Source organism: Prosopis cineraria, unplaced genomic scaffold, assembly GCF_029017545.1.
Source record: "Prosopis cineraria cultivar Desert tree isolate PC_DT_omini unplaced genomic scaffold, ASM2901754v1 PC11, whole genome shotgun sequence".
Classification (NCBI taxonomy): Eukaryota; Viridiplantae; Streptophyta; class Magnoliopsida; order Fabales; family Fabaceae; genus Prosopis; species Prosopis cineraria.
The window spans coordinates 38,756,983-38,829,071 of NW_026555342.1; the positions used below are offsets into that span (position 1 = coordinate 38,756,983).

The 72,089-nt window shown below is 31.2% G+C and overlaps 1 long non-coding RNA gene across 1 annotated transcript; it reads left to right on the top strand.

Moving 5' to 3' along the window:
* Positions 1-44,531: 44,531 nt before the first annotated feature.
* LOC129285010 (uncharacterized) lies at positions 44,532-51,608 on the top strand. Its single transcript, XR_008587054.1, has 4 exons — positions 44,532-45,006; positions 45,271-45,371; positions 50,289-50,397; positions 50,504-51,608. It is a non-coding gene; the product is annotated as an uncharacterized LOC129285010 (long non-coding RNA).
* Positions 51,609-72,089: the final 20,481 nt, after the last annotated feature.

The window sequence follows — 72,089 nt, forward strand, 5'->3', positions numbered from 1 at the left end:
TCATGCTAGTCCTTAAGTCCCTTATCAAAAAGGAGGAAGGAATCAATGACAATCACAATTTGGGTTCATGCCCAATAAGCATGGACAAGATAGAGAGAGAAGAAATACCTAGATTAAGGATAATTGCCCATAGCGCAACTTTGGCTTGACTAATGCTAAATTATACCACAAACTTCTAGCAGGTCAGTTATTAGGTCTACAAACTTATAAGGCTCTTAGTCCACCTTACCTAGTGTGATATAATCCAAATGCCATTTGTGAATATCACATGGATGCACCTAGACATTCAATAGAAGACTGTGTGACATTTAAAAGAAATGTATTAGATTTAGTTGATTCTAATCATATCTAGCTTAAAGCAGAGGGAAGCTATGCCATTGCTATTATTCCACTTCCAAACCATGAAAAGAGAGTAAACGCTATTGAAGGAGAGAATGGATTTTTCAATAACCCTATAAGGATCAAGATACCCATGACTAAGTTTTATACTTATTTAAAAGAGTATGGCTATATGCCAAAAATCCCTAAAGATAATGTCGATATGACTAATGTCCAAAGGCTTGGATATTGCAAATATCATCAAAAGATAATAGGCTATGATATAAAAAGTTATGAATAATTTAAAGAAATTGTTAGAAAAATGATGGTGCTAGGAGTTATGTCCACAAAGAAAGGGGATATAAAAGTGTGTATGGTAGAGAAAAGGTGTATTGAGCTTGTTATTAAAAATTTAATCCCAAAAGAGCAAGTTTAAATAGTCTCTTTCATGATCAACAAAACATCCGGAGTCCCTACAACTCACTCAACACGACCAACATTGACCATAAGCATACCACATCCCTTTCCCTATGAAAATGATTGAGCTATCCTCTGGAGATATCATAGTATTGTGGAGAACCACAAAAACTCAACGATAGTCACTAGGACAAGTAATGAAATGGCAGTAAAGATAATAACCCTAGAAGGTGTTACTTGAAGTGGAAAGGTGTATTTAACATCTTACATAAAGAAGATGGTAAGAGAGAAAGATGTGAATGTTGCTGGGCTAAAGGAAAGCAACCCCAGAGAAATAAAAAAAAATTGAAGATGAGTTTTTATTGATTATGAAACAAAGTAATTACAGTATTGTTGATCAATTGAAGAAAACCCCAGCACGTATCTCAATACTTTCTTTGATTTTAAACTCTAAAGTGTATCACAAAGCATTGCAAGAAGTTTTGAATCAAGCCTTTGTGCAACCTAATATAACCCTTGAGAAGGAAGTTGTGAAAGCCTCCTCTACCATTTCCTTTTCGAAAGGAAGTTGTAAAAATTTCTATTCACCAATCAAAGCTTTCCATATTACTTTGAAATGTGAAGGGCTCATAGTAGCAAGGATTTTGATTGATAGAGGATCGAAACTAAATGTATTGCCACTCTTTACATTTATCATTGTTAATAGAAACTTCAAGTGTGTACAAAAGCAAATTATGGTGCAAGCATTTGATGGATCAAAGTGAGAAGTATTGGGATCTGTTTGCCTACCCTTGGAGATAGGACCAAGCATGTTTAAGGTAGATTTCAAATTTATGGACATAGATCCTAGCTATAATATGGTGCTAGGAAGGCCATGGATTCATTCTGCTAGGGCTATTCCTTTTACCATACACTAAAAGGTTAAGTTTATCAGTAATGGGGGAATTGTTGCAATTAAAGGAGAGGAGAAAATCATGGTGAGCAAGCCAAGCTTACTCCCATATATTGAGGCCACAGAAAAAGGTCATGGAATTTCATTTCAAAGCCTTGAAGTTGAGGGTATTTGTGATGGTACTCATAACATTAATTTTTTTGTCGCTAAGATCATGGAGAAGAGTGGGTTTATACTAGGGAAGGGATTATGTACTCATATGCAAGGTATTAAGTATCCAATTAAGGTGTTAAATAATTGTAATCTCTAAGGATTAGGGTATGAGCCTACCATAGAAGATCAGATGAAAGAGAAAGCACACTTGGCAAAAGGTAACAAGGCCTATAAATTGGAGATTCCATACATCAAAGAAACCTCTCCAACCCCTTCTGAGGTGATATGTGAACCAACTATCTCAGTGATTTCCTCCAACAAAGATGCAACATATGGAATATGTACCTTAATTGCAATTGATGATTCTAAAGAAGTTTTATTAAACTGGGAGTTTGAAGATGCCCAATGATGTTGTTAGCTTAGAGTAATTGTTTCAACTATGTTATTCCTATTTTGTTATTCACCTTTTGTTTTGTTTGAACCTAGGTTTAGGTAGTAGATCTTGGGTATTCTCTAATGCAAAATTCTAATGCACATAATTTATGCAGATGAATTTTAATCATATTCATGTGCTTCTCCTTATTCCTTTCTATCTTCTTCAATTCATTTTCTTTTTTTCTTTCTTTCTTTTCCCCTTTATTTTCCCTTCCTTACTTTTATTTCATTTCATATTTGTTTCAATCACTCAAGGATTTTGTTTCTTTTGATTCCTTCTTCCATCCAAAGGTTATTAAGCCCTTGAAAGATGATTCACTTATTGTTACTAATATGCATGATTGTGAGTCTAATGATGAAGATGTAATCCAAACTTTTTATAAGATACTTGAATTGAGTAATAAGAGGATATGCTCACATGAAGAAATAATTGAGATGATTAATATGGGGATAGAGGATGATCCAAAAATGCTTAAAATAGTAGATAACTTTAAAAAGGATCAAATGATTGAGTTGTTCAAATAATACATGAATGTGTTCGCATCGTCCTATAAAGATATGCCTGGGCTGAATCCAAGCATTGCTTCTTATAAAATACCATTACTTCCTAAAGTTAAGCCTGAGAAATAAAAGTTAAGGAGAATGAATATAAGGGTGCCTTTACAAATAAATAAAGAAGCAATGAAGCGGTTAGAAGCAAGATTCTTGAAAATGGTAACCTACCTACAATAAGTGGTAAATATTGTTCTCATCCCTAAAAAAGATGGATGAATATGGATGTGTATTGATTATCATTGTTGGATAATGTTGGCATCCAAGAGGGGGTGAATTAGGTGACAATAAATTTTTCTGGATTTAAAGAAGAGTAGAAGTAAATAACAAGAGATTCAAGGAAGAAAAGCTTTTGCACCAATAATGTATCCTGGTTCAGTCTAACAACTTAGCCTACATCTAGTCCTCAAGATCACCCTTGATATTTTCAACTATAATTATAAGCTTAAATGGGTGCTTGTGACTTCAGTCAACTCTTAAGACTTGATGAATCTTGTTTTAACAACAAACCTTGTTACAACTCACTTGAAAATTCTCTTTTTAAGATTTTAACTTTGTTATAAAGAAGAAATCTCTGAAAGAGTAACTCTCTAGAAAGATTAAATTGAATACAATGAAAGCTTAAGAATTAATGGGAGCTTTTTCACAAATTTGTTAAGAATTGTTATATGAATGAATGCAAGACCTTTGATGCATAAATTGAATGTTTTCAAGAATATTCAGACTTATAATAGCTCACTCAGTAATAAAATTCCTGCTCAATACTTGAATTGAGTCATATATATAGTTTGGCAAAGTTTAGACTATTGAATGTTTTCAAGAATTTTTAGATTATAATAGCTCACTCAATAATAAAAATTCATGCTCAACATTTGAATTGAGTCATATACATAGTTTGGCAAAGTTCAGACCATTGGAACTTTAAATGAAGTCGTTGGTGACATTTTAAGCATGGAACTGGATGATTCACGTGTGAAATGAAGCTTAGCCAAGTTCTGGTTAAGCATATATGACAATTTAACTATAGACACAGGATGACTCACACATGATTTGTGTCATCCATGTATGGACCCTTTTTGATTCAGGCATGAAATGTCATGTCATATGCCTAAAGTGACAAATCAAGTGTGAATCAATCATGATTCAAATTATGTAGTATAAAGCTCAACTTTTTTGATCCAATTCAAGCGTGACTCACTTTTCTTTCAAGTTTGAATTGACAAAGAAAATTTTTATAATGCACAATAAAGATCATTGCAAGCATGGATCATTCCAAGTTAAGGTTGAATTTTACAATTTAACATAAGTGCACTCTACTTATATGACAATTAAGATGAATGGACTTATGAGCCTAAGGATGATACATTCATTTTAAATTAATGACATGTGATTAAACTCTCATAGTTTTCACATTCAATCTAAGAGAAATAAATAACTAAACCTATAGATCTTTTTCTTCTCTTGATTCTTGAAGTTTTTGGAGGTTTTGTCATATCTATGGATCTTGATATTTACACAAGTAACAAATACCTCTTGTTTTGGTTTTATAATCACTAAAACACATGATTCAATAGTCATAACTTAAATAATGCAAGCTCGAAAGATAATTTTTTACTATCCCACATTGATGTATTGGTTGATAATGCTACTCAAAGTTACCAATATTCCTTTATGGAATGGGTACTTAGGGTATAATCAAATCCTTATGCATGAAGGAGATAAAGAGAAAACAACCTTTACAACCTAATAGGGAACTTGTTGTTATCATGTAATGCTTTTTAGTTTGAAGAATGCTAGGGCAACTTACCAACAAGTTATGGTAGCTCTATTTCATGACATGATGCATAAAGAAATTGAAGTCCATGTAGATGATATGGTAGCTAAATTAGCAAAAAATGAGGGCCATGTTGAAGTACTTAGAAAGTAATTTGCAAGGTTGCACAAATACTAGCTAACATTGAATCCTAATAAATGCACCTATGGAGGTTTTTTTGGGAAGTTATTAGGATTCATAGTAAGTTGTAAATGGATAGAAAAAGATTCAGATTGTCATTTGGCTTTGACATTCTTTATTAGTAAGGATATTTTGTACAAGATAGGTTATGATGGTATCTTAGTTAGTTGTGTAAGCTCAGAAGAAGTAAAGAAAATCATGGTTGAAGTGCTTAAGGTGATGCAAAGTAGTAATTGAATAGTAATGGACCTATAATGGATAAATGGAAAATAATAGATGGCTAAATATAGCCATAAGTAGTAATTATATGCTTTTGTTCAAATTGGACTAATTAACTAAATTGTGTCAGTTGTATTTAGATTAGCAAATTGCGTGTGTGGGTTGAGAAAAGAAGATTGTGATGAGCTATAGTGGTAGTTGAAATCCATAAGTAACCTTTCTAGTGACAGAAGAGTTGAGATAATTAAATAACTTCTTCTGTTTGACTATTTGTTGTAACTGTGTGTGGGTATGCTATGTAATGCATGAAATGGTTTTAAACTAAGCATGATTTATGGCATTTTTTGCATGTTGCATGAAATGGTTTTTGATCAAATAAAAGTGTTGAAATATGATTTCACATATTATATATGTTATGTATTGGAAAATATGTAAAATGGTGATTGGCAACCTTAGATTGGTTCAGAAAGCATGATCATAGGGGTGAGAGTTCACTCGAGTGTGGAGTGTGGTGATAAGACCATATGACATATTCTCCTTAGTGCTTGACGGGGTGCGGTGTTGGAAAATTATACCTCCTTAGTGCCTTTTGAGGTGTGGTATTGGAGATTATCTCCTTAGTATCTATTGAGGTACAATATTAGAGATTTGGGACTCTTTAGTGTTTGTGTGATATGGTGTTGGAGTCAATGACACCCAGTTGTGTATATTGAGGGAAATCATAGTTTAAAAGTGAGATAGAACTAAAGGTGAGCTCAAAACCAATGAGAGTATACATTGGTTTAAGGCGACTCTATGGGTTTTTGTTAGGGTGATTTAGAGGTTCGGTCAGTAATGATCATGCTAGATGCTGAATATGTTTGACAAGTGGTGAAAAGTAGTGAAAGTGGTGATATATGCTATATTGATGAAATTTGAATGGAATATGTGATATATGTTATGTTAAATGGTATATTATGCTTTACTTTCATATAGTTGCATGTGATAGTCAATAGAAGTGAGTTATTCTATTACTAAAATTTTTATCTCACCCCCGTGGTTACATTTTATAGGACAAAGTAGTGATCAGGGCAAGGAAAAAGAGTCTAGACTGGCATAGTGGTGCTATGTTTGTGTGAAAGCTCTGAGTTTATATAATAAACCAATTTAGTATGAATTTTATGTATATGAGTTGTCATATGGATTGCATGCATATTTTGATTAATGAAATAGAGAAAGTGTAGTGATTTTGTGAAATTTTAGCCCAATTGTACATATATGTGGTGAAATGAGAATCAGGGACTAAGATTTGGTTGTGTATGTGCTATAAAAGTTGTGTTTTGTTGAAAGTGTAGAAATTGTAATGAATGTTGTAAGTTTTTAGTGAATCTTAGCCAATGTGTGGAAATTATGATAAAATGAGTAATTTAAAGATAAGATTGAGTTGTGATTATGTTACAGATGTGGACATATGTAAATATGTGATGAGAAAAGGCCAAATGGGCCAAAATATATTAAGTGGTGAGATTTTATAAAATGTGAAAATTGGGTTGTTGAATGGCTGTATTTTGATATACGTGCATATATGTGATGAAATGTAGTCAATCAGGTGTATTAGGTCCTTTTGGACTTAGTTCAAGGCCTTGTGTGATCTAATGAGAGAAAGGGATAGATTTAATTGCTTGAGTGCATGAAATTCTTTGAAAAAGTGATTTTTTGCACTTAGATGTTCAAATTTTAATCGGACCATTAAATCGTGTTCAAACCTATCTCATTAGCTAGCTTATGAGTTAAGCTTTGTAGGGACATTTGAATCACTCGTATCAGATGTCATATAAAAACGGCACACACCAGAAGTTCATCATTTTTGCTATCAAATGACAACAAAAAATTTGAATATGCACGCCGCGATGCATGACACAGAGAATCAGGTTTGTGGCTCTATGCTGCATACTGTGACGCATGCCCATTTTTCCAACTTGATTTTGTGGTTTGTAATGCATGCAATGATTGAGATGGATGTATGTGATTTATTTCTATTGTGTATTGCTATGATGCATTATGGTTTTGATGATTTTGCAAACGAGCCTTGGGCCTAAGCTTTTCAAACAAATTTTTTCATTAATGTGGTGATTTAAGTGTATAGTGATTGCTTAATCTTCTCCTATATTTGGAGGATATAGGAGGAGGTTACATCTTGCCTTTCCAAACAAAATACATGTTTCTTTTTTCATTCATTTCTAAGATGAGAATATCATCTAATGAAATTCTCATTTAGAAAAAAAATGAAGAAGGGCATCTAGTCAACATAATATTTTGTTTGGATCATTGTCTAAACAACACCCTTCTTTTATTTTTGGTCATTTCAATTTACATCACATTGTGACATCAGATTGATGTAAGAAAAAAAAATCATTTTATCGTGTTTGTTATCCAGTAACCTTGCATTTAACCATATTCATTCGTGTCATTTCATTATATTTTCATTTGTGTTAGGGGAAATTGGTCATTTTATAGGTGTTGCATCACCGACTAAAATACATGTTTTATCATTACTTATCACTTATGTAATAATTCAAAAGCTACACCTTTCTTATAGTTACATAAAAATGTAAAGAGGGGTAATTGTGAACATTGTATTTTGTCTGTGCATTTTAAATAATGATGATGATGATGATGATAATGATAATGATAATGATAATAAATTTAACTAAAAAATAAAGTTTTAAATCCTTAATTCTTCAATACCGATGAGAACGCAACAGATTAAGGAAGAGGAACATGCTTTCTAAACATAGAGATGGCAAGGAAGAACATGCATTCAATCTCTCATGCAAGCCTCTCAAGGTAACTTGGTGTGTCTACTTTCAAGATTAGACATGGAAGTTTGGCAAGAAGAGGAAGGATAAGAGACAACATTAAAGAAGGTGGGCATTGCAGGAGATGAAATCTAACACTGTGTGGCGAAGGAGAAGCCAAATTAGTTAGAGTTGATGGATTTATGTGATCCAGGTATGATATTCATCTTCTATATAAAGGGGGGAGGTGATCAAAACTGGGTAGAGCTTGGAGAGACAGAGAATGGAGAGAGCCAGAGGTAGAGGAAAAGACTAAAAGTGGGGAGAGAAATCCAAGTTTGAGAGATCCACAGAGAACAAAGAAGATGAATAAAGGTCTAACAGGTTTCCAAATCTACCTATGTTGATATATTTGAAATATTTGTGTTTAATTCATGTTCTTAATTTCTAAGCAATATAATGTTAAGCATCAAAGATTAGATTGATTTTGGGGTTGAGGAAGCTTGAGTTACGATTATGTTGTTTGAATGTTGAAAATAATCCTTTAGCTATCATTTGAGAATTTTTAGCCTTAAGATTGATGTTTGCCCAGCAAGGATTTGGTCAACATATTTTGTTTGTAGAATTTATTAGATCTTTAATAGATCCCCTATGTGTATATACCTTATTACAGTGGATGGATGGGGAATTTGGCATAAGATGCTCTCTATTTTGATTTTTGTATGTGTGCCTATGCTGTTAGGATGCTTGTTCTGCTTTGATTATTCATGTATGTTATAACACTTGCCCCAAGTGTTATCCAAAAATCACACAATTCAAATAAACTAAGTGTGGTTAAGGAGTTAATCCTAAAATCAACTTAGGAAATAAACCATTTAAATCACTAAGCAGATACACGATTGCAAAGTAAACATTTAAACCTTTTTTAAATAAAAAAATTTATAGGTTTGACCTATAACGCACGGAAGCAAGCTAGGCGAAAGCAAGGTAAAAGATGCTGTCATGACAGCATTAAGCCCGCTCGAGCCAACTTTCGAGAGGCGCCGTTCTGTCATCTGATCCCTGATTGAAGAAATTTTAAAGCTCACATGTCACATTCAAAGGGTACTATGAGTGTACCAAATTTTAAAAAAAATCTAACGGTTGGATTAAAAATTAGACATGTTAAAAGTTTGGTCATTTTTGTTGTCATGACAGCTAAACCTCCGGACTAATTTCCGGAGTGCACCATTTCATCATCTGACCTCCGATCGGAGCGATTCCAAATCCCACATTCATTTTTAAATATTACTATTAGCATACCAAATTCTGGAAAGATCCAACGGACGGATTGAATTTCATCGATGTTGCAACATCATCACTGTTGTTGTCATGACAGCACTTTTGCTGTCCTGACAGCTCCTCCGGACCAAATTTTAAAGTGTGCCATTTCTCCATCTGATATTCGATCGATATGATTCCAATGCCCACATGAATCTTATAAAAGATTTTACTTGTGAGCCAAATTTTAGAGAAATCCAACGGTCGGATTAAGATTTGGACACCCGAATGCAAAAGTGCTGTTTTTTAGCAAAAACCATTTTCAAAATTGTCCAAATCTCATCCTAACGGTCACAAACCTGTGAGAACAGTTTGGACACATCAAATAGGACTAAAAACACCTGATAGAACATTTAAATGATAGAAAAACCCTTTATACCAAAATTTGACCACCCGAGTGCCATTTTCCAAAATGGATCCTAAACCCCCAAAATGCACAAATCACACAAGAGTGGCCAAAAACTATTCCAAATATCATATATACATATGAATACACATGCTAAATATTTTCACTTGGCTCAGAGATCTTTGTGGGGCCCACGTACCTACTCTCTCTATTCAAAGTGTATTTTTGCCCATAGCATACCATTTGCAATGCAATCACTTTGCATTTGCTTGTGGAATCACATATATACCAAAATAAATATTTTCTTGTAGTGAAAACTTGGTCTACTAAATAAATCCATCAAAACCACACACCATAGCCAAGTTTCCTAGCCACAAGTCTACAAGCAAACAAAAATGTATACACAAGCCATACAATCCACACATACTCACACACACATATACATAATCATATCCTACTGGCACCCTAATCCTAAATACATTACAATATTTGCTCAAAAGAAAGAAGTTGTAGTTCTTTACAATTCACAAACAACCCCTAGCTCTGCTCTTTTCCCCGTCCTCCACTGGTTCCTTCGTTTGGACCTGGAAATATTGTAAAGAAAAGGATGAGACAATGATAGTCTCAGTAATAGAGAAATCAATATTCCTTATTACAAGGAAAGCCATGGTCAAGTAAATAAATAAGAGATTCAAAATAACATATAATTAACTAATTAAAATGCTTGAATGCATGAGATAAGTCGATATAGCCTTTCCTGACCGATAGAATGCCCCTTGGCACTCTTTAACTTATAGGTAAACCTTATACTTACTGTACCTCCATAGGCATAACATATAAACCAAGGCATGATTTGATCCACCGAACCACCTGTGCCCCTTCGATGTGAATCCTGAGCAGTCAAAGCTAACTCCCTCCTAGAGCCAACCCAACTTACTTTTCATGTGAGGGCTACCTTGGCCTAGGCACTCAACCTCATACTTCATATGCTGGATTCCCTCTCCCACTGAGAGGTGTCAAACACTCAATCTACTAACCACTTTAGTATACTGAGCCCACAATACGAAAGGCAACACTGAGTATTGACAGTGAGCCATAGAATATCACAAGACCACATCTCCCCATTGGTGAACTCTCACCAAGATCATGCCTCCTACCCTTTTTCTACCTTTCCTGAGTATTGACCACTTCAACACTCAAGGTATTATAACACTCATAATTCATCCCTTAAGCGGTTCCTTAGCCTATCTAAGGTACCAAACCTAGTTGCACTTCCCTAAGTGCAACTCCTCATTTTTTTTTATCACAATGCATGCTAATAATCTTATTTCTATAAGTAACATCATTATTAAATAGATAGTAAACATAGTTGCATTATTATTAAAGCAATAACCCATAAACCCTTCTAAAACAAATTTTATTTGCATTCAATTATTTAAAACATGTAATGCATGCTAGATAATATTATCTACTCAAAAATAGCTAAACAAAACAATAAGAAATATAAATTCCCTTGTTACCTCAACCCTTTGGTACCAAAAGGGTTCCTCTTGTATAAAATAGGACTTGTCTTGTTCCTTAACTTCTCAATAAGTTCCACCAACAATTCCCTACAACATATAAGTGATCCACATCACCTATCATGACAAATAGCATTAATGAAGACTATAACTCATACCACACAACTTGGCTTAATGAGTCATAATCCATCCCAATGGTCCATATGTTAAACCAACCATTCACATAATACTACTTAATACCAAAACCATTTATTAGCCATCACTAGGCTAATTTTCAATTCATATAATTTTTAATCAATTAAAGACCTTCACATAGTGTCACCAACTTTCACCATTATCCCTTATAATGAAAACCAAACCTTAATTTAAATCTTACTGAGCTCAAATAGCAAAATTATAACTAAATCAATAGACTTAAACCATTGAGGAGCAAAACCCAATCTCTCAGGGTTTAATTTATGCCCAAAACACCTCTTTTCATCCAATTATCCACTCAAAACATTAGATCACTATATAAAAAACTCAAAACATCCTCCTTAGGATACAAAGAAACAAAAGCTTACAAAAATAAAGCCTTTGGGATCAAAATTTAGAAATTTCCTCTTCCAAAAATTGAAGAAAATCAAGAAGAAGGGAAGAGAATTGAAGTAGGAAGTTTACCTATTGTGTAGCCGAGCTCACAACAGTCGCAAAGTCTTTTAAATCCAAGCCTAACTCCCTCTCTTTCTCCTCTTTTCTTCCTCTCACTCTCTCATGTATTTGTTTCTTTCCTTGGTTCTTTGTTCTGTGTTTGTGCGTGCTATTTCTCTTTAAAACTGATGTTAAAACATTTTGGGGCAAATTATAAGAAAGGGCCCAACATTTCTTATTATAGCACAAAAGCTTGGGTTAATTTTGATAATTTTTTCATAGTTAAAAATAAAATAAAACCCAACTTTTTCTTAGTAAAATTTAAACTCTAGACCTCTATCAAATTATTCTAAATTTTATTTTAATTATAGATATTTTTATTTTTTATTTTTTTAATAAATTCGAGTCTTAAAATTTCAGGATGTTACATATGTTCAAAGGCATCTAAGTTTAGAAGATGGATTTGCAATCTATGACCTCATTTATTAAAGTTCTTTTTTTTTTCTTTTCTCCTAAAAAAATTATAATTGCTTGATGATATGTTTGCATTATGAGAGAGATATTCAAATTAAGATACCTGAAAAAAAATATGTTAGTGAATATAAGAGCATACTCTCTAGTTCTAAAGTTTCAGCTAAAGGTTATGAGTTTGAATCATATCATTTTAATTATTATTATTTTATTTTCTTTCAAGTTCTTATGGATCACTATCCAGCTTTCTATGAGATTATATATGATCTTATGCCCCTTAATGATCGAAGAATATAATTCTACCCAATTTCAAGTTTCTTGGCATTTGAAAGTTTATCACTATGCTTGCTCACTAAGCTTGAAAATTTGCTAATGTCTACATTTTATGCTGATTGTTTTGATATATTCATTTATGAAGGGTGTTTGCTAGAATAGGTTGTCATGGCTTGTTCAATATGACGCCATACATGGTGTGTTTTAGTTTTGCATAAATGATTTCTCAAATGTTTTTTTTTCCAATCTTTTAGATCATTAATATATTTTAGAATGAATTAACAAGTGCTGGTATGATTTTGATCATTATATCAACCTTTGTGGCGTTTGATTTATATGTATGGATTTGGTTTAATAATGGTGAAAGGCATATATTGTCATGACAAGGGAGTCTCCTTATAAAAGATTGAATATATATATATATATATAACAAGAGAAGATACATTTATATTTTATTTGTTTGTTGTGTGAGATTTTAAAAATCTTCATAGGCAATTAAAATGATCTCATACCATGCAAATTAATAAGATTTTACAGGTATAAAAATATAACTTATATTAAACATGGTTTCAATGGCTCATTATTCAAATTGACAATTTTTTTCTTTATATATATATATATATATAATTTAAATTAATTAAAAATATTTAAATGGTATCATGTGAGATTTGAAGAATCTTCATAGATGTTCAGATTAACCATCTCATTGTGTGGGATAAAAAGTCCTCGTAGCTGTCGCGATTATTAATCTATATAGTAAATAAATAAATGAACATTGTGAATATATAATATAATAAACATTTAAAAAATTAATTAAATTAATGTATTTGAATTATAACCATTAGATCTTTTAGTCACATGTGATTTCTAAATCTCTGTAAACCTCTAAAATAATCATATTACTATGTAAGTCAATATGACTTCACATATGTAATGATTAAGATTTCTATATATAAAGATATAAGTTATATATAGATATATGTGCATAATAAAAAAAAATAAAATGAAAGTACATTTAGATAAATATTATTTAATCTTTTTATTTTGTGAGATTTTAGAATTTGGGCAAATATCTAAGATAATCATATTACCACGCAAATCAATGAGGCTTAACAGGCATAATGATTAAGATTCTTTTTAAAATATATAGATGCTTAAAAATTGATAAATAAATTAAGAAATTTGATTTTTTTTTCTTGTGAGATTTTAAAATCCGTGCAGACAACAAGATTAATCATATTATTGTATGAGTCAGTAAGGCCTCGTAGGTATAACGATTAAGCTTATAAAATGCCTAGAAAAGTAGAAATGATCTTAAATCTTTTATAATAGAATATTTCTTATTTATTTTTCTTTTTTATTTCAAAAATTTAAAATTAGGAATATAATTGAAATTAAATTACTTTTTACAATTTAAAACATACATATTAAAATATTAAAAAATTGTTTTATTTTTAAAATAGAAAATTATTTTTAATTAATTTCTCTTCAAAATATATATATATTCACCAACAAACTTATAATCTTGAATTACGTGAACTTTGATCCCCATTGCAGGATATGTAGGCCTTAGAGTCTGATTTTAAGTCAAAGCCTCATAAGTAAATAAATATTTTTTTATTTTTTTAATGTCTTACATGCAAATGAAAAAAGGTAATTAAAATAATTTTAAAGTCATATTAATTTAACAAGTCAACTTTAGGTAATTGTTCTCGTGAATGGATGTTGTGGGATACCTAAAGTAAATATTCTTGTAGTTGACAGTAAATAAAATGTCATGTAAAAAAAAAAAAAGCTAAAATGGTTCACATAGTGAAATCACTTTTCATTGAATAAAAAAAAATTTCACTACTAGAAAAATGAAATTAGTGACGGACAAATTCATCACTAATAAGCAAAATCTGTTACTAATTTTAGCTTTAGTGATGAATTGTTCGTCACTAATTTTCGTCACAAATATGGCATCACTAATTTAGTGATAGAAACGAGTTTGTCACTATTTTTAGTGACGGAAAATATTTGCCACTAATTAATAAATATTTGTCACTAATTTATTTTATAATTAAAAAATTTTTACGGCTCTAAATTGCCATGTCACCTCCTTGTGCCACGTCCCAAGTGCACATCACCCCCACCATCCACCACATTATTGCCACTTAGTTCTCTATGCCATGTCACCACCACATTAACAATTTATTTTAATTATATTTGCTTGTGACTTTACCTAGTCTCGAACCTAAGACCTCAATCTTTTAATCTACACTTTTTATCAGTTCAGCTATAATGACTTTTCATTCTTAATAAAAAAATTTTAACATGTGTGTGTGTGTGTATTACTTGATTAAACACATATTTAACTTAATACATTTTTAATATATTTAATATATTATTATTTAAATGTGTTGATAATATATATTAATTTATATACACATATTAACACATATAAATTAGTATATATTAGTTAATAAATATATTATTTAATATCAATATATTTTATGAAAATAAATATTTTTTTATATCATTTTATATTATATATGTTATAATTAAAATATTTTTATATGATAAAAATTTTATTTTTACATTTAAATTTTCATAATAAAATGAAATTTTTTTCTATATCATTTATATTATATATTTTACTTATGATAAGAGAAGAAATTATTTATGTGATTATTTAATTTGGTAATTATTAAGATTTTATTCATGCAATTCTCTCCATCTATATTATAATTTTTTTATATAATATTTAAACGTATTTCAGTAATTTTTTAATTAAAAATATCCATAAGTGATTTGTCATTAATATAAAGATGTACTGATGGCAATTAGTGACAAATTTAAATCGATCAATAAATTTATAAAATTTGATCAAAATGTGATGACATCATATATTTGTCACTAATTCATCACTAATTTATGTAATTAATGATAAATTTTAGTTGGTCACCATTTCCATCACTAATATACCTATAATTAGTGATAGATTGAAGACCCATCACTAAATGTCCGTCACTAATTTTAATTTATATAGTAGTATTTTTGACTATAAAATTATTCTTGAGTTCTTCATGACCACAAAGTTATTCTCGACCTGAAAAATTTTTGGTGTAGTATTTAGATAAATACTTTCCACAATGTAGTATTTTGATAATTTTTTTATTGTTTATTGTATATTGGTAAAAGAAAAACCCTAATCTCTCTAAATAAAAGCACTTCGCTTTTTTTGGTAACATTGCCCAAAACAGAAAAAGTCAAAGTACAAATAAAAGACAAAAAAAAAATGCACACTCGCCTGCACCCGCACACACTCTTTAAATTTTTGTTTTTTTTAAAATTTTTGTTTTTGAAAAAAATTGGATTTAATTATTTGTAAAATTATTTTTAATTTTTTATAAATATAAAAAATGAAAACACCTTAAAATTATTTTCATTTTAGTTTTCTTGTTTTCTAAACACACTACATTTAATTATTAGATGATATAATTTATTTGATTAATTTTTACTATAAATCTTTACCATTAACCGGTTGCAACCATTACTTTTAGCTATTTTGTTTTAAATTTTAAAACTGTTTTTGAAATAGGATAACAAAACAATTTTTATTTTATTTTATTTTGAAAAATAATTTTGCAAACTAGATTACAAAACAATTTTTGAACATAACAAGTGGGAACAAAAACCAAACAGACCTTAGATATCATTCATCATTCCTCTCTGAGAACTCATCGTGGTTAACATGGAAGAGCAAAAGTAGAAAAAAATGGATATATTTCAAGGATTGCTCCTAGAAAAGGATTGGGAGACTCAAATTAGATTGATTAGTTATATAGCGAACAGATAAAGGTTGGATGTAGGAGATGGGATACGATTCATCCTAAGGTTTGCTAGAGCATTTGAAGGGGATCAGGTTGGAGAGTCTTTTGGTATTCTCAATTTAGGGAGGGGGTGTGGGCTGTCTTTTGACGTCATTTAAACAACTCATCTTGCTTGTATTTGTCTCCATAATTCAGACAAGATAGGCAACCATAGCTTGGCTCTAGTTCTACTATGACGAGAGAAACAAAACTCAAAAATTTATATGCATTGAAAATAAATTCTCATCATTTGCAAGAATATTTGAGGAACAATTAAACTAACATATAGAAAAAATTAAAAAAATTAAGCAGCACAATTGCAACAAATGCCACTAAAATTATTAACATGAAAATGCCCTCAATACAAAGGTATAAATATGAGTCGTCTAGACTAATACAAACAGCTCTATTTTGACTAGAATAGAGATACAAAAGGATCTTAATTAAGTGTACAAACAAATAGTAATAGCTAGCTAGAACACCAAAGCAACACACTTACAAAAAAGAATGAAGAATTGAAAAAACACTCAAACCAAAAGCTAAATAGCGCTCTGAGCAATTCTCATGCCAAACAACAAAACAACGATCCAACTATTGAAAATGAAAAACCATATAATTGAAAGTAGATGAAAAAGTTTCTTCTTGATCCAATGTTTGATGAATCTAACCAACTGTTGCTCTTAAATAAGATCTCATACAGATGCCTTAATCTTACTCCTCTCCACTTTAGTTAGTGAAATACACAATTGGCTTTAATAATGGACTTTTCTTCACATAAGAACAAAGCCCCTACTCAATAGTGTCTTGCCTATTACCTTAATTCAATAACATGCTGACATATTCTTGAACATAAAAATAACCAACGAAAGAAAGCAAAATGAAGATAAAGAAGAAGCCTATTCTTCAATCGAAATATCTGTGTGCCTAAAGGGGGGAAGGAAACAAAAACTGGGATCAAATTTTGATGTTGTTTAAGTGAACAATACTTTGACGACAAAGAATTTATATTGTTAATTATGATCACTCAAAAAATAATCTCATTCTTGCCTTGATTTTCATTGGATTAAGCAAACAAAGAAATATCAAAAAAAGAATAAACACATCATCATCATTAATTTAGACAAAAAGATGAGACTTTTGTTTACATGGTTGGCGATATTTATCTTCATTAACAACCCAAGATTTGACTTTATCTTTTCTAGTAGAGATCAGAATAGATAATTTATACGGTTTGGTTGAAAAGTTGAGGGAACTTGTGCTCAACCTATCTAACTTGGGAGCAACACAACTTCTTTATTTAATTTACTATCACAGAAACATTGACCAGCTTGATCAACAACTTGTAGAACTCTAGCTTGAACAAAGCTTTGTACAACATCAAATCGATGATGCTATAAACAACATAGAAGAAATTGAAGAGAGTTTAGCATTGGCTGCATAGAGTGATGAGATATTAGAAAGTTCATATGTTTCATGAAAAAGAGAGTCAAGCCAAAACAAAGTGTAGCTTAACTCCATGTCCCAACTTGTGATTACGGTTATAACTAGGCAATGACATAAGAAGTTATTGAAATTTATTGAGAACAAAACTTTGATAATGTTTGATATTTTAAACCTCCCAAAAGGATGTTAGAATTAACCAATAAAGAAAGTAATGAAGGGCATAATTCAAGGATACTAATTATAGATCAAATTATGGAGGCATTCCAGAATCCCCCCAGTATTAATATGATCGGATTGTGTGGGCTTGGTGGCGTTGGGAAGACCATAATAGCTAATGAGGTAGCAAAACAGGTGGAGAATCAAAAGATGTTTGGAGAGGTGATTATGGCAACTATTCCTGATGACATGAATATTGCAAACATTCAAGGATAGATTGCTGAGATTCTCAGTATGCTGCTCAATGAAAAAACTATAGACACAAGATCTTCTCATTTGTGTGAGAGGTTGAAGCATGCAAACAATATACTCCTAATACTATATGATCTTTGTGAGGAACTTGATTTGGGAAAAGTTAGAATTCCCTTTATAAGAGATGAAAATAACACCAAAAACAATAAAGGTTGCAAAGTAATACTAACTTTAAGGAATGAAACATTGTTGTCAAACCTGATGAAATATGAAAATATTATTAGAGTACATGTTTTTTTTTTTTTTTGAGACTGAAGCACGGGAGTTGTTCAAGAGAATTTCTAAACTTTCTATTGAATCAAATAGTCCTTATTTGATAACTATAGCCATTGAGATTGTTCAAAAGTGTGGAGGCCTGCCATTAGTGATTGTTATAGTTGCAAAAGTATTGAGGAAAAAAGATCTTAGTGAGTAGAAAGATTCCCTAGCACGATTGAAAAATCCTTTATGAAGGAAAAATCACAGGAATTAAAGAGGTGGTTCCCATTTTAAAGTTAAGCTACAATTATCTAAGTGAAGAGAACGAACATATTTTCTTGCTCTCTACCATGTTGTCCCATAATCCCTTAAATGAAGACCTACTCATGTATTCTATCAGATTAGATTTTCTTAAACACATAGAAAACATAGAAGATGCCCAAGTTGGAATCTCTACTATTGTAAGTAAGCTAAAATCATTGAATTAAATGAAATAATTAAGAATAATGTATCAATTTCTTGTTTGATTTTTCTTTTATAGACATTTTTTATGCTACAATTTTATCATTATATTATTGGTTTTATTTTGTTGGGTTATCCCCCTTGCTAGATTGAAGTTAAAATGAAAGCCTAATCAGAGTAGGGTTTTATCATAATATTGGGAAGATTTAAGTTTCAATGAGAAATATGCTTTAGGGCTTAAGATGTAATTTTCTCCTCTCTATTTTGAATTAGAGAGGGAATGGTTATAGCACACATATTCACAATTGTCTCTTGGAGTGGGTGGTTTTTTTTGGCCAGTGTGTGTATATCCGTGGGTGCTATCTCACTAGACTTCTCTCTGTGAGTGCACGCATTCCTTTTCCCTTTCCTTTATCATAGCGAATTTGTTGTGTTCCTAAACTGAGTCCTACCATGGCTTTTTTCCTGCATACATTCCTACATCGATGCAACTCAACTTATTGAGTATGCTTTCCTCCTTTATGTTCTCACATTGGTATTAGAGTGTTGCTTGTTCCTGGGCTACATTCACCAATTGAAAATATGATGATTTTCTTACTCATAATTTCATGCAAATCTTCTTATACTATATATATATATATTTTGATGGTTTTTGCCATAATTCTATTTCTTTGTTATCATTCATTTTTCTTATGAATAAGCTTTCTTATTAAGTGTATATATGTTATATAAGGCTTTACACTTGATCTATAAACTATATGCGATAGTAGATAGTGCCAAAACTTTCAAACATAAGAAAATAAAAAACTAGGTGTTTGAAAACGAGTTTTTTAGGCAAATGGATGATATATGTAGAGCTTGAAAAAAATGAAGAAAACAATACCAAGAACATGACAAACAGATGTCGGACGGTGGACAAAAGGCCCTTAGAAAAAGCAAGTTCGTCAGATCTGACCCACGACACCAGTTGGGTTGGAGCGACTTGGCTAAAGGTTAGGGATGACTAAATGCACCATTTCAGTGATCCAAAACAAAAAAACTATGTGCTTCTAGGTTAGCCAGCCCAAATGCATTAAAAAGCAATTTTTTTCCTTGTAATGGGCTAACAAGCCCAAGTCCAAAAAATGGTACAATGATTGAGTCCTCAATTAGGTATGGATGCAGGGGCGAAGCTAGGAATTTTTATTAAGGGGGGCCAGGATAACAAGTATATATAATAATTAAAGGACAGTTAAATCTATATATATCACCAACATAAGATAAATATTTTAACATATATATTATATTCAATTTTACACATATAAAACAAATAAATATATATTCATTTTTAAGTTTTGCTCATCAATTTTTCATAGGATAAAAATCATTAGTTATCATATATATGATAAGCATTTTAACAATTTCATTCTCAATATAAATTTTCATTAAATTGGTGAAAATTTTGTCTTTCTTGTGAGCATTAAATGATTTAAATGTATAATTAGAATTTAAAGTTTTTTCAATTTAATAAGATCTATTACTTACTTATTGGATTTATTATTTAATTCTTTTAATTGATAATTGTTGTAAATAAATATATTAATACAATAATGATGCTCAATTATCATAAAATCTTTCCATCAATGAAATTGAATTATATTAGAATAAAAATCATTCATATCATAAATTTCAATAGCTTGATTAGTAATTTTTTTTATAAGAACACCTTGACCATAACCTTTTAACTTTTGGATAAGTGATTTTATAATAGATATCAAGCACATAACATTCAATATATTTTGAAATTTTTGAAAGTTTGCTAATAATAATAATTCTCATAATTTCTTTCATTAAATATTAAATGAAATTAAAATAAAATGATATTAATAATTTAAGAGCATGTATAATATTTTCTTGTTAAAAATAAGTAGATTTTATGACAACTATATTTTCAAGCTACTGAAACAGTTGTACTATACATACCATAAAAGACTATATAAGAATTGAAATGAGAATTTCATCTAGTGTTTCAAAACTTTTATAATGTATCAACTTAGGAGACCGAAAATATATAATCCATATATTTTACTAAGAAAAAATTAAAAAGGTAGTAGGGGTCGTGGCCCCTGCTGGTCCCCCTCTCTCCACCCCTATAAGGATACCCAACCTAATTCAAATTGTAACATCTTGAATTTTTAATCTGAGAACTAATTGCTACTTAAGGGTAAATTAATAATTAGTAAATTAATTGTGGTTTTAGATGATGGATTGATATGAAGTATTGATTGGCTAGTGTTTATAGGATCGGATGGTGGAAAGTTAGTTCGGGATGAAGTGCACGAGTAGTGGTGAGAATTTTCTCATTGTGCCATGTGTTACAGCATGTTATGCATGTGCTGTGGCGCATGGCACAGAGTTTGCTTAAAGCTGACGTAAATTAGCTCGTGACTTAGAAGGAAAAAAGAAGGAAGACACATGGGAGAGAGGGAAAATAGTTTTGGTTTGCTAGGGCTTTAGTTTATAGAAGTTTAGGAATTAGCTCCAACTAGTGATTTGCTAGGTATGTTTCGTACCATCCCATACATCATTTTTGCCATAATTTCTCTTAGTTTGGTTAATAGAGAAATTGAATCAAGGTGTTTTAAGGGGTTAAAATTTTAGAAAGAGGTTGGAAAGGGGCTTTTAGGTATGAAATTAGGGTTTTGCAACTAGCTTGGGGTTTAGTAGTCAAGCCTTGTGTAACCTCTCCCCATACCAAACTATTATCTCTTCACTAAATTGGTATAAGAAAGAGTTAACTTAATCACCACATTCACATACCAAACTGAAGTCAAAGAAAATTACTTAAAATGCTTAGGAACCTAAGACTTCTTTGCTCAAAAACCATTTGAAAACATTCACATATCAAATGGTACATAGTGAAAGACATTCTTTTTCTTTTATCACTCCCAACAAATGATTTAAAACAAAAGAAACAAAGCTAGAAGAAGGACCATGCTCCACAAAGTATACCATATGCGTCATAGCATGTGGCACAGAGCCATAGGCTCCCAATCTATGCCATGTGTCATGTAACATCCTAAGTCTTCAATCTAGGGATTTAAAGTAATTTTAAGGGTAGAATGGTAATTTTCAAGTAATTTTTGATTAGTGATGTTTCAGGGGAGTAATTTCAAGTAAATTTTTGATTAGTGATGTTTTGGGGGAGTAATGTACCTAATGGATCTTTGGACAACCTTAGATGAGGGTTGGATTAGAGTTTGAGCAAGTCGAGGCACAAAGAAAGACTCAAAATAAGTCTAGGATTCTCTGTGCCATGTGCTGCTATGGATTCACCAATGTGCCATGGCACATGTGTAAAATTTGCAATTATCAGACTTATGAAAACGAACTGAAGTCAGAAGTGGTAAAAGAGGAAACACGAGAAAGCAATGAGCAACAACTTGAGGCTCCTAGAGCTCAACTTGAGGAGTGATTTGGAAGCATTTGGAGCAAGTTTCAACTTTGGAAAGCTTCCTTCACATCTCCTTCTCCATTTTTATGTAAATTTCTAACTTTAGGGGCAATGGGAGCTATGATTTCATTTTCTTTAGGTTATGACCAAACTCATTGACTTAGTTAAGGTCTCAAGGAGTTAAATCAAGCCTCTAACCCTACGTTTATGAGTTTTATGATGATTTAAAATTTTTGGCTAGGGTTTTAATGAACCCTATGTGAGAATTAGGGTTTTGGGACAATATGGATAGATTGTTGGTTATACTAGAGTGTTTGGATGTTAAATAGAATTTTTAGAGTATTTTAGAAGGGTGGATGTTACTAAATGTGAAGTTTGGGTGTTATAGGTAGTTAGAATCTAGTGATTTCAAGATTTTATCATAGTGATAATTGATAATTATCGCTTAATTGTGTAGATTAAGTGTGTTCGAGTGTTATCATATGAGTAGGAATCTGTAGAGCTAACGTTGAACCACAGTAGGTAACAAAATAATTTACATTATTCAATTATATTGCCTAACTATTTGTGCGTAGACATATAAGTTTTTTATTTGTGATTTGAAAGCATTACATATTGTGAAATATGATTTTGTGCATATGAAACGATTTCTAAACAATGAGTGTTGTAAAAGTCTTATAAGAATTTAATGAGAATTGGATATGAATATGTGTTATGTATGAGATGTGTGAATATGATCATGATAGGGGGTGGGAGTTCATCCATAGGAAGGAATAGTGGAAGTTTATATGGCATGCATTTCCTTGCTGTCTAATAAGGCACAGTATTGGAGATTATCTTATTAGTATCCATATAGGATATGGTGTTTGAGATTGACACTCCTTAGTATCAGTGATGCAATGTTGGAGTAATGACGCCTCGATTCATGTACATAGGGGGAGACCATTGTCAGGGAGTAGGATTGGATGCTATTTGGCTAGGTGATCTTACCACTGAAGGTGAGCTCGGGCTATTGTGAATGTGCACTTAGTCCAAGAGCTTATAGTTTCAGTTGGGGTGATATGGAGGCTCAGATAGTAAAGTGATCATGCTAGAGTGGAAATAAATGTTGATTATGGAAAAGATTATGATGAGTTATATTAAAAGTATGTTTTTTGTGTATATTAGCTTTACTCCCTTATAGTTGTGCATATTAATTGATAATAGTGAATTATTTTATCACTGAGATATTTATCTAACCCTATGATTATATTTTATAGGTGAGGGCTCTAGTAGGGGCAAAGGGAAGGAAGGAACAATCAAAGAGTGAAGAGTATTGTTGTATAGCTCTTCCCTTTCGTATTTTGGGTCTTGTAATGAATATTTCATGATGTTGTGCCAATTTAGGGTCATTTCATTGTTTTGCTATCACTTGTATGAAAATTTGTAAAATGGGTGTGTATCTCGGCCTAAATTTATGGTGCTTGTGGTTAAATGATTATGTATGGCTAAAATACTAATACAAGTGATATAATTGTGTTAACTATGTGTTGGAGTGATCAAAATGATGTGCTTGTTGAATTTTATCCACCCCTTTACACTGTTGAAAATCAGGGATTTGGTAGTCATTTTGTGAATGAAAGGTTATGTGTGTGATATGACTGGCTTGATATGTTGTGTGTGGTCTATTTGAGTTGCTCAAAATAATTTGCTAATGGTACTAAGTTGTGGGTTTTGAACACCATTGGGTGTGTTTTGAAATGAAAATGAACCATTTTGAGTTTGAGTATCCATCTTTTTAATGGATGATTATTTGGGCGCGTAACTGATGCCATTAGTTAGAGGGCTCAAAGAACTTCATGTGGATACTTAAACCATTCAAATTAGATGTCAGATGGCAAAATGGTGCACATTGCGGCGCATGGTAGTCGTGCCGTGGCACAATGCATGTTGAGGGACTTGTCCCTCTGTGCCATTTACCATGGCAAACGGGCCAGTCTCTGAAAAATTTTTAGATTGTTTCAGTTTATTTTCAAGTTTTAATTGGTTTTCATACTTTTGTTACTTTGTTTAACTCATTTTAAAATATAGTTTGAGCTTAAGCTACTTTTAAAAAGGGTTTTTCTTGGATTCCAATTTTTTAAACTAATTACTTTTGAACCCTTAGGTTATGATAACTTTTACTTGGGATTTTAATTAATCTGGATTATCACAATGGCGTGTCAGAATGTTGTTCTCGTAATGTCAAGGTGGGCATTACACGCCGCAACGCACAATGACAGATGTTATTGTCATTTGATAGTTCATGAAAGTGAACTTTCGGTGTGTACCATTATCACAATGGCAAAATGGTGCACATTGCGGCGCATGGTAGTCGTGCCGTGGCACAATGCATGTTGAGGGACTTGTCCCTCTGTGCCATTTGCCATGGCAAATGGGCCAGTCTCTGAAAAATTTTTAGATTGTTTCAGTTTGTTTTCAAGTTTTAATTGGTTTTCATACTTTTGTTACTTTGTTTAACTCATTTTAAAATATAGTTTGAGCTTAAGCTACTTTTAAAAAGGGTTTTTCTTGGATTCCAATTTTTTAAACTAATTACTTTTGAACCCTTAGGTTATGATAACTTTTACTTGGGATTTTAATTAATCTGAATTATCACAATGGCGTGTCAGAATGTTGTTCTCGTAATGTCAAGGTGGGCATTACACGCCGCAACGCACAATGACAGATGTTATTGTCATTTGATAGTTCATGAAAGTGAACTTTCGGTGTGTACCATTATCACAATGGCAAAATGGTGCACATTGCGGCGCATGGTAGTCGTGCCGTGGCACAATGCATGTTGAGGGACTTGTCCCTCTGTGCCATTTGCCATGGCAAACGGGCCAGTCTTTGAAAAATTTTTAGATTGTTTCAGTTTGTTTTCAAGTTTTAATTGGTTTTCATACTTTTGTTACTTTGTTTAACTCATTTTAAAATATAGTTTGAGCTTAAGCTACTTTTAAAAAGGGTTTTTCTTGGATTCCAATTTTTTAAACTAATTACTTTTGAACCCTTAGGTTATGATAACTTTTACTTGGGATTTTAATTAATCTGGATTATCACAATGGCGTGTCAGAATGTTGTTCTCGTAATGTCAAGGTGGGCATTACACGCCGCAACGCACAATGACAGATGTTATTGTCATTTGATAGTTCATGAAAGTGAACTTTCGGTGTGTACCATTTTCACATACGACGTTCGATTAAAGTGATTTAAATGCCCACATGAAGCTTATTTTATAAGTTAATTAATGAGATAAGTTTGGACATGATCCAATGGTCTTATCTAAATTTGGATACTTAGATGCAAAAAGTTACTTTTCTTTAAAAATTCAATTATCAAAATGTTCAAATTACACACTTTGTCTTATTAGGCTCCTAGAACTAAGTTCAAAGAAACCATTTATACCTGATTGACCACCAATACAATCACACACACACACACACACACACACATATATATATATATATATGTATATGTATCGAGATTTGTCTTCTAAACCACCCATTTCATAGTAATAGGGATTATTTTTCACATATATAGCATAAACATCTTCTTGACCCATCAAATCACAATCTTACCACAAAATTAATGCCACAAACATATTTACATTCATATACATTTTCATATGACACAATCCTAATCCCAAATTACTTATTACCATGTTTAGGCTACAGTTTACAAAATCTACCATACAGTCACTACATACATAATCACAACCAAATCTTAGCCTATTTCTTGCATTTTTCACCACACGTAACGCACATTTACAAGTATAGAGATAAGAATCACAAGATCACCACTTTTCACAACTAAATATATGTGAATGAATCCTATGGCAACTTAACTTATTATAAACTTATAACAAAAACTCATTACACAATCTCTTACTTTCTTATGAAAGTAGTACTACTAAGCTGGTCCAGATTCTTTTTGTTTGTCCAGCTCACTGCTTTGACTTGTAAAAATGTAACAATAAGTTGAGATAAAAATCACAGAAATAGAATAACTTGCTACTATTAATTATCACAAGTAACTATAAATGAGTATTGCACATATGTAATCAAGATAAAACATACAATATAGTTTCACTTCATAAAATCACTTTTACAGGAAATTATCAATACTAGCATGATCAACTACCATCTGAACATCTATATTACCCCAATTGAAACCATATGCTCTTATTAGGTCAATACACACTCATTGACCTAAGCGCACCTTCAACGATAGAACCATTTAGCAAAAGGTGTTCTTTCCTACTTTTGAACTATAGTTCCCCTTATCGCATACTGATCGAGGTGTCATTACTCCAACACCGCATTACATAGATGCTAAGGAGCTCAGATCTCAAACACAGCATCCCACATAGGCACTAAGGAGATAATCTGTAACACTACATCTTAATAGGTACTAAGAAGATAAAATTTATAATTTCATCCCTGACATTGCCAAGCACACAGAACACTAAACACAAAACAATGTTACGATAACTGAGATTATATTAATCCCATAATTAGTTATCATAACTTAAGGGTTAAAAATATTTAAAAAATGGGATCTCAAGAAAACCTTTTTTAAAGATCGTTTAAGCTCAGACTATAAATTAAAATCAAACAAATAAGACAACAGAAGTAGGAGAAGTCATCCCATAAAAATAATGAGAAGAACAAAATAATTTTTACAACAATAGAGCACAATGTGCCGCAGCATAGTGCATTGTCCACCGTTGTGGACTGTATAGAAGGAAATGTCCCTTTCTGTGCCTCATACCATGGTGTGATGGACATTGTACCACAGTGTGCCATTTCAGAGCGTGCCATTTCGCCGCCCAACATTCAATTTGAGTGATTTAAGTGTCCATATGTAACTCTTAGCGCCACCTAGCTATTAGAACCTGTCTCACACCCATATACTAAGCCAAATGAGAGTTGGACACTCAAATTTAAAATGGTACTTTTTCTTTTAAAATCACTATTGAGGTGTCCAAACTCTCAACCTAAATGCCAATAGTCGAGGAATTATTTGAACCAACTCAAATGGATCAAAAAACAACCTATACACATATTCAAACCACAATAATAATAGTCCAAACAAGATTTGGCCACCAAAACCGTAATTTCAACATAAATTCCATAAGGGGTGACAACCTCACATAATCAATCCAATGGCCAATCTAACACATGAATCAAAATAAAACTAGCACTTACACTAGTATCTTGACCTCTAATAGCCAACACAATACAATTAACACATCCTAGGTCGAGATACCTACAGTTTACAATAGGAATCATACAAGTACTAGTATACCATATAAATTTCCAAACAATGTCCCAACAACACACTAGGGTAAACTCCTACCCTCTCACATTGATCATGCCAAACATGCTTAATGTTCCACACATAATCATAACATACAAATTATCACAAGGTCTTATTTCCACTTAATTCATAGAATTTCACAAGTAGTTATATATAAAAATAACATTTAGCTTTCTAAATACTAAAACATTAAAACAATTTTCATTTCACTTCACATAACTTCAAAATCATAATTCCATATTATTACTATGCCAGTACCAAACTAAAGCATTAACTTTAAAATCTAACACACTAATAGCCAAACACACAAAAAGGGAGATTAGACAATCTAGTTACCTCAACCCTTTTATCACAAAAAGGATTAACATGGTCAACCAATGGCTCCACTCACGTCCACTAGTACCACAAAGCTCGATCAAAGGCTAATCTACAAGATTAAACTCTTAATTATCAATTCATACACTGATCACCCCATTTATAACATAAATTTGGGTACCCATTATATCTAAAACCTCTATTTAGCTCCAACAATTCTTCCAATACACTCCATTAATCTAATTTAACATCCAAACACATAAATAACACCATTACATTACCTACATTGCTCCTAAACCCCTAATTTCTACCTAGGATTATCCAAACTCTAACAAACGATTCCAAATCATTATATAATCTATAAATATATGTTTAGAGGCTTGATTTAACTCCCCTAGATCTTAATTAAGGCAATGGATTCAACCATTACCCAGGGACAATTGAATCAAAGCCCTAAAATACCCCAAATCTTAGAAAAATGCTTCTAAAGTGATTTTAAGGTCGAGCCTTAGCACCCGCTAGTCATCTCCCATCACCTCCTAGTGTTCTCTCTATCCCACATCTCGTTTTCTATCTAATTTTACGAATTGGTAAACGCAGAAATTTGCACATGCATCACGGCGCATGGTATAGAGAACTCAACACACATTTGAATCTCTCTCCATACCATGACCCACTCAAACTCTAATCTAGCCCTCTTCTAAGGTTGTCCAATGATTCATTAGCTACATTTGTTTCCCAAAAACATCATTAATAAGAAATTCACTCAATTTTACCATTATACCTTTATAAACATTAGAAATTCCCAGAATGAAAATCTAGGACGTTATAAAATTCTCCAACACGTACCCCATTGAGTACTAAAGAGAATAATGTCATATGGACTTCTCGCTACTTTTCCTTATGGGTGAACTCCCACCCTTATGATCATGCTCATATATAAACCACTTGTTTATATTCAATTCCATATATATATATATAGTCTTACATTTCCACAAACTCATTTATTTGAAATCCTTTTCATCTAGCAATCACTTATTTGAAACATGTCCAATCAAAAATACTTTCATGCAATAGCAATAATATTCACAAACAGTCACATTAGACAATCAAATAAGTTATTCGGTTACTTTAAGTTATTCGGTTACTTTAACCCTTCTATCATAAGAAAAGGTTACCTGTGAATTTTTCTCAACCGTTAATGTCCCCACACACTTCCTCTCTCAAGTTACACACGCAATACGATAATTTACACACAATTAGCACTATTTATCAATTAATCAATTTGATCACAACCACTAATTATCATTTAAAACCACATTTAGCTACTTGCTTTCTTTCACTTAAGAAACTAAAGTCTATTACAACCCAATCACGACTTTCTATCACTTCAAGCAATCCTATCAAACCTCTTTCACCATTTCACTCCCAATTCCCTTTAGTTAAGAGTTCATTTAAGCTTACAACTTCAAAGTTTTATTATTTAACTCCAAATTAGTCGCAAAACCATAATTCGATTCCCAAGAACCTTTTACTACTAAAGGGTAAGAAACAAACCCCTTGAAACTTCCCGATTCAATTTCTCTATAACTTTTACTATGAGAAATTAGTGTAGAACTGAAGCTAAGGGTGGTACAAAACTTACTCTATAAGCTCCTAGTTAAAAACATCTTTCAAGTTCTCAAGAATTGATGCCCTAGTTAAGAAAACTCCTCATCTCTTCTCCTTTCGCATTTTTCTCTGTTATCTTCTCTATTTTCTCGAGTTGGACACATTCTTATTAACCAATTTTTTGTGCTATGCGCCATAGCTCAAGCAATATTAGTGACAGCACGTGGCATAATAAGGAAACTCCTTACCATGTACATCCACTTCACTTCAAACTGCGATCCTTCCGCCCGTATATGCTGATCCAACATTTCAAAGAATCAAAATACCAAATTATCATTCAAAAATCCTAATAACTCACGAATTATTAATTTACCCTCAATTAGTAATTAGTTTTAGAATTAGGAAATCAAGGTGTTACACCTTAAAGATTTAGGCTTAAATTGACCTAAATAGTTAGGTTAATAAGGTTGAAAATGTTATCTAAGTAGATAGAAAGATTAGTTTGTTCACTTTGATGGCCTGAGAATGTGTAATTGTGATGAATGGGTTAAGTAGACCCAAGAAGTGCCATTAAGGTTGTTATGAATGCTAAGTGGTCTGACTTCATCGAGTTGGGTTTTGTGTTAAGCTTGGAAATTGACAAAGGATACTTCATTGTGTAGATTAAATGTTTAAGGGATTACTAGTGAGAATCTACACTCTCAAAGTGAAATAGTGCAAATGGTAACCTTAAAAATAAGGGTAAAAGGTAACTAAAGTAATTCTTTTATTTGTTAGCTTGTCTAATTATTTACAAATCTTTTATGAAAAATGTGTGCCATCATTTATAAATGATAGAGTAGTATTTTTGTGAAAAGCAGTGCATGTATGTGTTAGTAGAGATGTCTGAAATGTTCGTGGTGGCACTTATGCATATGCATCCACGAGTGTACCCTAGACTAGGGTAGGGGGTTGTGTCCCTATTCTGTGTAAGGCTAGAAAGTCTTGGAGGTCCCGAGCATTAATGATGATCTGCTAATGAGGACTCTAGAATGCATCCATGAGTGTATCCTAAACTAGGGTAAGGGATGATGACCCTACTCTGTGTAATGTTAGGAAATCTTAGTAGTCTAAGTGTTGAGTATTCTCTACTAGTAGGACTCAGGAGACCACCCATATATGTGATACCTTATTCTGAAGTAGAGGTTGGTAGGTGTAATGCCCTTTTTTGACATTATCATACGCTCCACTACAATTAATCTAATTACTTTAAAATCAATTACTTTGAAATCTTTGAAAACTTTGGGATCCCAAGGAAAGATTTTTTAGAAATCATTTTATAAATCACTAAAATCACAAAATGTTACGCACAGTGGAGGCAACTATAGAATATGCATCACGGATAAGGAAAACATGTGCAAAATGAGAAAACAAAGTAAAATCTTACACCATGTGCTGTGGCTCGTGCCACATGCACTGTGGTATATGGTACAGAGGCCACAGTTGCTCGCTCTGTGTCGTACGTCGTGGCATATAGGCACATGCGCCACAGCGCACACACCTATATTTGCTGTTAAATGGCAGTTTCTGATACAAAATTTAGATATGCATCATTTCCACATACGATGTCCGATTGGGATAGTTCAAGCACCTACACGAAGTTTGTTTCAAAATCTAACTAATGACATTGGTTTTAACTTAATCCAGTATTTCTATCAAAAATTGAACACTCAAGTGCATTTTGACCATTCTCTGTGAAAATTTTGCCACTTAAGTGTCTCAATTTGAAACCAATCGTCATTAGCCACTTTTTGGGCCTTGACCAAGTCCAAATGAATAATACAGACCTGATTGACCACACACATGCACAATATATCACATATACACACATTTGGCCTATAAATAGCCCATTTTTCACTTTAGGCCAAAATCACATTTTTATTTCTATATTCTCATACATGGCCAAATTACTATCCATCTACTTCACACATCTCAAATTTACACACATATACACTTATCCACTAGCCCATCTAGTCATTTCATCATTCACACATTTACAAGGACTAGGGAGCTCAAAATCATCAAATACCATAATATACACATGTATAAATCCTATGGCAACTTATATACCTTCTTGGCTAACAATCTACAAATCATTACACTGTATCTTACAAAGACTTAGGCGAGAGATGTCAACTCAGCTTATATCCTTTCCCTTTGACCTACTAGTACTAGAACTTGAAAAATGTGAATAACCACGGGTGAGATAAAAATCTCAATAACTAAATATAGTTCATTAAATGTCTATTACCACAAATAACCATGCTAAAGTAACAGAAATCATCTTATAGCATACATTTGTAGTATATAATAACTAAATCATCACTTTCGCATATAAATCATGTTTCAAACACTTTTACACCTCAGCATGATCAACTATTCACCGATCCTCCAAAGCTCCATAACACGAAACCATAGGCTCTCCTGGATCAATCACTTTCGGTGACCCGAGCTCACTTTTGGTGGTAGAAACACCCGGCCAAAGGTAATCTAACCCACCTATGGACTATAGTTTCCCTCTTCACACACTTGTGATAGAGGTGTTGTTGACTCCTAACCACACCCTAATGGGTACTAGAGAGTTGCTAGACTGCCTGGATGTCTCATAGTAATAGTCTTATAATATGCTGTACCGGATTACCCATGGTACCAACCTATATAATGCTATACTGGATGTCCCATAGTGTCAACCCGACCATATGGATTTTTCACTTACATATCTCTACACACACACACTCTCATATATCCTAGGTGAACTCCCACCCTTATAATCATGCTCTTTCACAATTATCACCACTCATTCACATATTCAGAATATATAAGGTCATAACATATATATATATATATATATATCATTTGAATTCGATAACCTTTCGAAAACCATTTCACAAACCAATGCTCATGTTAAACCATTTTCAATACATATCATGCATAAAAACTCATAAATCACTATTTCTCATTTTGTATTTACTTTTATACATTTATAATAGTTAATAAACATAATAAACTATATAGTTACCTCAACCCTTCTGTTTAATAGAAAGGGTTACCATGTAACTTCAACCTTATTCAAACTCCTTTCTCGTAATTCATGCGTCACACACTAGAATATACAAAATTGGTGACCTAAAGTCAATTTTTTATTATTAACAAAAGTGTTAATTATCACATTTAAGCACCTAATCACTATCATCTACACAATTTACACTCAATTACACGCATTACCACTAATTACCCCTCATTTCAGGCTTTAACATTTCTAACCAATTTTCTCTCACTGCTCTCTCTCTATAGATTAGGGCAATTCCTACCTATAGCTTCAAAACTTTATCGTTTTAACTCAAACAAGTCAGAAAGCACTAGTTTAGTTTTGAAGAACCTTTTTATTATTATAAGGTAAGAAATCAACTCCTTAAAATTATTTAATTCAATTTCTCACTAGTTTAAACTAAGAGAAAATAGGATAGAATCAGAGGTTAAGACAGTACGTGACTTACCAGATAAGTAACAGGTCAGAAACACCATCCTTGCTCCTGATTATACTCGCCCTAGCACATCCCTTACTCTTCTCCATACCAGACCTCTCCTCTCATGCTCTTCCTTTTTGTTTTCACCAGCATACATGTCCCTATTAATTTAATTTTTGCTCCATGCGTCACAATGCATCTATCCCTTACCACAACGCGTGGCATAATGAGGGAAATCCACACTATGCTCACATGCTTTGCTTCAAGACTCCACTCTTTCACTCATATCTATTCATATAACATCCTAATGAGTCAATATAACACTTCACTACTCAGAACCCTAATCCCACATTAATTCACTAATTCATTCACTAATCAGTCATTAACACTAGATTAAAAATTTGGGATGTTATAATGGGCCCTACTTCGTGTAAGGCTGGGAAGTCCTGGACCAAGCGTTGAGTATTCTTTGTTAAGGGGTTTGGGAGTGCATGCTCATGATGATGATTGTTTATCATACTATACATACACTTGATTTTATTGAAAATGTGTTACTCTATCCCTTTATTTAATTTACTTGTTAATTGATATTTGGGGTTTATCTAAGTTACTGAGATATATGTCTCACTTCATTACTTCTTGTGTATAAGTGAAAAGAGTTCTAGAAGATCGAGAAAGAAGCATGAGAAAGGTAGCTTTATTTCTAATAGTAGTTTAACTACCTTGGGATGTAACGAATGTATATTTATATTGATTATTTTGGTTGCCAACTAGAATGCATACATGTGTTTATTGTATTTTAGGGTAACTTGCTTGTATAATCTTAATTGCATCCCACGGAGTGTACCACTGTGGTGAATACATGGGTAGACCTATATGCTATTCAAATAAGTATATGACGTGACGTGTAGCTTGTTCTACTGATATTGTGTATGAATTGTTGTGTAATAATGTGTGTATGTGTAAACTTGACTAAATGTTAAGGCTTGGCCCTATTTGCATAAGTCAAGTATATTTGTGAATCCTAATTATATGATGATTCTTAGCTCCATATGTGTAAGTCAGAGGTTTGAAAGTGGAACAAGAGTGATAATGTATGTGTGATTGTATGTGATACCTCATATAAGACCACAAGGATGTATAAAGTGGTGTTGAGAGGTCAAATTATGTATATGTTGTGTTATATGTGTTATTATGTGACAATCAAGTATGTTTAGTCTTTTTAGACTTGATTCAAGGACCAAAATTGTTTATGAGGTAAGGAGTAGAATTTGAACACTTAGGGTGCCAATATTTGAAAGTAAAGTGACTTTTTACACCCAAGTGTTTTAAATTGATATTGCTCTATTGGATCATGCCCAAACTTACCCCATTAGATAGCCTATCTAATGAGATTCGTGTGGGTGCTTGAACTACTTCAATCAAACGTCAGATGTAAAAATGGCACACGACTAAAGTTCATATAAAAAATCTATCATGACAGCAAATTCTGATACAATTGCCATGGTGTATGGGTGGTATGTCGCAATGCATGACATAGGATAAGAGCTCATGGCTCTGTACCACATGTCACAGCACATTACACATTTTAGGGAAAGTGAATATTTTAAAACCAGGTTGATGGGTATGGTGCTTATGCTTTTGTAACCCCTTTTATCAAGTAAGATCCGTACATTTGAGTATTTTATAAATAAGTCGAGATCTCACATTTTCAAACACTTTATGTTTAAGTTGTATTGTGTACGTAAGGTAAATGTAGATAATGTAAGTAAAGTTCAGGGTTAATTGCGATACTTTACACAAAGTACTTAATTAAATTAACTTGAATTATATATATTTTAAAAAAATTAATAAAAAGAGACACATGAAATGTGGGACCTACTGGAAGACCCTTTAGGCACGTGGAAGATCCCACCCTAAAGTCAACGGCGTGTGGAGTACTATGGTTAGGTGTGTGTTATCACTAGAGCATGGGAAGGCGATGCGTGGCATGGATGCGCCACCTCTAAGAGTGGTTGTTACCTGGATTTTTACTTTTCTAGAATTTTTTTATCTAGAGAGCTTCTCGAGGCACGTGAGACATTCAATTGAGACATGGTTTCCTAGCAAAGGAGAAGTTGACAAAACTGTATCTCTTTATGAGACACGGGAGCAACATTATACAAAACAAATAGATAGGCCTGAATTATCACAAAATGCTAATCTAAGTGGGATCTCTGAAAGGTTTTCCAAAAGAGCAAAAGGAATCAAAATTCATAAGGGACCCTACTTCAGAGAAGTAATAGAGAGAATGTACCTAAAAACATTTCCAAATTGAGGGTAAAGCATTGATGGTAACTCCTCAAGATGATGATGAGCCACTTTCTGTAAATAGAGCTTTATTTGGACATGCTGAGGATAAATGAAAGAAAGCAATGAAAGAAGAAATAGATTCCATGAGGACTAACCAAGTATGAAAATTAGTTAATTTACCACATGGCTGAAAGGCTATTGGAAACAAGTGGGTTCTCAAAATCAAAAGAAATGTGGATGGATTAATTGATAAATATAAGGCTCTCTTAGTAACGAAGGGGTATACACAACAAGAGGGAGTATATTATGAAGATACTTTTTCCCATGTTTTGAGCTTTAATTCTATCAGACTAATTTTAGAAATAATAAATAGTTTGAATTTAGAGTTACACCAAATGGATGTAAAAACCACTTTTTTTTAATGGTGATCTGGATGAAGAAATCTTGTATGCAACAACCAATAGGTTTCATTGAAAAAGGAAAAGAAGATAAGGTCTATAAATTAAATAGATCAATTTATGGACTACAATATTCATCCAAACAGTGGTATTTTAGGTTTCATATAGCAATAACCTCATATGACTTTCAAATGATTGAGGAAGACCATTGTGTTTACATCAAGAGATTTAAAGGAAACTTCATAATATTATCCCTTTATGTTGGATGATATTTTATTAACTAAAAATAGTCTAGATTCGATAATCACTATTAAAGAATGACTTTTATCAAATTTTAAAATGAAGGACATAGGTGAAGCAGAATACATTCTTGGAGTTAAAATCCAAAAAAAAATCAATCTAAGAAGCTCCTTTTTCTTTCACAAGAGAATTATATAAGAAAAATTCTTTAGTGTTTTAATAAGAAAGATTGTAAATTCATAGATACCCCAGTAGCTTTAGGTGTGAAGCTTAGTCTTGATATGGGTCTTAAAATTGAGACAACTAAAAAGAAGATGGAAAGCGTTCTATATGCTAGTGCAATTCAAAGTCTGATGTACACAATGATGTGTACAAGATCAGACATATGCTATGCGGTAGGACTTGTGACTCTCTACCAATCCAACCCTGGTGAAGAACATTGGAAGTCTGTGAAAAGAATCTTGAGGTACTTGAAGGGTACTGTTGATCATGCACTGTGTTACCAAGGGAATAATCTATACCTAACAGGATACTTCGAGGCAGATTTGGCCAGAGATAAAGATGAATGAAGAACGACTTCATGCTATATTTTCTTACTGAATAATAGGACCATTTGCTGGAGTAGCAAGAAGAAAACATGCATTACCCTACACTCTGTGGAAACCAAGTTTGTAGCATGTATTGTAGCAGTGTAAGAGGCTCTATAACTGAAGAGAATTTTAGAATATCTTGGATTTAGAAATGAAAATACAAATCTAGTGTTAATTCATTGTGACAACGCTACAACTATAGCCTATACCAAAAATCCTAAGTACTATAGCAAAACCAGATATATAGACATCAAGTACAATTCTGTAAGCGATTATATAGCATTAAAGGTTATCACTATACAATACATTTCCATGAAATGTATGATAGCAGATCCCTTAACAAAACCCATAGCTAAGGAGATATTTGAGAAACATGTAAAGGCTTTTGGCATGTCTAAATTGTGAAAAGATAAACTTGATCTAATATTTTGGTTACATTTTAGGATTGTGATTTACTTGTTAGGACACCATTGGAATTAAAATGAGAAACTGAGGTGAACGAGCTTTAGAGTTCTTAGGAAACTATTAGGTGAATGGGTAGTGTCTCAAATGATTTCTTGCAAAATGTTTATAAAATTTCTTTATTTAAATTTTTATATTATTCCTTTATAAGTTATATAAATATTCTTGTCAAATTCTATTTTTATGATTTATACAATTCTTCCTACTTCACTTTTATATTAATTGGTTCATTACAGAATTTACTTTATTTTCATTAAGAATTATCTTATTGTTAAGGAATATTTGGATCTAGTACATTATTAACTAATTATTTATTCTAAGTATTTATGTTATTTAAATTTTAGATTTATATGACAATGGTTAACACGATTATTCATGCATGGAGAAAAATTGAAAAGAAAACTTGATAGCTAAATATTATAATTTGAAAGAAATAGTTCTAAATGAATATTCAACTTCATGCACACTTGATTTAATTAGGGGGACTAAGTTCAAAATACTAAATGCTAATAGTAGTTTTGTTAGCCCTTGGTGCACCATAGTACACCTAGCTGGTAGGGTGCATTAAAGATGCTAGCCCCGTGTGCTGACTAGTATATGTGGAATGGAGGATATAGATTTGTGGATATAATTCATGCCTATTATTCATGAGCTTTATGCTTGCACTTATTTTCGTGGCTTCTTGTCATGCTGAATATATTACTTACTCATGTGGATTGTATGTCTATGCATTTTAATCATTTTGATAAAGTCCCACTAAAAGTGAATCTTTGGAAACTTATTATTTTTAAATTTATTCTATTAAAGAAACTATTGTTTGATCGTATATGATTTTATATGGTAAATTTCCTCCTAGATTGGATTTAAAAAATTATTGTTTTATATTAGTTATTTACAAACATTTTTATTATATTGTTATTCGAATTCCTTTTATATATTTTTATGTGTTGTATGATTCTTGATAACCTATAAAACTCTAAAATTATTGGTTTATTTCATAGTTATATTATTGAGCAACTTTGTCATTTATTGTTAGTTAAAATGTGGGTTCTAATATTCTATTGATTTGTTGTAATCTACATTTTATTAATTATTATTTTTACATGCTTTATCTATAATTTTTATAGGGATGCCACTCACCAAAAAATTTTTAGTCTTAGATAATGTAGTTGATCCTGCACCTTCTACTGATTATTGAAGGACTCTATTGCTTTTTGAATAGTGGAATCATGCTTCAATCATTTATTTTAATGTAAATATTCATTATATTATACAATGGTAGTTAGTGCTCCACGTATATTGTAGTTAGGTTTTGGTCCTACTTTGTTACCATGTAATCTACTGGTGTGGAGCTAAATTCTTTTTTTGGATTGGCTGACACCATAGAAATTTAGGGATATCCTAATTATAGGAGAGATTTTTGCCTAAATTTCTACTGAATGTTTAAGACTTTACAAACTTTATAATTATATATACATATATATTACATGATTTATTGATCAGTATAGTTTATTTATCACTATTATAGCTTATATTTGGATAATTAAGGCTTATAAAATATTAGTTGATCTCATATTCTGCATTGGTCACACCGTTAGCATCGCAATGTGACATATCCTATGATCATGATAGATATAATTTAAATGTATCATGCTAGGAAAGTGATTATTTCCTATCAAATTGACATATAAGAGAAAGGAAGATTACCTTAAATATGCATGTACATGCTCGTGTCTAAGACATGTCTCTTATAAAATAATTTGTTAATTCATAAGTGTGGATGCTATGCATATAAAAAAAGACCATTGAGTCTTAGGCTGACTCAAGAGGGATCAGATTAATCATAATAAGAAATGTGTATACTGGTAAATTTAGGACATTTAAGGCACAAATTTAATCAAGAATAAATTAATTATAGGGTTATTTGCACTAATTCTTGATAAGATTTTTGGTTCAAATACTTGAAATGTAGATGTTAAGCCTCTGCGATCACGACAAAGCACCTCATATAAAAAGAGGAAAGAGAAAGGGATAGGATTAATATTATTTTCTCCACCAAAAGTAAATGGGACATGTTGGGTTATCCCCTTGGTCGATTGAAGCCCAAAATGAAAGCCCAATCAGAGCAGGGGTTTTATCATAATATTAGGAAGATAAGGGTTCAATGAGTAATATGCTTTGGGACATAAGATCTAATTGTCTCCTCTGTATTTGAATTAGAGAGAGAACAATTATAGAACACATGTTCGTAATTGCATCCTGGAGTAGGTGGTGGTTTTATTTTGGCTAGTGTACATATATTCATGAGTGGCATCTCCCCAGACTTGTGTGTGTGCGTGCATGCCTTCCTTTTCCCTTTCCTTTCTCAGAGTGAATTGCTATGTTCTTGAGCTGAGTCTTGTTGTGGCTTTTTTCCTACATACATTCCTACATCGGTGCAACTCAACTTATTAGGTATGCTTTCCTTCTCCATATTCTCACATATTTGAATTTAAATTTTTACCAATTTCCACTGCTGCAGGAAAGGACTTTCACCATCGGTTTATGTAATCAATGTCAAAAATTACTTGCCAAGTCAGTTATAAATTAACTCACATGGAAAGTCCACAAAAATCAATTATTTTTTTAAAAAAATAATTTTTAACAACATTATTTGAAAACTGTTGTTAAAAATTGTTTTTAACCACGATTATTCATACAACTATTATTAAAAGTTATTTTCAACAACAGTTAAAATAACCATTGTTAAAACATTATTAACAATGGTTTCCATCAAATTGTTTTAAAATTTTATTTTTAAAAAAATTGATTATTTTTCTAATATCCAAAATTAAACCTATAAAATTTTGCTTTAAAATAGGATATCTCAAAATTTCAACAATCACAAAATTCTATCTAGCAACAATTGAAAATATCTATTAGAAACATAATAATTCTAAAACCTTAACTATCAAAATTACACAACAAAATTTATCATAATAATATAATTCTTCCTATAAGTATAAATTTCATTTTATTAAAAAATCAATGAAAAGGCAAAGAATTTCAATTTCTCCCTTTAACATAAATAACATATTAGAAAAAGAAAAGAAAACAAAATAAATTACATATACTAGCATTCTTATTTTCTTTTTATTAGAAAACTCCTCATCTGCAAAATATAGCATTACATAAATATTTAATACAAATTAAATATTCAAGTTTGAACTTTCTGTCAACCATCACTTAATATATAAGCTTTTTAAATTACATGACTCCAATTGCAAGCACAACCCTAGATAAGCAAATGATGTCTGATGAATGTGGTAGACTGCAAATAGTCTTATAATTCTTCAAATTATTCTTGATTCTAATATTGTATTTCATGTCAAACTAAACAAATTTTGAAAATCTTTCGTATATAAAGTGACTAGCAAGAATGGGGGATCACTAAAATTATTTAAATGCTTTTATTTTTATTTTAAATTATGGATGTGATTTTAGTGTGGAAATTAGTGATGAAAAATAATAGAAAAGGATGAGTGATCCATTAAGAAATTTATTCTTTAAAACAATATCTTGATCTAATTTATCAAATTGCGATAGGCTATTGTATTGTTTTATTCATTTTCATTTTACAGGGAATTTCCACAACCAAAAGCACAGCGTTAAAATGCAAAGAATGTCACAATGATAACACGTCTTTCCTAATTAAACTGAGCACTCTTTACATAGAAAGCTTTTTGAATGAAGGGGTAACCTTTCCTATAAGCTCCGTCCCTTGAGAGATTTCCAAATTTGGGGGAACTTTATGTGGAGCATAGTTCTTTTGAGGGGATATCCTTTCTCACGAGACCAGATTATTGATTATATAGAAAAAAATTCCACCATTTATGGCATTAAGTCTTTCCTATTTGGATCAGCTCAAGAGCATGTGGAAGGAAGATTCTCAGCTACCACCAATTCATCAAGATCTAGATACCCTCCCAATTGAAAGTTGTTGTAACCTGATTAAGTTGGCACCATCCTCTGCTTCATTTCAAAATTTGACTTGCCTGGAGGTACCTAGATGTCATGAGCTCACCTATTTAGTGACGAGTTTAAAAGCCAAAAGCTTGGTGTATCTTGAAAAATTGGTGATAAATGACTGCAAAAAGATGGATGAAATAAAAAAGAATGAGACAGATAGAGATGTGGAAGGTGGTGGAATCACATTCAACTAAAGTCGCCCTTTGAATTCCCAAAACTAGAGAGATAGAAATAACAAGATGCCCACAAATAAAGTTTTGTTAAGGAGTGTTGGAAACACCATAGTTGTCTAATTTAAAAATAGAAGAGCATGATAAAGAATGGAACAAAATGCTATTGTTTGCAAAGGTATGATAGATAGGGTTAAGGTGTAACAATATCCACTAAGTAGTCAATCAGGGGCATTCAATAACCTAAAATGAGAAAGGAATAAAAATATTCATAACGTTTATCAAAGTTGATGCAAAAATAACCAGACCGTTAACTTGCCCTAACGTTGTTAGTTTCTGATGTTAAATGTTAATTATGTTGTTGACTGTACTTGCTATGTGTTAATCTTTATTGATGTGGACTAGAAAAAGGGGAAAAATACTCAAGAAGTTGTCAGTCAGGGGCATCCAGTAGCCTAAAGTGAAAAAAATGAAAAAAAAAATACCCATAACATTATCAAAGTTAATGCAAAAAATAACTAATCTATCAAATCCCTTAAATGTTGACCATTTAGTGGACACTTAAACAAAAAATTGATCTTTTTTTGCTAATGTGGACAAAAAATATTCTTAGGTGAAATTTATAAAAGTTGATTGATCATCATATAAATACCATGTGGGAAAATGTTGTTTTAACCAAACATCAAGTTAAATCACTCACTGCTTTGCAATAATGGTGGAAGCTATTTGAGGATTTCGAATTTATCAATGAACGAAATTGCTTAAGATTGTGCCAATATTCTTAAGCTAGGTGGCATAGGAGAGATGTATAATCATGAAGTGAAGTGATTGCATTCTTTGCAGTGAGCCACAACCTCTTCGTTCTTGATTTTAGATTATGTGCAATCTATCTCACCGTGTTGAATTTACGGTTTTGTAGAGAAGAAAAATGAGTGGAGAGGGATGGAAGAAGGGGATGGGATACATGGTGATGGAAAAAAAACTATGTGGCATGAATTTTGATGGATTGGTTACCATTGTACGCACTAAAGTAACATTATGGGTACTTATATGATAGTTGATCAACCTCTGTAGAATTTTACTTAGGAATATTTTTTGTCCACGTCAATGAAAAATGGTCAACTTCTACTTAGATGTCAGCTAAAAGATCAACATTTAAGTGATTAATGGATCGGTCACTTTTGCATCAATCTAGTAATATTATAGGTATTTTTGCCTCTTTTTTTAGTCCATGTAAATAAAAACTGACATATGGCAAGCACAATCAGCATTTAATATCAGAAACTAATAGTGTCATGTCCCAAAATTTGATTTTTGAGTATTAATTAGGGAGGTATTTAATTAATTTCCTAAAAAATTAAAATAATGAATAAATTATTTCAAAATAAATTATGAATATGTTTCTATAATATTATGATCATCTTCCAAATTCATTGGGGTATATTTAAAATTAATTAGCAGTGGGATCCATTAGAATAATTTTAGCCTATTAACTTATTATATTCATTTTTTTTATTGTAATGCATAAAACCTTGCCTCTTCCATTACCCCTTGCGTAACAGAGGCAGAGAAAAGAATGAACTGTGGCTTTCATTTTCTCTTCCTTTCCCTTGCATGGCGTGGATTTTGGGGTTGAAATTTCTTAGGTATGTTTTTTAAAAAATTTGTCACCTCACCTTCTCTACTATTTCAGCAACACACCAGGAAAAAAAAAATAATTCAAGGCTTATTACGATTTTTTTTTTTTTTTGCAAATTCTGGAGAGTACTTTCCTTTTGTTCTTAGTAGGAAATGAAGGGTTCTGGGGTTTTAAACATGGTATCGGGTTTGAGGTTTCAATTTAGAATTATTTTAAGGAAATAAATGTTTGGATTTTTTTGGGGGGGGGGGGAGGGGTGAAGGGTCTTACTTATTTCTTCTGAATAACTGTGTTAAGGTGTTGGTTAGATATGAATTTTACATCAATTTAACGGTTTAATCACTTTTACATCAATAGAATTTTAGTAACTTACAAACGACATTAAGACAAGTTAACAGTTTAGTCACTTTTATATCAATTTTGATAATATTATGGATATTTTGTCTTTATTCTTACTTTAGGTTATTGGATGCTCTTTGCCAACCACTTGATAAGTATTTTTGCACCTTAACCCTAAATATACACATGCTAACAAATATTTTTTTGGAAAATGAACAGTGAGAATTCATAGAAAATTGCATTATATCCTACCTATGCCAATGTTGTCTTTCTTTAAAAATTACAATAATTTCTTTTAAAACTAATATGATGGTTTGGTATTGCAGGATGGCCTTAATTCATAGAAGCCGAGTCCATCATCCATAGGCGAAGGTTTGTTGTTTCATGATTTTGTTGCTTAATTATAAAGAGCTTTCTCTGTTCTTAAATTATTTTTATTTTTTGCTACGTTGTCTGTGCTTTCCTGTCACCCAAAAAAAAAAAAATTACTTGTTGAAAAGTGAACAACGTTACTGATTCCCAAATCCTTTCAACGTGTTCTTTCAAAAGTAGTAATAATTAATAATGTTCCCAAAAAAATACTATACAAGAAATATTATATAATAAGCGGTCCAATGCGTGTCCGAATTCCATACTCATCAAAGGACACATTTGAACGGTTGAACCCTAATTTTTATCATTAATTAATTTCTACTGTTTTATTTTAAATTTATTTTTTTAATATTTTTAATATTATATTATTAAAGTAAAAATATATAAAACATATAAAAATTTAATATTAAATTTATACTGTCCAAAATATATCTAGATAGTTGATTTATAAAACTTATAAAAAAATTTAATATTAAATTAAATTATTCAAATTATACTTATATTATCCAGAGTTCATGTAGATAGTCAATTTATAAAATTAAAAAAATTAATATTCAATTAGATAGTCCATATTAAATTTGCACTGGCGGATTGATTATAAATAAATTTATTTGAAAAAATCTATAATCTTTATTTTCATAAATATAAAATAAAAATAAAAATTTTAAATTTAAATAGTCCAGATCTCATCAGATAAAATGGGTAACATCTTACATGGTACTTATCAGAGAATGGAAAACAATCCAAATTTAATATTAAAATTTTCATATTTTTGATAAATTTCTATTCTAATAATATAATATTAAAAATACTGGAAAATGAATTTACAATAGACTAAAAAAATTCAGTTGACGATAAAATTAAGAGCTTAAATTAAATGAGTCCTTGAGCTGATAAACACGCCGTGGTCATCACATTCACACTGATAAATATGGAAATGTTGGATGTAATGTAAACCAGAATGATTGACTTCGTCCCATCTTATAATTGAGGGATTTGGTCCTCTCATTATCCTTTCACAATATCCTCCCGTCTTAATTGAGCCAGTCATACCAAATAACCAAAGCTTCAGATTTGCTTAGTCTTCCATAGTTTCATTTCATAGCTCTCCGACTTGCCCTTCTCCTGTTTGCTTTCTCTGATTGTCCTTTTTTGCCTTCGTATTCTTCAAGACCGTGGAGGAAAAAAAAAAGGCCTGAAGTCTTCAATTTGGTTTTTGATATATTTTCATCCGTTGTTCTCATTATCCTTTTCACTGTTACAACACTCCTTGCTTGTTCTTTCTGTAATTTTTTATTTCTCAACTTTTTCTTAAACATCTTTTCTGCAACTTCGTTTGGGTTACTTGTATTTTCTGATTTCTGTTTTTTCTTGTCTCTCCAATATTAAAAAAAAAAAGAAATAATTATAGAAGTTCCTGAATCTGCTGCTTCTGCATTTTGCAAAATCTGTTTCCTAAAGTTGTTCCACACACCATAAAAAGATAGTCTCGTGCTCGATCTGTGTTGGAGCACTAAGGAAAGCTGATTGTTGCTGGGAGATCTGAGGTTAATACCTTGAAATCGCAAAGTTCCACATCGGCTACTGTAAGTTTGAAAATATAGATACATGCGAAAGTGATAAATTGATATGTATTTACAAAGTTCAATTTGTGTTTCACTTTTTCCAGCACATTCTCGCCTTTTAGAATATAAAGAGCAACCATAAAAAAAGAAATAAAGAAACATTTTCCAACATTGCAAAATTATTAAAGGTGTGCTCGATCTCCTTAGTTTTAGTCTATTTTTCTGATAACTTATGTGCTCCTCTTCTGGTGCTTTCCTTGTTACTGTTCACTAACCCCATCACAGTCTGATCGAACTATGGATCAGGGTGAGTTCTCGCTGTCATCGGCCGCCGCCGACCCACCACCAGGAACTTTCGACCATCCATCGGGCCTCTCGGAGTTTTGGTATAGTAGCTCAACATTTATGCTTGGCCTTCATTCTGCAATCTGTGATCTTTATGTATTTTTATTTTTTTACAGCTATTGACATTATTTCTTTAAAAAAAAAAAATTACCCAAACTTAGGGGAGCCAATCTTTCTTCAAATTTCTCCTTCTCTCTATGCTGACTCCTGAAGACCAAGGTCTTTCCTTTTCTCAAAACCGGGCCCACCTTCCAAGAAAAAAGACAGGCCCCACTCTCCACTATCATCTCACCTTCTTCTTTCCTTTCATACACTCCCTTTCACACTCTCATGTTGCTCCTTCCCTCCGAACCTTGAATTTAAGAGTAAACATTAATTATTGTCTAATTTATATAGATTAAAAATTATTTCTTCTAAAAAAAATGTGTTGGCTTTTTGTTAAAAAAAATGTTCCTTCTTTCAATAATTTACTTTGAAGTATTATTAACATAATTTATATATCATACAAAATCTAGCTATTATTGATATGGATGGAGGAAAAAGTATAAAGAAAACAGAGGGAAGGGAAACTAGAAGGAGAAAATTTTCACTATTTTTTAAAAAGTTTTATCTCATTTTTCTTTTTTCTTTATTTATCTTCCCCTCCAAACGAAGGATAAAAGTAGCTTGAGAAAAAAACAATAAATATTTAATACTTACAATTAAAATCAAAATAAATCCTTATATAACTCTCATATTAAAGATTGAAGGAAGTAATACAATAAATTTAAAAACATATATACTTCTCTGGTCTTTTTATAACTTTATTTGGATGTAATCATTTCATAATTTATAACTTTGATGCACGCACATAATACATATTTTTTATCCATTTATTCATTATTCATATTTCTTTCTTTCCTAATACTTGTTATTCAAATACTTGTAATAAGTCACTCAAAAAAAAAATTACTTGTAATAAGAGGTTATCATGGAGCCCCATCTGCCTTACTACCTATCACTTTGGAATCAAAAAGCTAAAGTTATATGAATTTTCTTTAAAAAATATTGTCCTTGAATTTAAAAGAATATTACTCTTTGATAATTTTTATTTTAGTTTTTACATGTATAAGGATGGTTTAATCATCCAAGTAATCTGCATTTAACTCATATGAATCTAATTGATGATAAGTTGTAAATATTATGAAAACTATTTACCGTAGAGACCTTTCTTTCAATTGAAGGTGAGGATTTTATTTTTAAAATCAAAAGTAATATTTTAAAAATCGAATTGGATTAGTCACTTTGATTAATTGAATTGCAAATTGGTTTGATATCTAGTTCAATTTTTGGCTCATAATTTGGAGTCAGTTCAAACTAAATATTACATCACATAATGTTTTAGATTATAAAATATTGAATAATTTTATTAAATTATATTTTTAAAGTTATATGGTAACATTTTTGTTAAATTGAAGAGAAGTTAACCTCTCATTTTATTTCCTTCCAACATTTATGCTTGGCCCTTGCTTTTGCTATGTGCTACTTTTACTGTTGCTGAGCTTTCCTTTTAAAATTTTATCCAAACCTAGCCGAGCCAATTTTGCTCCTCCCTTGTCCTCAAAGGTATAGGAATTTTTTTTTCCCCCCCTTAAATTTCCCATCTACCTTTGTGAGAGCAAGAGGGTGGGGAGCAGGAGGGAACTTGCTCCCAAACCTAACCTTTCCTTTTCTATTTACTATATAATTAGAATTTTTATTATTTATGTTAGTTTTGACCATTATAATTTTTATTTTATAATTAAAAAATTTTAATTTTCAAAATTTCAAAAAATAAAAATTGATTCATGGGCCCGACTTTGAATCATTTAAATAAGGGTTGAGTTTCATAAAATGATTATTTTTGAGATAATCAAGTTTTTGTGTTTGAATCCATATGGGTCTAGCTCATGAGGGTTAAGCCCATATGAATTTTTTTTATAATTTTTATAAAATGATTGTGCAGATTAACTATGCATATTTAATATTAAATCTCCTTATAATTTTTATGAATCTTTTTTTGATAATACAACATTAAAAATAAAGATAATCTTCTAATATGCACTTTTTAGATCATATTTTTAAAAAAATTATGAGTTAAAAATTTTAAATTTAAACTATCCAGAATATATCTAAATAATCAATTTATATAAATCATAAAAATTTTAATATTAAATTTGATTTATTCATATTAAATTTGTATTTATCAGATTGATTAGATATAATAAAAAATTATAATTTTTTATTTTAATAAATTAAAATTAAAACATTTAATATGAACCATTCATATTAAATTTAGAAGATCTTAATTAAATAAGGGCTAGGAGAAGAGGAGGGTGGGGAGCTTGATTTTATCCCTTTTGAATTGTAGTTTTGTGTTTCTTACTTTGATTTGATTTTTTGTTTTGTCTTTTTAAATTTTTAATTCTTCATTTAAAATAAATGTGGGATATTTGGTCATAATGTTGGATTGGAACTTGGAAGGACCATGTGGCTACAACTGCAAGTCTACAAGGTCAAGACAGGAACTTGGAAGGGTCAAGTAGCTATAACTATAAGGTCAAGATAGATAGTTCAAAGACTGATTTTTTTAATTTTAGACATGTGAAAAGTTATAAAGATATAATAAAAACCAAATATTATATGATATTTGGTTCCAACTACCAATCACAAAAAATTAATTTATGACTTATTATTTAATATGTTTAAGGCTCTAACTTTTATGATATTTTATAGGAAAATCATAACTCTTGGTCTTTATAATTTTATCATATTTTTTATTAGTTCATGTACTTTTTCTTCAATGTTCTAAGTCCCTACAATTTTTTTTCATTTTCAATATTAGTCCTTCTATTTTTAAATATGCCTAAAGGGAATTGTATTAAATTAATTAGGACGTTTGATGCATAAGATAAAAAGCTTGACCTACAATGACTTGAAATCACTTTTCAATGCTGATAAGTGCTATCATTAGAATAATCTTTGTCAAAATGCAATTGTTCCAATTTTATACCTCTACTAATTAAAATTTCCAACTCACTGTGTTTTAAACATGTTAATATTCTTATTAATATGGTTAGTGATACATCACATTATTTAACCATTATTAGTGACACATCATTGTTCCTATGGACATATTAAAAAGTAGATGGACTAATATTATAAATAAGAAAAACTAGAGGAACTTGGAATATTAAAAAAAAAGTATTGGGACCAAAAAAAATGCAATAAAGCTATGAGGACTCATAATTATGCTTTCCCTATCTTATATATGCATATTCTTAAAAATAATTTATTAATATTTGGTTACTTTAAAATTTTACAAGGTTTTTAAAAAAAGGAGAATGACAAATTATTGTAATACTGAAAATTTTACAATACTAAAAATGAAAAAAGATATTCATTATTCTAATAACCAAATATTTGAGTAATTGCAAATTATTCATCATTTTAAAAAAAGACTATTCATTATTCAAACATATTTTTAAAAGGAAGAATAAATTGCAAGCATTTATTCAAATAATTTTAAATTCAGAACTTTCAATTACAAATACAATATTTAGATTCTAAATGTAACTTTTGATATGCAATTAAAATTCATGTTTTAAATTTTCTAAATCAATTTTTACAAATCATTAATTTTTGAAAAACTTTGTCGAAGATCCAATAATCATCAATTTCTTCTTTCAAAACTTTATTGTCATTCTCTGTTTTTGTTTTTAAAACCTTGTGCTGTGATGCATTATGAACCTACTATTTATTTAAACAAATAATGTTGGAATTAGGATAAAATCTACTCTTGATGAGCCATTAATGGGATGCGACATAAATTAGGTAATGATGAGTTGACCAAAATTTAAAATTAATTTGATTAATTTCTGATTGAATTTCAAAAAGAGAAGTAATTATTGCCATAATAGTAATTATTTCAATCAATTTATTCCCTTCATAATGAGGTGAATTACTGATTGGATTTGTCTTTTCAGAGACAGGTCTACCTTCACTAGACATAGAGATGGGAAGCTGGAGATACAACTCATCCTAGAATGAATGTATAGTTCTCTAGTTTGATCTTTCTCTCCCCTCCCCTTCTCTCTTTGGTGCATCTACTGTGCACTATAATTTAGACCCTAGTCTAAACTCATGTGGGCAATTAGGCATATTTTGCTACACTCAAATTTGATAAGACTCTAACTTGACTCACTTATTCAATTTATTATTTAAATAATATTCCGTCAAAATAGATGCTGGGAGGAACTGCTTCCTTCGATCTTTCATCTAGTAGACCTCATTAGTTTGTGAATTCTTACAATATTTTACGTATTTTTAGTACCTAACCCCTTATTATTATTGGAGATGGGAAAATTGGATTTTAAGTTTCTTTTTCTTAAATGTGAGTTCATTAATGGGTGCCTTGTCTTTTGTTAACTAGAGAGAGTTTTAATATTCTTTTTTCTTTTTTATCAAATTTCTTTTTTATATAAATGCCCACAGTTATAGAAAAAACTGAATAAATATGTTTAACTAGAAGCATTCATCACACAGATAAATAGATTAATTATCCTTACATTATAAATTACTAATTAGCAACTGATAATTATGTCACTACTTAAAACTTGCATTTGTAATCTCCCTTTGGGCATAGGAAGTATCGTTACAGACCCAGTTAGGATATTGAAGGGGGGTAATATATATTTTTTTAATGCCTGAAGAGAGGCAATGTTGATGAAACCTCCAAGCTTCAATGATCCTGATTTCCTTATTGGAGAATAAAAGCTGAGTAGCTATAAACAAAGATTGAATAATGGAAAGTGTTTTATTGAAAAAAATTTGAGCATCTTTCTACATTTTTGTGTTAGTTTTGTTTTCTAATTTACAAAGGACTTTAATTCTTATGGTGTTGTCTACTTCAACTAATTAGTTTAAAGTGATGACTATAGGTCATTGTGGGGCAGTGCTGTTAAAACACTTCATCTACCTCTTCTTCTCGCTGGCAAGAGGCAATAACCACTTTTAGAGTCTCCTAGATCAGTCGTACATTAAAAAGAGGTAAGGGAGCATAGGCATGTTGGTTCAAAGATTGTTAATAATATTCATTGATTTGTTAAATTTTTCCTAATTTTTTAATCCTTAGTGGGATTTTCTTGTTCAACAGCATTCGTATGGATCTTGCTACTAGTTTTATTGAAAAGCTTCTAGATTATGCAATAAATGCTTTGGGACGGCGATAAGTTTTTCTACCACAACAACGTTGATGAGCTAAGGAATCAAATACAAGATCTCAATCATAAACAAGAAGCTATGCAACATTCAATCGACGAGGCTAGAAGAAACGGTGTGAGAATTGAAGTGCAAGTTGAAAGTTGGATGAGTGGAGTGGATGAGATAAAAACACAAGCAGAGCAGTTCTTTGAAGAAAAAAGCCAATCACAAACTAGATGTAACAGAACTTCATTCCCAAATCTGTGTTCATGCTATCAAGTGAGTAGAAGAGCAAAGAAAATGGCACTGAAAGTTGAAAATCTTGCAAAGAAATACTTCGATAGAGTTTCATATCTTCCTTCTCCCAAATGCAAGCACTCAATAGATGACAAAATGAATGAAGGGCCTGATTCAAGACTGCTAATTATTGATAAAATTATGGAGGCATTGCCGAATTCGAGTGTTAATGTGATCGGATTGTGCGGGGTTAGTGACATGGGCAAGACCACAATAGCTAAAGAGGTAGAAAAGAAAGTGATGGATCAAAACATATTTGGAAAGGTGATCGTGGCAACTGTTTCTGATGACATGAGCATTGTAAACATTCAAAGCCAGATTCTGAGATGTTGGGCATGCAACTCAATGAAAAAAATGTAAATACAAGATCTTCTCATCTATGTGAGAGGTTGAAGCATGAAAAGAATATGCTCCTAATATTGGATGATCTTTGGGAGGAACTTGACATGGGCAAAGTTGGAATTCCCTCTATGAGGGATGAAAATAATAACAAAAAGAATGAAGGTTGCAAACTTTTACTAACTTCAAGAAATGAAACAAACACTACTTTCAAACCTAATGAAATGTGAAAAGATCATCAAAGTGGGTGTTTTGTTAGATAATAAAGCATGGGAGTTGTTCAAGAGGATTGCTGAACTTTCTGTTGAATCAAGCAAACCTGATTTGATATTTATAGCCACTAAGATTGTTCAAAAGTGTGGCGGCTTGCCACTAGCAATTGCTACAGCTGCAAAAGCATTGAGAAATAAAGATATGAATATATGGGAAGACGCCCTTTCACGATTGGGAAATCCTTTACGGAGAAACATCACAGGAATTAAAGAGGTGGATCCCATTTTAAGGTTGAGCTATGATCATCTAACCGAAGAGTACAAACATATTTTCTTGTTCTCAGCCATATTGTCCCATTATCCCTTGATTCAAGACCTGCTCATGTACTTTGTGGGGTTAGATTTTCTTAAACACATTGAAAACATGGAAGATGCTCAGGTCGGAATATCTGCTATTATAAGTAAGCTAAAATCATTGAACTTATTTCTTGATAGCTTTTCTAGTCAACATTTTACAATCCATGACGTCATTAGAGATGTTGCACTATCTGTTGCATCCAATGAATTAAGTTCCTTCATTTTGAGACATAGAAAGTTGAATGTATGGCCAGACCAAAATTCTCTAGAAGGCTGCAAGGGAATTTGCTTAGAAAAAAGTGACATTAGTGATCTTCCAGAAGAGTTACTTGCTCCACGGTTAGAATTCTTCCTATTAAATAGTGAAAATCGTGAATTGGCAATATCGGATACTTTTTTCAAATCTACAAAAGAACTCAAACTCTTGAGCCTTATCAATGTTCGTTTTTCATCATTGCCATCTCTTAGTTCTCTAAAAAAGCTCAAAACATTATGCCTCCACTCTTGGTTGTTGAAAGACATGACTTAGGTTGGAAGCTTGAAACAATTAATAGTCTTGAGTCTTACTTACTCTCAAATTGAGCAGCTACCATTTGAATTGGCAATGTTGACTTCATTACAAATGCTAAATCTAGCCCGTTGCTCCAAACTCAAAGTGATCCCACCAAAACTCCTACCTAGCTGGAAAAAATTGGAGGTTTTGAGCATGGAAAATAGCTTTGTCCAATGGGAAGCCAAAGGATCCAGGAAAGGTAATGAAAATGAAAGTCTTGATGAGTTAAAAGGGCTTGCCAATCTCCTCTCTGGATATTTGTATTCTTAATGCCTCTAGTTTTCCAGAGAACTTGTTCTTAGATATGAATTTAAAGAGATACAGAATATTCATTGAAAAACGTTGGGAATGTTTGACAATTGTAAAGCTTCAAAGACGTTGAAACTTGAGCTAAAGAAAAATATCCACTTGAAGCGGGGGGTTCAGAAGTTATTGGAAGAAGTTGAAGATTTGTATTTATCTGGATCCAATGGGCTTGAAAATGTTCTTTACAATGGATTTCCATATTTAAGGCATCTTCAAATCAAAAGTAATGATAGTGTCAAATATATTGTTTTGAGCTCAACCCATCAAGAAGTTGCCCTCCCAATGCTTAAACTTTGACACTTGAAAAGTTGAATGTGCCGAAGAAGTTATGTGAAGGACCAATTGCACCCACCTTCTTCCAAAACCTAAAAGTAATCAAAGTGACTTGTTGTCAACAGTTAAAGTGGATTTTCTCAGCTTCAAAAGTTGGATCATTTTTGCAGATTCTTGAGATTGAAATTGAAGAATGCGACTCCCTGATAGATGTTGTGACGTCTACCATTGAAGAGTCATTTGATCCACAAAGATCATCTACTAATGATGTCATCGTTTTTGAGAAGTTACGCACTTTGAAGATGAAAAGATTGCCAGCTCTCATAGATTTCTACATTAAGGAATACGGATAGAGCAACAAATAAGGATTGCAATAAAACTTGGAAATTACTTTTCAACAATAAGGTATGTTTATTTTTTTTATTTTATTTTTGCTTTTTCTTGCTTTAACCTCCTAAAAAAATTCAAAATTAATTATTGGCAAAATTCGCCTTCACTACAATGACATTGCTATGTGGTTATCGTGGCATTGTACAGGTTTTCTTTTATTATTTTAAATTACTTAATATAAGCTAATAAAAGAGAGAAACAAATTGTTGGCATTAAAATTAAAAAAGGAAACTTCAAATTATTTGTTTTGCATTCTAAAAAAAGAGCCATGACTTTTATTATTTGAAGTTTTTTTTTTTAATGAAACGGGTAATGTATTTCTTTCGCATCCTAACTTTATGATAGAGCAACAAATAAGGATTGCTATAAGACTTTGAAATCACTTTTCAACTTTAAGGTATGTATATATTATTTTATTCTTACCTTTTCTTGTTTTAACTTCCTAATTTGTGAAATTCATTTTCACTAGAATTACTTTGCTATGGGGCTTTTGTGGCACTTTGCATGTTTTGTTTTGTTTTCTAAATTACTTAAAATAAGCTAATAAAAAAGTGAAACTAACTGTAAGCATTAAAATTAAAAAAAATTAAGGCCATCAAATTATTTATTTTGCATTCTAAAAAAAAGGCTTGAATTCAATATGTTCAAAAGTTTTTTTTTTCTTTTTATGAAACAAGCAATGTATAATGCAAGCCGATATAGGAGAAAAGAAAAAACTCCAGAATCGTAAGAACTTAAAAAGCTTAGACACAAAACTTTGGGGAAAAAACAATAAGGTTATTTATTTGAATATAAAGTAGGCATATATAGCATCCACATGAAATTTTATATTCAGTTTTTTATATTTATTTTTTTAATTTTTAAATCACTTTTCATCAAGAAGATATGTTTAAATAATTTTCTTCTTGTTTTTCCTTTGTTTTAACTACTTAAAAACTTGAGACTTATCTTCGAAAATCATTTTCACTAGCATTACATTACTAGTAGTCTATTATGGCATTTTGCAGTTTTTTCTAATTACTTTATTTCTTATGAACATTATATTTTACTTTAATTTCCCGCAACAATGTTGTAGCTATGTAAATTTCAATTTTACATATCTCCACAAACTGATTGTTTGTAATTTTTTTAGATGTCTCATTGTGCCTTTTCAACTACATAAGACACCTAAATTTTTAGATTTAAGGGAAAAAAATGATTGTGTTATCTTGTAGAGATATTGTTGAAAGTAGTTTATTAGTTTATGTGAATTAAAAAGAAAACTTAATTAAGAATGTATTAGTTACTTATTCCATTTCTCTTTTGAAGACAATTTTTATGCTGTAATTTTATCATTATTTTATTGTTTTATTGAATTTACACATTTACCAATTTCTTGAAAAATATGGATTTAGATATGAGATCTTTATTTAGACATGTAATTCAAAACAATAAGCCTGCAAATCATAGGTGAATTTATTTAAATCTCATTTTCTTTAAATAGATGTTATTTCTGATGTTGGATCTATTGGAATTGTCATATTTAAACAATTTGATTTCATCTATATGGGATGTTCAACTTTCAAATAGCTCATTTGTTAACTTGAAAAAACTAGTTGTGTGGAGGTGAGGCTTTGTGATATTAATGCCCTTCCAAGTTCTAAAATTCTTACATAGTTTGGAAGAACTAGAAGTGAGATGGTGTGAGGAGTTGGAAATGGTGTTTGATTTAGAAGATTTGAATGATTGTAAAGAGAGACAGTTATCTTCAGTAGTTGTGCCATTAAAAAGGTTAGAGCTATGTCTCTTGCCAAAATTGAAGAAAGTGTGGAGCAATCACCACCAAGGAAATGTCTCCTTCCAAAGTCTAAGGCAGGTACAAGTTTCTTATTGTAAAAGCCTCACAAGTGTGTTTCCTACATCTATGGCCGAAGGCATGCTTCATGATCTTGAAAATCTTGAAATTGAGCATTGTTGTACAAAAGTAATTGTTGCAAAGGATCAAGTTTCAGAGTCTATTGCTACCACATTTGTGTTTCCTAAGCTAACTTTTGTTCAACTTTTAGTCCTTCCAAATTTAAGGAACTTCTATCCTCAAAGGCACAAATTAGAATGTCCTCACCTTCAATAGTTAGATATTGGATATCGTGATGAAATAGAGATATTTGAAAAGAAGATTTCAAGTTCATCAAAAATACAAGAGGAAGAGAGCAAACTAGACTTAAAATATCCTCTACTCTCCTACCACAAGGTATCTTTCTAATGAGCTCAAATAAAAGAGCAAAAAGTAACTTCAAGCACAAACTCTTGAAATTGATAATTTCTAGTATTTAAACATATAAATGATTCTTATGGCTAGAATATTTAGTAGAATGTTGTTTAGAATTTGATGATCAGCTTTCAAAAACTAAAGAATGTACATTGCATACTAAATATTCTAATCAATAGATTTTGCAAAATAATTAAATAATTTTATATTCTTTCTTTTAAATTTGAGTCTCCACAATTAGGAGGGGGGACAGAGTTTTTATAAGATGCTATAAGCTTTAATTTTATATTTCTTTTGACATGTAAAGGGATAATACCATTGGTATGGCACAATAGAAGATTGAAACTCTAGAAATCGTATTGACTTTGATTTATCATGATTACAAGTTCAAGTTAATCAAAAAGAGAATATGGATTTATGATGTATTGTGCAGCTTATTCCCAATTTGGAGAAGTCGGAATTGGATGGAAAGGAAGCAGAGATGATAGGGAGAGGGCATCTTTTAATGTATTGCTTCCCCAAAGTAAAAGAGCTTCGTCTAAATGCTCACAAAGTAACAACTTTGTCGTACAGATCATTGTTGAACGGCTTCCCAAATTTAGAGCATCTTCAGCTAAATGGTGAGTTTAAGGATCCTTGTGGAGGGCACGATGTTGCTGCACTTCCTATTCCCTTTCAAAAACTTACTCTTTGCAATATTGCCAATACGATAAGCTTGGGACCATCCTTTGTTTCTTTACTAATACCAAATCTCACACATCTCCACGTGACGTGTCATAGGGTGGCCACTTTGCTGACATCATTGGCATCTCGAAGCTTGGTCCATCTCACATGCTTCACAATTGATCAATGCTATCAACTAGAGGAAGTAATAACAAAGCAAAGGGGAGAGGATGATGAGGACTAGGATATCATTTTCAGCAAATTGGAGCATTTGGAACTTGATCACTTGCCAAGATTGAAGAGCTTTTGTGGTTTTCATTATACCTTCAAGTTTCCATTATTGAATAAGGTCACTATAACAAATTGTCCTCAACTCTCAACATTCTGTCCAGGAGCTATGCATACTCCATGCCTTCAAAGCATTAAATTTAAAGTGGCTCCATATGGATGAAATAAAGATATTTGGATGAGCGATCTTAACAACACCATCCAACATCACTTCACTGCTCAATAGATATACGGCAACATCTATTCGCATTCTTATTTTCCATCTTCTACAGATTCCTCAGCCCCAAAATTTAGCATTTCATATAAATATTCAAGTTTCAACATTATATTGACTCCTATAAATTATAAACTTTCTATATTACACGGTTGTCAGATAGGAAGGTGCAGCAGAAGATTAAAATTTTAAAGTCTCTATCCTGATATGGACCGAACAAACTCATTTAAGTCAAGATGGATAGAAGAGTTACCCTTTAATTCTTTAAAGTTAGCACACATTCTCTTCAAGAGTTTGGATCTCAGGAGTTGACAACGTAGATTTGCTCCCTCTACCGATATCCACACGAACAGCTCTCTAACTCGAACAGCATACTAGCGCTCTCAGCGTCCGTTCTTCTTTGAACGTTAATTTTCCTTTCTATAAGGTGTTTCGTAGCTCTCAGAGTGTTTTTGCCATCGGAACTTTTCTAACTCTCTCATCCTTCATAAAAAACGTGCCTATTTTTATATAGTATATAGATAAGGGTTTTCGTCTTCCACTTAAAAGCCCACAAAAATTTAATTAAATTTATTTCATAAATTTAGTCCATAATATCATATCTAATTCGAATTTATCTTATAAATTTAAATTATAAAACTGACATGATATTCTCTCATATCATGTTAGTTATTAAATTTAATTTATCATATAAAATTAAATTTAAAACTAACATAACATAACATAATATATAATATATATCACATATACATATTATATTATATATTTACACGAATATATATATATATATTTCAAAAATATATATATTATATTATATTATCTATATTTAATTTTATATATCATATACATATATCATGTATATATATATATATCTGATATATATATGTATATACATATATGGATATATATATTTTGAAAATATATATATATATAATATATTTTGAATTTTACATTTCATATATATATATGTAAATATTTATCAAATAAATATTTATATATATATATATAATTCATTCACCCTATATTATATTTATTGAATCTAAACATATTCTAAATTCAATGAACTTGGATATTATAGCTCGAGTTAGGCTGTTATTATGTGCGACCCTGTAGGCCCATATGAAATTGACAGTAAGCTAATTACGCTATTAGTTCACAAGTCACAAGCAGCTTCTAGCAAGACATTGCAACTACCCAATTCACATAGGGATCGATGATTCGATGTAACCTATCATGCAACCATATCACATCCCTTTTGTCACGTGATATTTCGGTCAAGTATGAGACATTGAATTGTCATTCTCCTTTACCTGACTGTTACTTTCTCGATCTCTAAGTAGACTGACAGTAGTAATGGAAAAAAAATCCTTTCCATTGTAGTATGGCCATACATTTTCTCAATCTCACTCATCAAGGGGCCCAGTAATATCTCTCACATTACATCTTGACCACTCATATTCCTCTGCATGAATATCACTAAACTCAATCATAGCCTTTATGATCGTCCAGTCAAAGGTGAATTTTGACTAGGTCAAAGTTCAATGGTCATCATGTAGGAATCCATGATAATCTCATGTCAAAGGGCTTAGCGATATAGTTACATGTGAGATAAGCTTACGACTCGTAACATGCAGCTTTCTCATATCAGGTCAATATAGCTCCTTGTACTCTTTCAAGTGCCTATGACTTTAATTTGTATTTCTATAATTAATCAAAGTCATACTAATCTTGTTTCATCTATGATCCCTCAAAGATGACCAACCAGGGACATTTAGGACAATCACTATAGTTTATCTAGGGATACAGTTATCATATTGAACATACAATTGTTATGATAACAAAAGAGAAATTCATTAAATAACAATGTGCATAGTACAGTGATTGGTCCTAGAGCACAATTTCCAACAATGGCTCCACTCAAATTGCATGCAAGTGATGCTTGATGAATGTGGTAGATTGCAAGTGATCTTATTATAGTTGTGATCATTCTTGTTAATATTCCTTGTGTACATAAAGTAACTAGGTACTAAAATTATTTAAAAGATTTTATTTTATTTTAAAGTATCAAATTTATTTTAGGTAAGAAATTAATGATAAAAACTACTTCATCTCGATCACAATATAAGTCAATGTTATTAATTTGAGTTTCTCAAAAAGAGTTAGTCAAAGTCTTGATTTTTTAAAAAAATTTTGCATCTTTCCAATTGTGCCCTTAAGTATAATGAATATAATATTTAACTTATTCAAAACACTCTCATTAATTACTTAACAAAATAAAAGTGTAATGGAAAAAAAAAAATATACACATGTATCCAATGCCTATATTTTAGACTATGCAAAGCTTCTAGAAAATAACTTATATCGTGATTCGGAAGAGGTATAATCATTAAAAAATGTAAAAATGATCGATTATGAAAGATTTTATCTTCAATAAAATGAGAATTATTTTTTGAAAAATATCTTGACCTAATTTATTAAAGGAAAAATTAATCTTTTGATTCTTCAAGTTTTAACTTACCTAAAACTCAATCCTTTAAAAGTAGCTTATTGTAACTTAATCCTGAAATTTTAACTTATTTAAAACTCAATCCCTAATCTTTCTATCATTTACATTTTTGTCCTTGTCTTTTATAACTCTGCTTACTCAGCATCCCACATGACAAAGTAACAGAGACTGGTTCGACCAATGACCCCACAATCACAATTTATATCAAAGACCACCTTTTATTCCATGAACCCATTCACCTCTCCTTCAAGGAAATTAATATGATGGTTTGGCATTGTAGGATGGCTTTAATATATAGAAGGGGAGTAAATCATTTATTGGTGTGTAGGTTGGTAGTTTCGAGATTTTTTTTTTTTTTGGCAAAAGAGCTTTCTCTTTTCTTAATCTTTGTCTTTTTTTTTTTTTTTGCTATGTTGTCTGAACTTTTCTATCATTTAAAATTAGAGTTGCTCGTTAAAATTTATTTCAACATTTCTTTTCTTGCAGTAGTTTTATAATATCAACAAAAGCTTCATATGTTAAGGGATGAAACAAACATGTCAATTTTTCTTTCCTTCACTGCATTCTCTCCACTGTAGTTGAGTTGGTTGAAAAAAAAGTGAACAATTTTTTATTTATTTTGCAGAGACTAGTAGTGGTTTAGAAAAATAACAGTTGGCACTTTTAAAAATATATAAAAATGAATTATTCTGATAATTTGATTCTTCCAACTATTAAACCCTATTTTCCCACAATATATGCCATAATATCAAATAACATGGATATAGGTTGGATATAAACATAACATACATCTTTTCTTCCTTGCTTGATAAATGCAGGTTTTGTATGTGGTGATGTTGACCTTTGATTAAATAACATGACCAGTGTGTTATGATTGAAAGGTTTTCATTTAACAAATGTGTCGTATGCTTCATTAAGACATATTGGTATCATTGACACATGGCTGAGATTACTATAAAAGATTGGTTCTTGATGAATGCATGGAATGATATAATAACAACGAAGGTAATGACCTTTTGTCTTTCTTTCCTCCTCTGCCTCTTTTTGTTTTTGCTCTGTTCAACATTAAAACAATGATCATTATACTAAAAAATAACAACCAAGAAGATATATATTTCATTTATCATACAAATCATCCAATACCTGGCATGTAATTAATTATGATATGCTTAGATATACCATCCTCTTTATAAAAGCATCCAAAACAAACCACTTGAAACTACATAACCCTAGTAAATGCCAAAACAAACCAACACAAGAATAGAAGTCACAATTTAGTAGTTCACTACAAATTACTTGATGACCTGGCCCTTACATATCTAAAATTGTTACAGCTATAATAAGAAAAATGGTCACTATCTTTATTCAAAGTTCTCCAGAAGTAACACAACTTCAAGGATCTAGTTGTCCTTGAGCAGCTTTAATTTTTTGCATGCATACACCACTAGCATTTTAAACAGGTATATTTTGATCCTTGGAAAACTAGAAGTAGTTCCCTGTACTACCCCAAAGTCAGATTCAAATATATTTGCTTCTTCTTCTCTTGCACTTTACTATGTTGTCACATTTGTTCTGTAAGAAACAAGTACGAGAAACTCTCAAAAGAGGAGTTGTATATGAAGAGAAACATGATGCAATCTTAAAACTATGAACACATAACTAAAAAAAATGGTGTACTTAATAAATTGATTAAACATATGATGCAATCTTAAACTTGGTTGGTCTCTAGCTTCCCAAATCATGACCGATAAATTGATTAAACATACTCAAAATATGACAAGCAATACTAACAGTAGCTGGAATATACAAATAGCAGTATATAATTGACAAGTACAGGGAAGCAAAGCAAGATTGGCCCAATCAGACAGTAGCCACGCATGCTCATATATCTATCTCCACATTCCCTTGGCAACAAAACCCCAAGTATTGTGTTTGCTTGATTTTATTGAGTCGTTCGCATTTTGTGCTATGATGAGCACGGGTGGTCATCAATTTTTCGGGCTCATCTTCATTTTATCTTCAATTAATTTCTGCCATTCATTTTAAATTGGTTTTTATATTTTTTTTAAATATTATGTTGTTAAAATAAAAATTTATAAAAAGAAATTTTTAATATTATATCTAGATTGTCTTTCGTGCTTAGCAAGGGATTAGTACTCATCACTACTAATGAGATCTTGATTTTCCAAACTTAAAACTTTTTAGTTTTATTTTAAAGCTTTTGAGTTTTATTTTTTAATAAATATGCTTATAATCAATCTGGCTAGTGTAGATTTAATCTGAACTATCTAATTTAATATTAAATTTTTTATAATTTTATAAATTAATTATTCTGATATACTTTATATGGTACAGATATAATCTGGGTAGTCCAATTTAATGTTAATTTTTTTTTATAAATTAACTATCTAAATGTACTATGAATAATATAGATTTAATATTAATTTTTTAAATTTTTTAAATTTTTATTTTAATAATATAATATTAAAAATATTTAAAAATTAATTTAAGATGAACAGAAAATCAATTGAAGATGAAATGAATAGCTCAGATGAGGCCAAAAAATTAGTAATCATCATTGTGATGAGCAAGGAATGCGGATACTTTATTTTGAACTCTTAATGCTTTCACACCACCTTTACCTTTCAATTTTTGATCTTTCATCCACTACCTACTCTCCAATAGAATTTGTCCATCACAACTTCACTATATATATATATATATATATATATTAAAATAGAGGTAGAAATTAGAGATAGATTGATCATCATCAGAAACTAATTTTAATTTTATTAATTTAAAAAATATTTTAAAACATAGAGATCAATTTAGGGATGGATTATGTACATATCTAAAAAATTGACTCTAAATCTACCTCACATTCTGTCATTATTCATTAAAAATTAAATTTTTAAAAATAAAAATATTAATGATGAGTTTAGATATTCATCTCTAAAATAGTTATTTCCAAAATCATCTCTAATATTAATTTTATTTTTTAAAATTTAGAGACTAAATTTGAGACAGTTATTTTTATGAATTCAGAGACAAAATGTTAATCATCTCTAATTCCCTCTCCATATTTTTTTTAAAAAATAAAAACTCCATAATTCTATATATGGAAAAGAGTGTCCTATCTCACTATGTTTTGTCCAGGAGCCATCTATGCCCCACGACTGCAAACCATCCATGTGGCTCCATCTGAATGAAATAAAGATATCTGGATGAGTTATCTTAACAACACAAAATGCTAAATTTTGGAGGTGAGGAATTTTGTAAAAAGTGAAAAGTAAGAATGTGAGATAAATTTTACACAATTTAGCATTTAAATAAATATTTCAAACAATTTTTTGATTTCAACATTTTGTGGACCCCTATAAATTATAAACTTTCCATATTGCACGGCTCTAATTGCATGCAAGTGATGGTCAATGAATGTGGTAGACTGCAAATAATCCTATATCTTTTTTTTTTTAAAGGAATTGTCCTATTATTACTGTACTGTTGCTGTTCCTAATTAATATAATTTTGTGGCACATCTCTGACTAGAAAGAATGGAGGAACTAAAATTATTTTAAGGATTTTATTTTTATTTTAACATACTTCTGTATTTTTTTTATGGGGGGGAGTATCTGAAATAAAATAGGACATTGTTCTTTTGAAAAATTTCTTGACCTAATACATTAAATTGCCCTAATATCGTAATAGTTTCATCAATTCTCGATTTAAAAACCCTAATGCTAAAAGTGAATTTGAAGCAATTTAAGAGTTTGTTTAATTTAATTTAAACGAAGAAAGAGGTTAGTAAAATCAACTGAAATAATTTTTCTAACTTTAATTTTTGGATGAGGCTTTAGGAGGAGATGATGAAAAATATAAACATCAGAAAAAGATGAGTCATCAATTAAGAAAGATTTAATCTCAAGCTACCTCACACTAGAAATTGTTCTTCTTCGAACCAAAAAAAATAATGAAGTTGTTCTTCAAAACAATATATTGACCTAATATATTGAATCGCCTTCTAATAAGTATGGTAATTGTTTTATTAATTATCATGTTATATGTAATTTCCACAACCACAAGCATGGCATTAAATGCGAAGAATATCACAAAGATAATGGATGTCTACCCTAAAGTAAAGCACTCTTTGCATAGAAAGCTTTTTGAATGAAGGGGAAACCTTTCCCTATAGCTCCCTTGAACGATTTCCAGAACTGAGAACTTTATGTGGAGCATAGTACCTTTGAAGAGATATTCTCTTCACAGGACCAGATTATTGATTACATGGGAAAATTACATCATTTAAGGAATTACACCTGGCCTATTTGGATCAGTTGAAGAGCACATGGAAGGATATGATAATCAGCTACCACCAATTCATCAAAATCTAAATACCCTCACAGTCAAAAAGTTGTTGTAGCTTGATTAAGTTGGTACTATATCCTCTGCTTCACTTCAAATTTTGATACTCATTGATTTAGTGACAAGTTCAATTGCTAAAAGCTTAGTGAATCTTAGACGGTTGAAGATAAATGACTGCAAAATTAAAAGATGGAGGAAATAATAAAGAATGATACAAATGATGCTGTGGAAGGTGGAATCACATTCAATTGATTACTTAGATGTTTTCTCCACAAAGTTACCCCTTCAAATTCCCAAAATTAGAGAAGATAAAAATAACTGGATGCCCTCGAATGAATACTGTGAAATAGAAAATTGATTAAATCCTACTCAAGAAAATGTTGTTTTTCTTTTACAATTACATTTTTACCAAGCAAACTAATATTATGGTTTGGAATTGCACGATGGCGTTAAGATATAGAAGTTGAGTTCATCATCTTTAGGTGCATGTTTGTAGTTTCATGATTTTGTTGCTGAGGTGCTTTCTCTTTCCTTAAACTATTTGTCCTTTTTCGGTTGGTTACTTTGTTTGATCTTTTCGATCACTAAAAAAAAATTGCTTATTGAAATTTATTTCAATTTTAATTTTCTTGTAGTAGATTTTATAATATCAACAAAAGCTTCATATGCTTGGATAAAACATATTTCATGTTTCTTTTTTTTCCCACATTTGTCATCCTTTCTTTTTATTTTTATACATTGTTTCCATTGTATCGGTTAAGTTGGTTGAAAAAATTAAACAAAATTTTTGCTTAATTTACAAAGACTAGCTATGGTTTTAGAAAAATAACTGTTGGCACTTTTCAAAATATAAAAAGGGATTATTTTGATAATTTGATCCTCCATTTAACCCAATTTTCCCACAAGATATGCTATAATATCCAATATATAACACGATATAGGTCCAATATGAACATAATCTTAATAGTATTTTTCCTTGTTCGATAAATCAAGGTGTTGTTTGTGGTGATGTTGACCCTTTTTCTCTTGATTTAAAAGTGTAGGTACTGATGCCTTCAAGTTATAGGCAAGCAGGGTTGAACCCGTTACATACCACAAAGCTACAAGACCACTGATGATGTTGATACCTGATAAAATAACATGAGCGTGTGTTATATTATTGTATGCATCACTAAGATATTGGTATCATTTACGTCACTACTACAAAAAACTATTTTTAAAATCACTTTCTTAGGCCTTTTCATGTTACTATTGGGGGGACATAATATTGAAGTAACTTGGTAAGTGATTAATTTATTTACCGAAATGTCACCACATACTTTTTTTCTTCACTTTTTTTAAATAAGTGACGTAATTCAGTGTAGAAAAAAACTATTTTTTTTTAGCAGTGCATGACTGAGATTACTATAAAAGATTGTTCCCTGATGAACGCATGGAACAATAACAATGGAGATAATGGCTATTTGTTCTTCCTTTCCGATGGTATTTTCTCCTCTGCCTCTTATTGTTTTTGCTCTATTCAACATTAAAACAATGGTCATTGTATTGAACAATAACAACCAAGAAGGTTTTTCATTTATCATACAAAATTACAAATAATCTAATACATGGAATATAATTATATATGATATGCCTTACATATAGCATCCCGTTAGCAAAAGCATCGAAAATGAATCACTTGAAACTACATAGCCTCAGCAAATGCAAAAACAAACTAACACAAGAATAGAAGTCAAATTTAGCAGTCCACAACAAATTTCTTGATGGCCCGTACATATCTAAAATTGCTACAGCTATAAGAAAAATAATAACTATTTTATTCAAAATTCTTCGAAAGTTACACAACTTCAAGATCTAATTGTCCTTTAGCTTTTACTTTTTTAGCGGTGACTTTTTATCGCTACCAAAAGTCTTATTGATAAGGGTTTTTGACAATGATAAACATAGCTTCCGCCAAAAGTATACCTTTTTAAAAGTTTACCTTTGGCAGTAACAATATTGCCGCTAAAAGTATACTTTTGACTGCCACTATATTTGTCACTAAAAATCATTAGCAACTAAACTTTTGGTAGCAATCATTTGGCGACAAAAAGTCACTGCTAAAAACCTTTAGCGATAACTTTTGGCAGCGAAAAGTCATTGTTTTAAAAAAATAAAAGTCATCTCATGCCACCTTAGTGCCTTTTTATGCCACGCAAACTAACACCTTGTGCCACATCACCTGTCACATGTGCACCTCCTCCTCATGCCACAACATAGGCCACATCAGCTTGCCAAGTATGTGCCACATCATGCCACATCACCTAACATCTTGCGCCAAGTCATGCCACGTCGTCACCACGTACCATGTCACGCATTCATTGTGAAATATCCCAAGGTTGAATTTGAGCCCATGACCTCTACCTCCTAAGCCTTAAGTCCTCCTTTTTTGTAAGTTAAACTGAAATGCACTTGTAGTTATTGTATACAAAATTAAATATATATTATTTAACTACATTCACATATATCAAATAATATATTATTGAAAATATATACATATATATTTTATTTTATTTGCATTTATTAATATGATAAAATAATTTATCTGAGTGTGTGTATATATATTATATTTTTAATAAAATACTATTTTTGTTTTAGCAAATATTATTTTTGTTAGGAAAATAAACTTAAAATAAAATAATTTTTTAATATTAAATAATTTTCTTATAAACATTTTAACCAATTTTTAAATTTTATTTTTACTTTTAAAATAAAAATAATTAAGTATATAATTTATTTATAATTATGTATTATATTAGTTTACGTTAAATATATATCTTTTTACTTTTTTTCCATAATTTTTTAAAAAATTAATAAATAAATGATAAACTTTTATCTTTTCCCAAGTTAAATGCTTCCCCTTCTTTTATTAAAAATAAATTTTATCAACAATTTTTCAATTATTTTAAAAATATTTTAATAGAAAATTCATTTTAATCATATAAATTTTATTAATAGTCATTTTGAACAATTATTCTTTGTTATTTTTGAGACAGGAAATAAGTGAATATGTGATAAACTAAAAAAAATGCTAAAAAAATCTAAATTAAAAATCTAAGTGGATATTTCATAATTAACATAGAAAGAATCTTGTCTTGACTCGATCTAAATTAATTTAGACTTCCATTAAAATCTCTTTAATAGAATCAATCTCAAGATAATAGAGAATACTTTCTAATAACTTTACAATTTAAAATAAATAAATTTTAATAAGTTTATACATAAGTTCATCCATAATTCAAATATTAACATAAATTAAAATAATCCCATAATTTGCTCACTTACCCTTAAATTTTTATACAACTTTTGTGCAATCATTGTACTTTACGTGCCATCTACAAAAGAATCATTCTTTTTAAATAGTGAAAACCTTTCTTTGGCCATATCGAATGCAATTTTCAAATCTATAAAAGAATTCAAGGTGCTAAGTTTTATCAATATGCACTTTTCACCACTCATTTACTTAATTTCCTAAAAAAAACTCAACATTATATCTACGCTCTTGTTTGCTGGAAGACATAATTAAGGTCAAAATCCTGAAGCAATTAAAAATCTTGAGTCTTGCTTACTTTGAAATTGACTAGCTATCATTTGAATTGGTGATGTTGAGTTCATTACAAAAGCTAAATCTTGCCCATTGCTCCAAATTCAGTAATTGTACCAAAACATTTTTATATCTAGCTAGAAAAAGTTGGAGGTTTTGTGCATGAAAAATAGCTTTGACTGGTGGAAAGATGAATGAGAAGCTAATGAAAATGCAAGTAGTAGAACTTACGTTATTTATGTACATACAAATCAGTAACCAGAAGACAATAGCCAACAAGTGAATAAGTGATCACGAGAAGAATAATATAAAGTGTTCAAGCGGACAAACATGAATGAGTCACGATAGCATGAGCATAAGTGATTGAATGAAGGAACAGAGGAGAATGACAAGTCTGAAGCTTCGAATGAAGAATAATGTGACTGGAGTTTCGAACAATTTAAAAGAGGAGAATGATGATCGTGAGTCTGGAGCTTTGAATTATCGAAGGAGGAATTAGGACTAGAGCTTTGAGTTTTAAAGTGAAGTAACTAAAGAATCAAAATCAATCAAAGCAAGGAGATTTGGGGATGAGATAGAAGTCTAGAGCTCGAGCATTGTGTGACAGAATTGGTTTGTTAGGTTTGGACTTAAGAATGGAAAATGAGACTAAAAATCCTAGGACAAAAGAGTAATTACACGATAAAAATAAACATCATTTAATAAATTTAATTAATTAATATATAAAATACATAAATATATCTAAATAGGCCAGGCCTACAAGCTTAGGGAAGTTTAGGCTCCAACAAGACTAGCATATAGCCTTCCTGATAGGGGCCTAACCTATTCACACTCCTCGTAGATCTAAATGTTATGATGAGGGTGGTAAAACACTGTGGGGTGACTCAAAAAAAAATTTTTTTTTTGCTCATATGGTATACTTTACCTTAATTGATTTTAAAATTTATACTTTAAAAGTTGATTTTTTTAAAAAAATATATACATGTTGTTTTAACCAAAAAAATGATTCCTTATGAACTTACTAAAAATTGGTGCAATCCTTGCATAAGATCTTGCCCCTTTGATTGCAATTCTCTTGATTCTTCCATCCACATCTTGCATAATTGCCTAAAGCCAGGGGAAGTATGGATGTAATTGGCTAAGCATTCTAAACTTAGCACTTTCTTTTCTTTTTTCCTTGCAAAACTAGATACTTTGGAACACAAAGAACAATGTAAGTGGTCCAAATACTAGAAGAACTCTAAGGAACAAACTTTTTTCCCACATATAATGGAACATTTGGAAAGAGATAAATATGCAAAGCCATCTACTCTAAAGGAGATATCCATGTCAAAGATGTTACTTTCATTTGCACCTAAGACATTATCAATTATCTAAATCTTGAATCAAAATTTGACATCTTGGATTTAGATCATGACAGATCTCTAGGTAGGTAGATCTTGTAACCTTTCCCCATACCAAACTATCTCTAATACAAATCTGGTATAAGGAACGGTTAAATAAATCACTACACCACACTGTAACTAGAGAAAAACAATTGAAAAGCTTGGACCCAAGATTTCATTTGATAAAAACATTAGTAAATAAATACATCTCAAGAAATGCACAGCGGAAGGCATAACTTTGCATTCATTACTCTCAAATCATCATTAGGAATCAAAGAAACCAAGCTAGATATTAGGTTATACGCCGCGGCATGTGGCACAAAGCCATGAGCTCACCCACTCTGTGTCATGCATCATAGCTCACCAAGCCATGCGCCATGGCGCACATAACAAAAATTTTCTATCAGATATCAGTTCACAAATGTGAACTTCTGACATGTGTTGTTTTCACATATGAAGTCCGAAAGAAGTGATTCAAACGCTCACATGAAGCTTATTTCATAAACTAACTAATGAGATCAGTTTAGACACGATCTAATAGTTCAATTTAAATTTAAATACTCAGGTGTAAACAATCACTTTTATCAAAAATTTCACATACCAAAGTGTTCAAACCACTTCCTTAGCCTCATTAAGCCAGTTAGGGTTTAAAACCAAGTCCAAATGACCCTATACACTTGATTGACCAACAATCACAGCATATAAACACATAAATCAAAGTTTGGCCACTCAACAACCCATTTACACAAACAAGGGCTTTCCAAAAATATCACCACAACCTACTATTTTGGCCAATTCCTGATTCATTCACCACATACTCACCACTAACATTTTCACAATGTGTTTATAACATATTCATACAAATCTTATCCCTTTAACATAAATTCACAGCATTCAACACATATTGGGCCAAGATTACAAAAATCATCACCATTCACAACTCACAACAACTCAAATATACATACAAGTCCTATGACAACTTTTGTTTACAATAGTCACAATGGTTTCACCTCATTACATAAAATTTTAGATTGCCCGACTTTATCAACACTAAACCATTTTTGAGTCTTTTTCTTTACCCAACTCAATATTCTAACTTGTAAAAATATAATCACATATAAAATAATAATCTCAGCAACAAAATAACTTGCTACTACTAACTATCATAAGTAACTATAAGCAAGTATCACAATAAAATACTATAGAACATAGCATATAACTTAGAATTTACTTCATAGAACCATAATTCACCACAATTCACCACTTTCATCTACATAATCACTATCATCTGAACCTCTAAATCACCTCGACTTGTGGTCTTATATAAGGTATCACACATCATCTCATATACACATCCACACTTGTTCCACTTCCATACCTCTGACTTCCATCTCATATACACATAAGTGGACCAAGCCTTACCATTTAATCAAGTATCACACACAAACACAACCATCGCCCAAGGTTCACATATAAGATAGTGGAACAAGTTAAACAATTACATTTATAAACTTTTTTAAATAGCATTTAGGCTTACACATATATTTACCATAGTGATACACTTGGTGAGATGCAATATAGGTATATAAGCAAGTCACTCAAAATCATATAAATACATGTATGCATCTTAGCTAGCAACCAAAACTTTAAATTCAAATATATACACTTATTACTTTATAGGGTAGTTATACCACTACTAGAAATGAAGTTACTCTTTCCTCGCTTCCTTTCCCAACCTTCTAGAACTCTCTTCACCTATACACAGGACGTAATGGAGTGAGACATATGTTCCAATAATTTAGATAAACCTAAAATATTGATTAGCAAGTAAAATCAAATACAAGAAAGAGTAACATTAATCTCAATATAAAGCAATATAGGCATGTGTGTGTGTGTGATGCAATGCTTATTCATCCACTATGCACATAAACTCTTGGTTACTGCTAATAGAGAATATTCCACACTCAAACCAAAACTTCTCAACCTTACACGAAATAGGGCCTACTAACCACTACCTCATACTAGGGTATCACATATAGGTGATATACTCTCCTGTATCCCTACTAGTGGATAAAAATTAATGCTTGGACTATCAAGACTTCTTAGCCTTATATAAAGTAAGGCTATGACCCCCTATCATAATGTAGGATACACATATAGATGCATTCTTAAGTCCTTACTAGCAAATCATAATCATGTTTTGGACTTCTAGAACTTCCTAACCTTACACAAAATAAGGCCACAATCCCTACCTTTAGTCTGAGGTACACTCGTGGATGCAAATGCACATATGCCACCACACACATTTCAAGCATTTTTATTCACACACGCATGCATCGCTTTTCATAGTATTGCTACTCTACTATTTTATAAAACATAGTACATATAGTTTATATAAAATACTTGTAAATAATTTTACAAATTAATAATAAAATGGTTACTCCAATTACCTTCCACCCTTATTACCAAGGGTTATTGTTTCACTAAGTCTTTCAAAATACATACTTCCAAGAGAAATCCTCAAATACTCAATCTACACAATCATATACCCTTTATTAGTCCCCAGTACTCAATTAAAGGTACTAATTTGGCTAAGCCAAATTCTCTAACACATAAAACAACTTCATTAGCACCTCTTGTATTTACTCAACCCATTCATTATAATCACTCACCCTTAGGTATTCAAATGATCAAAACACCATTTTTACTCACTTAACTAACATTTTTACCCTTTTTAACCTAATCATTTAGGCCAATTTAAGCCTATGTCTCTAAGGCTCAATCACTAAATTTCAAACTAGTCACAAAACTTTAGTTCAGTACCCAAGAGCTCTTTTCACACCTTTTCCTCAAATTTTAGCCCTTTAAAATATACCTATCCAATTCTTCTATATCCTAAACCAAGAGAAATTAGGGTAGAAATGAAGTATAGAGTGGTACAAAACTTATCTGATAAGTCACTAGTCGAAGCTATCTCCCAGTATCCCAAAATCCTTGCCCTAACATAAAAAAACCTTCTCCTCTTCTCCTTCATTTCTTTTCCTCTCTTCCTCCCTCTGCTTTCACGAGTTAGCACATCAGCTTTAAGTAAATTTTGTGCCATGCACCACGGCACATACAGCATGTTGCCTCGGCACATGGCACAGTAAGGCAACTTTTGAAAAAATATTACCAATTAGCATATGTTGTAGCGCTTTTCACAATTCTAGATCATCATTCCACCACTCAATTCTATTAACATAGCTTCCAAATAACACAAAACATCAATCTACTATCCAAAACCGTAATTAATCAACTAATTACTAATTTACCTCTAATTAGCAATTAGTTTCACATATTATAGTTCAAGATGTTACAATAGTTTAAGGGAGAAAATGATCTACTTACTAGTACATGATGCCCAGCGCTCCTCAAAAAAAAAGAACAAGGGCACAAGTGTACTTTAATCACCTAAAATATGCAAATGACAATGAGATCTCACAAAATTTCATGATTCTTCTCAAGTCATTAGGAATCTTTCAGACATTAATAATTTTTCTGAAACAATTGAAATACCCCTAGTT